Genomic DNA, 72089 nt, shown 5'->3' with positions numbered 1-72089 from the left:
ACCAGAGTGAGATAGACTAGCATTTTGTCCATATAGTTGTCTAGAGCTATATGAACACAAAGAGAGTGAAAAGGCAATCTCCAAATGGTGGAGCCAGGCAGACATCCTTATAGTATATCAGTACTTAATGAGCACAGAGTAGTTATCTAGATATCACATATTCTCTCGATTTCTCAAGGGATAATCTTATTTCTGACCAATGAAGCTTTCTCTTCTCCCAAATATAAACTCATTTCCATCTGTTGCTATATAATATGGAAACAATTCTTCAACAAGCAAAAAATTTGGATAGGTTGCAAATTGACTTTATGAATTGAGCATCACTCTGATATCAAATCAGATGAAAATAGCATAAAAAAGGAAATGCAGTAAAATGCCTCCAATGACTAGAAATGCAAAGTACAAAATAAAATACTAGTCTATTTGAGGTATTTACATTTCTCCCTTTCTAGAGAAACACTTTTAACTATAGAGAACCAACTGATGGTTACCAGAAGGGAGATGGGTTGGGGGGGGTTAAATAGGTGATGCGGATTAAGGAGTGCACTTGTTGTGATGACCATTGGATGATATATGGAAGTGTTGAATCACTATATTGTACACCTGAAACTAATATTAAAGTGTATGTTAACTGGAATTTAAATAACAACTTAATATAAATAAATTTTTTAAAAAATTAATTAAATGAATGCCTCCTTCTCCTTTTTAGGGCTCAAATAGCAGCTTAAGTATATAGGCTTCCAATTCCTATTATTTGCTAAATTCCCACTTTTGCACTAGATCCCAACACTTCTAACCTACAGAGATCACTACTCAACAATACCCCTTCACCCCACTCTGCACATAATCTATTTTTTCCTCCATACTGGATCATTTTATTAACATAAAGATGTACTATTTCTCCTATCTTAAAAAATATAATTTAAAAACATGGATGAACGAAACTGGAAGTATTTTTAGCCCCACTTCCTTCCAGGCAGTACCCCATAGCAAAATTCTTCAGGGCAGTTGTTTGTAATCATTATTTCTCATTGTTGTCCTCCCATCCTCTCTGACCACTCTGCTAACAACAATCTTAACAGAGGCAATGATGTTCTCCATACAGCTATCGCTAATGGTGAATTCTCAGTTTTCATCTTACCTGTACATCAGCACTTCTTAGTACAAGGAGTGTTCATTCATTTGGTTTCCTTGACCCCCTTATCTTCCTGGTCCTCCCCCTCTCCTACTAATGTTTCTTCTCAGCTTCTTTTTCTAGATCTACTCCATTCTCCAACCACATATGATAAAGTGTCATTGGCTCATTTCTTACTCCTCATTTCTATCTAGTTACTCCTTTGATGACTTTATCCTGTCTCATAGCTTTAAACACCTTCTACATGATTATAACTCCCAGATTGTTGTTTCTGTCCAGGACCTCTCCTAACAAATCAGACTCAGATATCCAAACCATCTGTATAAAATCTCTACTTCCATATCAAAGCCAAAATATAACTTAACCAAAACCAGTGTTCTGATTTCTACTCTCAAACAAACCGGTTGCTTTTCAAGGTTTCCCCCATCTCAGTTAATTTCAATTCCATTGCTCTAGCTTAAAGCCTTTTATTTCTACACCTCATGTATGATATTTCACCAAATTCTGTCAGCTCTACTTTCAGAACATGCAAATACTCATGACTTCTCACCACCTACACTATTCCCAGCCTTGGTCTAAGCCTCCAACAACTCTAGCTTAAATTATAGTGGCTTCCTGACCAATTTCCTGATTCCACCCATGCCCCCTACTGTCTACTTCTACCCAAGCAGTCAGAATGATCATTTTTTTTATTTATTTACTTTTAAAGATTTTATTTATTTATTTGAGAGAGAGTGAGAGAGAGAAAGAGAGAGAGAGAGAGAAGGAGCAGGGACAGGGGCAGAAGGAGAGGGAGAAGCAGATTCCCCAGATCCTGAGATCATGACCTCAGCCAAAGACAGATGCTTAACTGACTGAGCCACCCAGGTGCTCCCAGAATGATCATTTTAAAACTAAATTCAGATCCAGCCCCTGGGTGGTCAATTCAGTGAAGCATCAACTTTTGGTTTTGGCTCCTGTCATGATCTCATGAGATCAGATCAGCATCCCACCCCTCCCCTTAAGGCTCTGAACTCAGCAAGGAGTCTGCTAAATGTTTCTCTCTCCCTCTGCCCCTCCCTGAGATAGTGCACTCTCTCTCTCTCTAAGGTAAATACATCTTTTAAAAAATTCAGATCATCACACTTTCCTGCTCAAAACTTTTCAGTGGGTTTATGACTCGCTGGAGGGTAAAAGCCATTGTTATTTGCCAACTAATCAGCAGCCTGTTCATTCTCTGACCTCATTTCCTCTTACTTTTCTCAGCATTTCTTTCTCTTTCCCTTGTTTTATTTTTCTCCATATCAGTTTTTAAATGATGCATTATATATTTTATAAAATATATAATATATTATTAAATATAAAATTTATATATATTATAAAATTTTGTTTATTTTCAGTCCTCCCTACTGTGGTATATTAATTCCTTAAGGAGAGCTATTTTTTGTGAATTTTACTTTTGCTGTATCTCCAGCACTCAGAGTAGTTGGCATATAGCAAATCTAAAAATATTTGCTGTGTGATGAAAAATAATGTGCCTGTGCCTTCTCTGTGTGAAAAGCATGGGAACTCGGCTATTTCCCTCCTGAGTTTCCTCTCCCTACCATTAGTGACTATCAGAAACTTTAAGTAAGACCCCACTACTTTGGAGCTAATGAGCGAAATGAGACAATTGTCCTTTCACCTTCAGTGTCTACATAATTATAATTACCACCCATGTAAAACTCAGATAAAGAGGTTTTGTGTTAAGTTTAGAAAGAAACTGGAAGACAAGTTAAAGTGCATTAATTCATCTATTAATTTGTTCAACAACCATTCATTATCTTGGAATTTCCTTTAAATCTTAAAGGCATTGCTACTAGGTATTTTGACCCTATCGAGGAAATAGCTACCTTTGAGTTCTACATGTAACCCATCTCCTTGGCCCTCCAGTTTTATCACCCCTCCCCCCAAAACTACTTTTATTAAGCATCCCTCCAAATCACCACAACTCTCCAAAACAACTTATTCCTCCATGATTCCAACTGCCTGCCACCTTCCCAAATGCCCCATTGAAAATCTTAAGCATCCCTAAGTCTGAAGCAGCATCCCCTTGAGGATCAACGGCTATCTTGTAAGGCATCCAGCATCTTGCAATGTGTCTTTTTTGGGGAAGGGTGGTAGAGGCAGAGTGAAGTAGTTAAACTCCTCCTCATTACAGTTCCTTTATGATAGTTTCGCCTTTGTATGCTTTAGGCAACTGATATGTTCAACTATTGCATCTGTTATATTAAAGATATGTGCATCTTCAAAAAGAGAAATTAATTTCCTGGGAGACTACAATCTAAATACAGTAAACTATTGTAAAATAGTTATGTCTTCAATTAGCAAGTTTCTTTGTTTCCTTCCAATATCACAAAATTATTGTGCACATTTAGTGTAAAGTCTATCACTATTCAAATGGGCTATTTTTTTTAAAGAACTTGACAAAATAATGTAAAAATGTCTTTGAAGGAATTTATAGGTAGATAAAGCTAAAATTAGTTTATAAACAAAGGAGAAAAAGAAATTTTTTTCTACCTAATTTTAAAATGTATTTCAAAAGGACAACAATTAAAACAGTGCACTACTAGAATGCAAATAACAATGTATACTCTGGTTCATATTAATATTCAAGAAAGAGACCCTAATATGTAGGACAGTCTAGTGTAATAAATACAGACTCTCAAAAGCATGAAAATTAGATACATAATAAGTGGTTCTGAAATCATTAGTTAGCTATTAAAAGAAAATTAGATTGCAAATTCATGCCTAATGTGATTTCCAGATAAAAGGATATAAAAGAAAGGAGAAATTTTTTTTAAAAAACAACATTGATCAGAAGTTTGTTGAAATACCTTCTCAACATCACACAAAAGACAGAAAAAAAATCATTTGAAGTACCCTATCACAACGAGATACATATTTTAGAAAACTAAGTGAGGTCTTACATAATATTAATAAGTAATATACATTTCTTTGTATATAAACAAAAGATACTGGGACTAAGAAGCTATTGCTGAGAGGTTTATTCTCTTGGGTCCTTTTGCTTTATTTTATTCTTCTACCAGCTCTAAGTTCAAAGGGCACAGTATGAATCTTGGCAGCTCCACATGCTCTGTCTAGTGTTCCTGAGTGCCATCTGGCACAGGAATTTTGACTGCAGACAGCACTTAATGACCATTCTAGCTGACAGCTATTATGGATGCATCTTTGCTACTGTTGCACGATCTATGTGCAATTCTAACCAGAAGGATGACAGTCACAAATCTCAACAGAGCTTTAGGTTGTTTATAATTCCAAAGGCCTTTTAAGAATTTGATATTTAGCAAGAGTACGCAGAATGGCTAACAAAGGTGGGACATGTCCTCATACATAATGGACTAGTCAATAAAAAACACAAGCATTGTAAAGACAGCCACATTCTTGTTCTGAGCTGCCCTGCTGCCGTACATTTTTACTGAAAGTTAAGAACAATTCATTTGCTCACATTCCAAATCCAGAAGCCAGAATAGCTTTGAACTTCAAACAAAATAAAGATATATGCCATCTCAGACAAGAAAATATCGAATACAAATTTCTTACAGAAACTAAGAGTTCTATATGGACAAAAAAGTAAAAAGGAAATCAAAGGAAAGCTGAAATGAGAGTGAGCAATTTATAGCACAAATGCATAGTGAGTTGGTAAGAACTATAGAAATTACACTTGGACTCTAATTTTTACTAAAATAACTATTCATGACATTATACTCACAGTAAAGGTACATCAGAGAACTTACTGATGACCTGTTTTAGCATAAATTTAGAAATCTCATTAGAAAGCAATCATTAAACCTCTTTGTAAACTACATCAGAAGGAATAGTTTATATTTTGGGGTACTTCATTTCTATGGGAAAAAAGGCCTATTTTGTTTCCAGTTTTAAGAAACTAACCCAACTATATCAATAAGTCATCTTTATTTGTAGAACTTCCCCCTCAGCTAAAAATTGGCAGCTGATAAAAGAGAAATATGGCCCTTAGTCCCCAGTTTCTATCTACATACTGCACCACAAAGCTATATTTAAATATTTATGGAGATTGTAACAAAATGGTACCTTGAAATTTTGTATAAATAACTGACTTTGTTTGCATAAAATATATGGTATGCTTTTATATATAAATGATATGATGACCCATCATTCATTCTTTCAGGGAGGGCTTTCCACATACCATGCATGTGCTAGGTGCTGAGCATGCTAATTGGGGGGGGGGGAAACATTCACTCTTGCTTCAAGGTACAGATTGTTCTGGAGATATGTACTCTGAACATTTTCTAATAACATAGACTAGATGGATCATTGAATCATCCATCTTCTCTGGTTTTATTACATTTTGACTAGTGCTGTGGCTTTGTAAAAGAGCTGATTGGTAAAGCTGTAGATTTGGTCAAAAATGGGACAAGCCCAGAGCAGCTGGATGTTCTGTGGCCAATAAAAGGAATTATGTTCAGGCATATATGGTATCCCAACGTTCAACTTCAACTAGATTCTGCTTTATGATACTTTCTAAAGAGATCCACAGGGAAAGATCTTTTATTGATAGAACATAAAGTTGGCTCATCTTGCAGGAAGCAATAATCCAAATCATATGAATGCTCCTGCTGCCATCATTTAATTTAGAAACAGTGTAAGTTGCTAAAAATTCACAAGAAGGCAACTAGTATATGGCCACCCTGGGAAATAATTGAGTGTTAAAATAGCTTGCATGAGATGGGGCTGGATCTTTCTGTATATGACCCCTTTCTTCCTGGCCTCTAGCAGTATTCTGTAATCTCCTGGAGGACAGACATATGGTATATCAAACCATGTCAAAACATAATAATTACTAAATGTTGGAGTGCCTGCGTGGCTCAGTTGGTTAAGCATCTGCCTTGGGCTCAGGTCATGATCCTGGGGTCCTGGGATCAAGCCCCACGTTGGGCTCCCTGCTCAGCGGGGAGCCTGCTTCTCCCTCTCCCTCTGCCTGCCACTCTGCCTACTTATGCTCTCTATCTCTCTCTCAAATAAATAAAATCTTCAAAAAAAAAAAAAGCTAATCCTTTCATGAAAAATTATTATAAAAATACTACAGAAATATTTCAAATACAGGTAATTTTTCTTTCTTAAATAATGCATTCTGAATGCAGTATGCCTTTTTATACTATTAAAAATAGTAATGGCTCTTATCTCTACTCTTCTTCATAAACTTTGTTTAATATAGACCATAATAATACAGAGCACCTGGGCAGCACTCTACCAACAGCCTCCTGGCCTTTTAGACCGTGATGTTTCTCTCCATGCCAAAATTTCTCTACAGAACCCCTAAAGTGAGCTGTCTGCAGCAGGAATTCAGTTGCCATTTATCTATTTAAAACAAAACAAGACATTAAAAACTCTTACTTTTTACCATCAACTAAAGAATAAAGTCCACATTTCTTAATATATACAGGCCCCTTAACAGTGTAACTCCAGCCCAACAATTATTATTTTCTATTAGTCTTTCAAAGATGCCCCATATCCTAGCTACATTAGATACCTCGTTCACTAAATACACTTTATTATAACAAATATTTATTGAACATCTTGTTTAAAAAAAGGAAACAACGGGGCGCCTGGGTGGCTCAGTTGGTTAAGCGACTGCCTTCGGCTCAGGTCATGATCCTGGAGTCCCAGGATCGAGTCCCACATCAGGCTCCCTACTCGGCGGGGAGTCTGCTTCTCCCTCTGACCCTCTTCCCTCTCATGCTCTCTATCTCTCATTGTCTCTCTCTCAAATAAATAAATAAAAATCTAAAAAAAAAAAGGAAGCGACTCCACTAATCTTTTATTCATGCTGCCTACTTATCTACTTTACTTAGAATGCCCTTTTCCACTACTCCAGGCTGGGCAGGCAACTCCCACTTGATTTTCATGACTCTGTATTATTGTCCACTGATATAGGTGAGTTTAACTCATCTCCCTCCTCTGAGATACCACAGCATGTTTCCTGCTTATTTGATTACAACTCTCAATTTATAAGTTTATATCCTTGTGAAGAAGAGAATCACTCTTCTACCAGACATAGCTTGTGCTTTCATATTTGGGGCTTAAACTGAGGGAAAAGACAATTCTTGTATGCTGGGGTTCAGATTTTCGAAAGTGCAATCATTCATGGGGTCCATCAACTGAAAAAACAGCATGAGTTTCAGAATGTAAACCCAAACTAAGAAGACCTCTAAGTAAACCTTTGAGAAAAAGAAAAAACAAAAAGAAAACTCTATTCCCTTGATAATTATTTTTGCATATTTCTAGCAGATTGCTTCTGCATAGGAACTTTTGTAGTGGTAATTTCCATGTGGAGATTGGACAGAAACTATGAAGTAAAACAAGTTCCTGAAATCCTTTGGGGCTAAAAGAGAACAATCAATCCAGATGGTAATTGGATTGATGTGGGCCTTCAGACTGTGAGAAAAGATTAATTATGGAAGATCAGAAATGTGTCTTTTTAAACAGCTTTTTGAGATATAAATTACATACCATAAAATATTCTCTCATTTTACATGTACATTTCAATGGTTTCAGTAACATAGTTGTACAATCATTACCACAATCTAGTTTTAGAACATTAGCATCACCCCAAAAATATCTTTTCTGACCATTTGTGGCCAATCCCTGTTCATATCTCTTGTGCCAGGCAATCACTGATTTCTTTTCTGGGTATAGGTTGCCTTTTCCGGACATTCCATATAAATGGAATTGTAAAATAATCAAATCCTTTGCTTCTGGCTTTTTCACTTAACATAACGTTTTTAAGTTTCATTCATATTGTAGCATGTATTGATGTGGAGAACAAAGGCAAAAGAAATATTTTTTAAAAAAAGTTCCTTATAACTTACGGCCCATTGACAAGTACCTTAAACAAGCAGAGTGACCTTCCTCCTCTTTCAGGTAGAGCTTTCCATATACCATGCATGTGCTAAGTGCTGGGCACCTAGCTGCCTTAATGTTAATACTTTGCTAGAGGCAAAAGGCAACCAACCGACATGGACATTAGCCCAACCTCCAGGATCCTATAAGTCTTCTTTAACATATGAAAATCCCTTTGGAATCTTCCTTTATCTCTTATCACTCCCCCCCCCCAAGATGTATGTTGACAAACATCCTCTAAACATATAGCCCACTAATATACATCTATAGGGTCTCATTACTAAAGGTTTACTAGACAGTAGTAAATGACCTTATCCTAAAAACAGCTAACCCCTCAAGGTCCTGGAAACCTTGCTTCCAAATTCCTTAGAGACTCACTAACCCTAACCCCCTCCCAACTTGAAAGTATATAATCATCATTATATACTTGAAAGTATATAATCTTCACAATCCCAGGGCAGGGTCCTATCCCTGTGCTTTTATAAAACCACCTTTTTTGCACCAAAGATGTCTCAGGAATTCTTTCTTGACTGTCCGCTCCTGGACCCCAGCATTTCACATCAAGTATCAGTAGTTTACTCATTTTTAGTTGCTTAATAGTATCTCATTGTTTAATGTACCACATATTGTCTATCCATTCATCGAATGCTGGACATTTGAATTGTGTCTAGTGTGGGTTTATTATGAATAATGCTGCTATGAACATTCATTTATATGTCTTTGTATGGACGCATATTTTTATTTCTCTCCGGTAGATTCTTAAGAGTGGGACTTTTTTTTTATCATATGTTAAGTTTATTTTTAACTTTTATGAAACAGATAAAATGTTTTTCAAAATGTCTGGAATTTCCACCAGCAATGTATGAGTTCCTATCTCTCCACAACTTCAGCAGCACTTGTCTTGTTGATTTTATCAGTTCTGGTGGGTAAAGTGGAATCTCACTGTAGTTTTAATTTACATTTCCCTAATGACTAGTGTTTAGCATTTTTTAAATGTGCTCATTAGTCTTTCTTATATCTTCTTTGTTGTAAACTTTATTAAAATAGAATCTTTAGGAGCACCTGGGTGGCTCAGTCTTTAAGCGTCTGCCTTCGGCTCAGGTCATGGTCCCAGGGTCCTGGGATCAAGCCCCACATCAGGCTCCCTGCTCAGAGGGAAGCCTGCTTCTCCCTCTCCCACTCCCCCTGCTTGTGTTCCCTCTCTTGCTGTGTCTCTCTCTGTCAAATAAATAAATAAAATTTTCAAAAAAATAAAAAAATGGAATCTTTAATCTGGATTGCCTGTCTTATTATTGAGATAGAAGAATTTTTATATCCTGGATAAAAGCCCCTTGCAACACACATGGTTTGAAAGTATTGTCTCCCACTCTGGGTCTTAACCTTTGCATTTTGGGATGGGGGGGATAGTGTTTGTTGTACAAATGTTTATAATTTTATGAAGTCCAATTTATTTTTTTTCTATTATAGATGGTGCTAAAATATCTTTGCCTAACACATGGTCACAAATGTTTTTTCCAATGTTTTCTTCTAGATGTTTTATAGTTTTAGATTTTGCATGATCCTTTTTGGGTTAATTTTGTGTATGAGATGGCATAAGAGTCTGTGGTATAATAAGAAATGTATTTGTGGGGCGCCTGGGTGGCTCAGTCGGTTAAGCGACTGCCTTCGGCTCAGGTCATGATCCCAGGATCCTGGGATAGAGCCCCGCATCGGGCTCCCTGCTAGGCGGAAAGCCTGCTTCTCCCTTTCCCTCTGCCTGCCCCTCTGCCTACCTGTGCTCTCTGCCTCTCTGTCAAATAAATAAATAAAAAATGTCTTTAAAAAAAAAAAAGAAATGTATTTGTTCTTCATTCCTGGTTCCTCACACAGATCTCCCTAAACGCTTGGAACATCCTGAGTGAAAAGAGTGTTTTTGGTTATTTCTAAGAAACCTCCTTGAATAAAGAGTTTATGCTAATGGTGACTGAGCGTGGGGCCCCTATTTAACTTCAGAATGGGGCTGGCCACCAGAAATACCAAGAGATTAGAGGGCTGGAATTTTTTACCCAAATGGTGCAGCTTCTAGGAAAGGGGAAGGGCTGAATATTAAGCTTTATAAAAGTTCCTGAACAAAGAGGTTTGATGAACTTCTCCATTGGTGAATGGATCCAAATGCTGGGAGAGTGACACACCCCAGTTCCACAGACACAGAAATTACTGTGCTTGAGGATCCTTCCAGACCTCACCTCAGTACCTCTTAAATGGCTATCATCTTTAATATCCTATATTTCATTCATATAGTAGCATATGAATATCCCATATTATCATGCTCATTATCCATTATAATAAACAAGTAAGCAGGGGGACACCTGGGTGGCTCAGATGGTTAAGCGTTTGCCTTCAGCTCAGGTCATGATCCCGGGGTCCTAGGATCGAGCCCCACATCAGGCTCCTGGCTCAGCGGGAAGCCTGCTTCTCCCTCTGCCTCTTTCCCTGCTCATGCTCTCTCTCTGTATCTCTGTGTCTCAAATGGATAAATAAAAAAAAAATCTTTAAAAAAAAAATAAACAAGTAAGCATATGTAAATATTTTCCTGAGCTTTGTGAGCCATCCTAACAAATGATCAAACCTGAGGAGCGAATCATGGGAAGCTCTGAATTATATCTCCTTGCTGCACCAAACTACAAGTTCTGCCATAGGAATACGTCTTTGGTACTAAATATTTGTGTGTATTCAATCATGTGTTTTTTCCAAGTAGTTGACCTTTAATGATTAGAAAAGTCTTTTAAAAATTCAAGATTGGGGGCACCTGGGTGGCTCATTCAGTTAAGAATCTGCCTTTGGATCAGGTCATGATCCCAGGGTCCTTAGCAGGAAGTCTGCTTCTCCCTCTCCCTCTGCCCCTGCTCATGTTCTCTCTCTTGCTTGCTCTCTCTCTCAAATAAATAAATAAAATCTTTAAAAAACAAACACGAAAAACTAAAGTTTGTTTCAGCTATACCAAACGTTGTTGGGTGAGCTGGGGAAACCTCAGACCCTGGGGCCTCGACCCAGCCACACTCAAAGGAGTCATGGAAGGTCCTTGGTCTCATTACAAGAATGAATTCAAGGACAGACACACAGCACAGCAGACAAGTGACACCAAGTGGGAAAGTTTATTAAAGTGAAAATTATGCTTTTGAGACATGAGAACAGGCAAGCTCTAGAGACTAAGAGCTGCATACCCTGAGAGTTAGGTTTCTATCTTTTATTCACAGTTAACTAAGGGATGGAATATTTATTACTTGTGGTGGGAAGCAGGGTTTCCTTGCTTTTTCTTCCTAATTTGGTCAGGGGTTTCCTGTCATGGCATCCCCCATCTTGAGCTCCTCTAGTTTGATCCCACTTCTTGTGGAATGCTGCCAGGACAGGCCTCTGACCTTTCTGATAGCTGGCCACGACTTCCTCCTTGCTGACCTCTAGGTATACTGTTAGAACCAACTAACAGCCTACTCTACCAAAGAGACAAAGTAAGGGGGTTTTTTGTACCTATGTGAGCCAGAGCTGTATTCTGATTAGTACCAATAGTAATAGAAAGGTAAGAAACTGAAGGAGGGAATAAAATTTAAGAGGTTAAATTAGAGTCACTGACCAAGAGCCTTTCCCCACCCTGAGATTCTACTTTCTAAACCACTAATTGAAGAGTTTGACTTCCGTTTTCCTAGGAGTGGTGGAAATCCATTATAATTTCTTTTTTAATTGTTGAGTCTTCAAGGATTTATGTTAAGTCTATCTGGGTTTAGTGATTGTATTGGTCTGGCCCTTTCTACAGTGCCTGTCACATAACATCTCAAGAAAAGACTGTTAAATAAATAAATGTATATATTTCAGTAATTAATCTTCACTCTGACATCTAATATACTCTTCTTTATAGAAAGACATTCTCAAGGACTATTGACATAGGCAGCCAGAATATTAGTATACCACAAAGGGCTATTAGTAATTTAGTTAGTTATTTGACTTTCTGTGTCTTTATTCTTAATTTTCAGCGTGAAATTTGTCTTTTTTTCTTAATTTGTTGTTAAGAAGCTTTAAGAGCAGAACCTTCTAATTTGCTGTTAATTTGGAAACACTGGTGTCAATCTTTTATAAGAAGGAGTTAAAATGCTCTACATGGAACAAATTTGGAGATATCAATTTGGCCATTTAGAGGTTCTTCCCTGATCTTAAATTTTAGTCTAGATCATTGAGATCACCGGGTAAACACTATTTCAATTGGTGAGATTTGATTAAGTATTATTGGTGGCAGTTAAGTATTTAACATATATTTCATTTAGGAAGTTCTATATTATTAAAAAGGAGATGGTAGTTGTAATAGTTGGAATCATCTGGTGTTTCCTCACCTGCCTCTTACATAACTCCATTAATGAGTAAGGCTGTTTTACATGCTCTTGATAGAGTGAAATGACTCACTCTATCTAAATGCCAGTTATAAGAATTCTTACAGATCAGTTAACGTGAGAAAGTCAACATAATGAATTCTCATTCTGATTCAATTATGAAGATACATAGTTTAATATTTTCTATATACACATATCTTACTTTTTGTGATAGTTGATGCCTATACACATCAGTCTGTTGGCTCATCAGATAGATTGGGTTTGTTGAATTCTTACGTGTCATTACTAATCCACCTAAAACACATGGCATATGTCGTTTTCCTTATTGAAGCTGGAAAGTGATTCATTGGAGAAAAGAATCCTAGAGCATTGTTTGTGTAGTATTTATCTTTCCTCAATGGAGTTTTTATATTTCAATTACCAATTGTGTTTCCTTTTTTCCTGCTCTTAATAATTTAAAATGCTTACATTTTAGATGATGCAATTTGAAATGTCAATTTTCAGAATCCATAAAATGGTTATTTTAGGCTATGAATTAGCTATGAATTTCTTGGACATAACAGTTAAATTTTGCTTGTCCCTTTATGTATAGTTCATGTTATTTTCTTGCAGAAAAATCTAACTGGAACAGCTGTGCCTAGTTCTCTTCTCAAAATGAACATTAGTTGCTACTACCCCTCTGTGTGCCTCTGTAAAGTGGAAAGGGGCATTTGAATTTGAAATGATTTACTTTGTCAGGTTCAAGTTAGGTGTTAGCTTATTGGAAAAAGAATCCAAATAGATTTAGGACACGTTCTTTACCTCTTCATTCATGTGTAGAGAATATTCAACAGTATCAACACCAGCAATGGAATACATACTTCTGCACTTAGGTTCAGAATCTTTGCTAATGAAATATCCTGGCCAAAGGCTGCATGTTTCACACTCTGGCTCATTTTCACACCTTCAGCAACCAGGAAAGCATATTCAAAATACTGCAGTCAGCTACTGACATATGCGGATCTAATATAATTCCTTGGTGAGAAACTTTGGTCTTTGCCCAGTCGGCCTTTTTTGATACAAAAGTAGTTTCACCATTTTACAATACCAGCATCAACAAATGTTGGTAGATATTGACTTTCTCTGTTAACATAACACTTGATGGATGCATTTCTGAAGCCAATGAAAAAGTATTTATTCAAGTAAATTAGGATGTAAATGGCATTTCTTTTTTATTATTTTTTATTTTTAAAAAAGATTTTATTTATTTATTTGACAGAGAGAGACACAGCGAGAGAGGGAACACAAGCAGGGGGAGTGGGAGAGGGAGAAGCAGGCTTCCCACTGAGCAGGGAGCCCGATGCGGGGCTCATCCCAGGACCCTGGGATCATGACCTGAGCCGAAGGCAGACACTTAACGACAGAGCCACCCAGGTGCCCCGTAAATGACATTTCTTAAGCTTGTATTTTTCCAGAACAGCATTCCCAAAGCACATTGGTTTACTGATGTTCAATGTGGCCTTCAAGGGATTGTTTTTAAATGTTTTGGTAGATCACTCATATTTCAGGTTTTCTGAATCTTGCTATGGACCCCTATTCCTGTTTCCTCTGTCTTACTTTTATAGTTATTTATTGGTTGTCCCTAGAAAAATAAATGAGTCTATTTTATATCTTAACAGAACCATCATACCAATACAACAATAATTTTTTTAGTGATTTATAAACGTATACCAAAATCATTCCTTGTAGTCATCATCGTAACATACCATTCTTTTCATGGAACATCTGAGAGGGATAAGAAACCATAAAACCCATACCCAATAATGTCACATTCTGGCTAAAATATGTTCAGAATTGTAAAATAATAGCAATGTATTTTCTAGACTTGAATCTGTATTTAATGATGCAGGAGTCAGGGATCCTTTGTTGTCTGCTTTGAAATGTTAAGCCATGAGCAGTGTTGAAATTAAACTTTGAAATAGCTCTGTTATCAGTGACAACTTACAGCAGTATTACTGATTTGGATATATTATAGATTATTAAAATATTTATTGTGCCAGTGGGTGGGATTTTCATTGCTAATGTTTTGATTGTAGTAAGAGTGGTTATCTTACAGTTCTCCTTTTGGGTATAGTAAAATTCTTCCAAATGAAAGAGAATCAATCATAGATTTTGCATAAACTGGGAGCATTTTAATCACTACAAAGAGAAGCTGTACTTGACACTGAAATTTCTTATCTCTCCACTGCTTTTCAACTGTTTGCTTTTTTAAAATTTTCCACTAATGTTAATGTTCATTATAGACCTTGATTACTTTCTTGTATTAGGGACAGTTCTTATCCTGTTGATAGTTGGCATCCTAGCCAGTGGGAAATCTTCTCTGAGTGTTAAAGAAAGGAATTATGAACTATGTCCACATTCATTTCCTTTAAAGTCAAATGAACATCTTTACACTACATGAGTGATTAAAAACAAATTGAAGATTACCTATAATTGTTAAAATATTAAAACACATAAAAACAGGCATTTATGTTCATGAATTAAATATATTAACTGAAATTTATGCAGCTTAGGACATTCATCATTCGTTTATTCATTCAACCATCCATTCATCCATCTCTTCAACATGTATTATACATTTATTGTGAGTGCAGGTGGTAGTATGGGTGTTTTCTTTGAGTTGAACAGCTGCCCTTTTTATAAAGATATTTTTACTTCTTGGCACATGTCATGAAGCTATAGGTAGATAAATACCATACAGATACAATATATAGATAACTACCACTTCTCTTTTTATGAAAAGATATATAATCTATGGAACCATGCTGTAGATAAATAGTCTAACAGGCTACAAAATTCTAACTTCATAACAAGGAACAGTGATATCAAATGTATGTATACAATATAGATGTAATGCTTAATTAGGTAAAGATTCCAGTTTGAATGGAGGTGCCTGTGCTAAAGTTGGAAAAAAGAGATAACAGTAAGTTGTGGTGGTTAAGAACATGGCACTGAACTCATCTTTCTGTGGCTAGAACCTGGGTCTTTATTGTCTATGACCTTGGGAAATTTTGATGCTTCTGGGCTTCCATTTGTTAATATGCATAATGGGGATGATTATAAAAACTAGCCCCATAGGGTTATGTAAAAGTGGAAGGAGATCATGCATATAAATCCCTTAGATCGTGCCTGGCCTACAGAAAACCCTCATTAAATGTTAGCCATTATTGTAACAAGTTTATACATATAAAAATTCATTGACTTGGCAACCTTCAAAACATTTTAGTTATTACTTAATAAGCAAATATTAAACCTTAACATTTTAAAAGATCAAGAAATATGACAATCATGATAACAGTGTCAGATGCATGTTATGAAATGGTAAGTGGCCAATTAAATTAGACCTAAAGGAACATTTTTTTAGAAAACGTGATTTTGTAGTTATTGATTTCAATATAAGTGACTGACAATGGAGATTTATTTCTTTGCTTTCCATGTATTATAATTATACTTCATTAGAAACTATTCTAAAGAGAATAGTTAAAGATAAATAGTCACAAGACTTATTCTACCTTAAAATGGCATTTTAATTACTTGCTTTTAACTCTTGTGTTGACTTATCAGGAGCTATTACAGTAAGCAGGTTCTAAGCAGAAGTGTGTTACTAGAAGAGGATGTGTTTCCAAACACTGGGAGATGAACTATGCGAATGAAATCACCATATTCCTTAAAGTTCACTTCAAATATTACTCCCACCCTGATGTTTCTTTAACTTCTTTTAAGAATTTTCTATTTATTCATCTCTACTTCCTTAACATATTATACATTCTGTACATTCTCCTTTTTTGAAGCATTTATAACTCTTTATTATATGTCAATCTTCCAGATCTCAACAACACATATCAGGAGGTTTTACTGGCTTTAAAGCTACAGATTTCATTATTTAAATGTAGTCTAACTACTTAGGTTTACATTTTTTGATACCTTGTTTCATAGAGGATTTAGGAGAGAGTACATAAACACAGAAATATAACCAGCAGGATATTAGAATAAGACTCATCTTAGTTTTTCTCTTTTTTTATTGAAATATGATTAACATTCAATGTTATATTTTCAGGTGCACAATATAATGATTCAACAATTCTATACATTACTCAGTGCTCATCACAGTAAGTGTACTCTTAAGCCCCTTCATATATTTCATCCATCCCTTTCCTGCCTCCCCTCTAGCAACCATCAGTTTGTTCTCTGGGAATTTAAGAAACCCACCAAACAAAGGGAGACTCATCTTAGTTTTGAATGAAGCATGAGAAAATAAATGCAAGGTACCTAAGTGAGTGTATAAAAATCACTTCTCTGCATACACAAATTTTATAAAGGAAATAATTGACAGAAATTGTTCTTCGCTTCTCTATCAAGGAACAGAAACCAGGGATGTGACCACTATGGAAACTTAGAGGGTAAGAGAAGGGTTGGCTGACTAGATTTTCTGCTGAGAGAGTTGAGAATGTGATGATGTGTTGTGATTGACCAAGATTCCTAGACATTACTAATTCACAGGACATGTTTCTCAGGGACCAAACACATCCATGCACGTTATGGGAAGTGTGTGTGGTCATCTTGGCTCTTATCTCTTAGAACCCTTGGGAATTAATTGATAGTGGTCTTCAACATAAAGATGAATGTCCATGGATTGAGAAAGAAGTCATCAAAGCCTTCCACCTAGATCATTGGAACTGAGGAGAAAGGGACCCAGCAGAGAACCTTTGAAAAATCAATAACAATGCCCTAAAAGATAGGTGTCAGCTTTAAGCACCTTTGAGACCCACCCAGGGATGTCAGCTTTAGCATCTGCCAAACAAGAAAGAAACCGCACCCACATCAGAATTGCTCTGTTTTTCCCTACTTCTCCACTTTCCCCTTAGGGAAATGAAATTGCATCCAGAAAATGGAGGAGAATGGTTAACAGAAAGTTTCCTGTGTAGATAAATAAACATAACATTCTTTATGTTTTCTAGAGATATCTGTTAAACTAAGAATATATTTATAGAGTAAGAAAATATGAGAATATTATTTTCTTTTGATGATCATGTTTTTTCATTTAAGATTTGGTGAGAAATGGAAATGCATAGGTATTATAAAAAATGATAAAGGAGCTTAGGTCCTTCCTTGTTAAAATATAATTTGAAGTCTTGGGAAATATAAACGTTTCTGGTTTTGTTTTTTTTTTAAAGTAATCTGTGGTCATATTAAAGAACTTGTAAACTAGACTGCTTACTGGATTCATGGGGTTTATTTATACAGTATTATAACATGAGGCTAAATGGTTGTAAATACACTATTTGCATGTCTATTCAGATGTAGTTATTTCCATGACAGATAAATACATTCTTACCATTTGGTAGAGCAATTGTAGAAGTTTAATAAATATGTACATTGGTATTTCCAAAGATAAATTTGTCTCCTTAGCAGATTTAGTAGACATGCAAATAAAGCTTTAACAATGCTTGGTGGAATATTAAAATTACTGCGGAGTGCCTACTTTAACTGCTAATGTAAGCCAGAAACTTGAGCCATATGCTAAGCCGTTGGTTCCCAAACTTGCCTGCAATCAGCTGAAGGTTTCAATAAAAGTAAATACCAAAAAACGAATGTCTCTGTCTCATCCTCAGAGATTATGACTTAATTGGTCTGGGGTAGAAATTATAATTTAATTGGTCCGTGGTAAGGCCTGAGCTTTGAAATTTTTTAGAGATCCCAAAGTAATGCTAATGAGCAAAAAAGTTTAGGAACCTCTGAGCTAAGCAATCATTCTTGTTTTATAATGCTTACAATCATGTGCAGAAAGAACAATTTCCTATTCATTAATGAGACTGCTAATTCTGTAATGAAACAAAACCAAAGCTCCATTCTTCTCTGTAAACAGAATTACCAGGCCAATTCCAGAAAGCTCTGCAGTAAGATTTAATGTTGCATGAACTTGCTCAGCTAAAAATTCCTTAAAAGGGAATTTCATATTTGTTATGATATGGATAGCTTACTAAGCATTATGTATAATTTAGAAATTTTAGCAAAATTTTGTATAAAATCAGATCAGATCCAAATTCCATAATACTATTTATTTTTTATCTGGCTATCAAAGAACAGAAACCTGCATTGCATAAAAAGCAATGTCTTGAAAAATGCAATCCTTCATTTATATATCTATGTCATTTAGTCATTCAATCATTTGTTAATTCATTCATTCATTTATTCATGTATTAGGTTATTATATTTAGCTACTACTTGTGGCAGTTTTGTGCAAAATGTAGGAAAAAAGAGATGAAGAACACTATTATTTTTTAATTGTTTGGAAATTCTGTTATCCTTTGGCATAGTAATTCTATTTATTGAAAATTGTTTGAAGGAAATAATCAGAGATGAGCACAAAATGTACACATAAGAATGTTAAGCAACATACAAATTATGTAGAAATTTCAAGATGAGAGAATTTGAAAATTATAGTAAATCCATATTCAGGGATGGGGGTTGGTTGAAGGTTTACACTTTTCGTTTTCTTTTCTCGTTATGTATTTTTTCCAGCTTTATTGTGATACAAGGGGCACAGAACATTGTATAAATTTAATGTGTACAATGTGATGATTTGATACACATATATATTTTGAAATGAATACTACCAGGAGGTTAGTTAACACCTCCATTACCTCACATAATTACCATTTGTGTGTGTGTGTGTGTGTGTGTGTGTGTGTGTGTGTGTGTGGTGAGAACATTTAAGATGTACTCTCCTTAGCAAGCACTCTTTATTTTCAATAGTCCATAAGTACTCAAGAATGTGAGGAAATTCTTGTGATTTCTTAATAATACTAATTTTCAGTGTGGATCATATATTATATATCAGGTTCTTTAATAAATGCTTTACAATAATTTGCTGGTACTAATCTTCACAACAAGTCAATTATGTAGGTTTTTTTTAACTCTCACTTTATATGTAAGAAATTGGGGGAACAGAGAAATTAAATAACTTGTCCAATGTCATACATCTAGTAAATGGCTGGGCTCAGCTTTGAAAGTCCACCCAAAACCATAAGATAACTAGGAATAAATCTAACCAGAGAGGCAAAGAATCTGTACTCAGAAAACTATAAAATACTCATGAAAGAAATTGAGGAAGACACAAAAAAGTGGAAAAACGTTCCATGCTCATGGATTGGAAGAACAAATATTGTGAAGATGTCAATGCTACCTAGAGCAATCTGCACATTTAATGGAATCCCTATCAAAATACCATCCACTTTTTTCAAAGAAATGGAATAAATAATCCTAAAATTTGTATGGAACCAGAAAAGACCTCAAATAGCCAGAGGAATATTGAAAAAGAAAAGGAAAGCTGGCGGCATCACAATTCCGGACTTCAAGCTCTATTACAAAGCTGTCATCATCAAGACAGTATGGTACTGGCACAAAAACAGACACATAGATGAATGGATCAGAATAGGAGAGCCCAGAAATGGACCTTGAACTCTATGGTCAACTAATCTTCAACAAAGCAGGAAAAAATGTCCAATGGAAAAAAGACAGTCTCTTCAACAAATGGCGTTGGGAAAATTGGACAGCCACATGCAGAAGAATGAAACTGGACCATCTCCTTACACCACACACAAAAATAGACTCCAAATGGTTGAAAGACCTAATGTGAGACAGGAGTCCATCAAAATCCTAAAGAACACAGGCAGCAACCTCTTCGACCTCAGCCGCAGCAACTTCTTCCTAGAAACATCACCAAAGGCAAGGGAAGCAAGGGCAAAAATGAACTATTGGGACCTCATCAAGATAAAAAGCTTTTGCACAGCAAAAGAAACAGTCCACAAAACCAAAAGACAACTGACAGAATGGGAGAAGATATTTGCAAATGATGTATCAGATAAAGGGCTAGTATCCAAAATCTATAAAGAACTTATCAAACTCAACACCCAAAGAACAATATAATCTAATCAAGAAATGGGCAGAAGACATGAACAGACATTTTTCCAAAGAAGACATTCAAATGGCCAACAGACACATGAAAAAGTGCTCAACATCACTTGGCATCAGGAAAATACAAATCAAAACCTCAATGAGATACCACCTCACACCAGCCAGAATGGCTAAAATCAACAAGTCAGGAAACGACAGATGTTGGCGGGGATGCGGAGAAAGGGGAACCCTCCTACACTGTTGGTGGGAATGCAAGCTGGTGCAGCCACTCTGGAAAACAGTGTGGAGGTTCCTCAAAAAGTTGAAAATAGAGCTACCATACGACCTAGCAATTGCACTACTGGGTATTTACCCCAAAGATACAAATGTAGGGATCCGAAGGGGTACGTGCACCCCGATGTTTATAGCAGCAATGTCCATAATAGCCAAACTGTGGAAAGAGCCAAGATGTCCACTGACAGATGAATGGATAAAGAAGAGGTGGTATATATACACAATGGAATATTATGCAGCCATCAAAAGGAATGAGATCCTGCCATTTGCAACGACGTGGATGGAACTGAAGGGAATTATGCTGAGCGAAATAAGTCAATTAGAGAGACATCTATCATATGATATCACTCATATGAGGAATTCTTAATCTCAGGAAATAAACTGAGGGTTGCTGGAGTGGTGAGGGGTGGGAGGGATGGGGTGGCTGGGTGATGGACATTGGGGAGGGTATGTGCTATGGTGAGCGCTGTGAATTGTGTAAGACTGATGAATCACAGACCTGTACTTCTAAAACAAATTATAGTTTTTATATGTTAAAAAAAAGATAGTAGGGTGGGAAAAATGAAGGGGGGCAAATCGGAGCAGGAGAAGAACCATGAGAGACTATGGACTCTGAGAAACAAACAGGGTTTTAGAGGAGAGGGGTGTGGGGGGATGGGTTAGCCTGGTGAAGGGTATTAAAGAGGGCACGTACTGAATGGAGCACTGGGTGTTATATGCAAACAATGAATCATGGAACACTACATCAAAAACTAATGATGTAATGTATGGTGATTAATATAACATTAAAAAAAAAGAAAGTCCATGTCATATACTCTTAACTATTATTCTGAATTCTTAATGAAGAATAGCAGACTACATAATTGTACAGATACGAGAATTAAAATTTCATTTTATACACTAAATGTTTCATTGTGGAGGAATAATAAATAACTTCTGCTATCTTTTTTCTCCATCTCTTTCTTTCTCCTTTTTTCTCTATTATATAATGAACATGGATTAAATTTATAATCAGGATGACAAAAACATTTATGCATACGTCTGAGAAGCAGGAAATCACCTTCTCTTTTCTGGACTGTCAAAGCCTGGGCATTTGCAGTACAGTAGGGGAGAAGGAGGTTTCTATTCTCTCCCTCAGATTTCATTTCCATTCTCTAGCTCCATTCAGAGCTCCCTGACAGGTGTAAAACCTAGGGAAGAAGGGGAAATAAGGGGATAGTACAACTCCTCTGTGCCTGCCTACTTTCACAATCTTGGGCCTTATATATATTTAAAGTGGCTTCCCCGGGTCGGCCTAGTAGATAAGAGAAGCCAATTTCTGTCTGTGTTCTTCATATATTTCTCACTGGGCTTCTCTCCAGCACTTCCTTGAGGTGGGCAGAAGCACCTCTGATTTGACTATCTTTAGGGTTTCCTTCCACAGCCATTGGACGTCAAATGTGAAACTTTTAGGTCTCCCTGCTAAGGTCTCCCTCTCCTCCCACATGACCCTATAGGACACAGGATATGCCATCACTAACCCACATGGATTCCTCTGTCTGGGCCACATCTGGTCAATAGGAAGCATTCACCCATCCCTGTCCCAACAGATTTTAGGAAAATAGAAATCTAAAAAGGAAAAAAACCAATAATCTTCCCTGGTGCCAAAAGGGAAAGAGACTCCTTTTCTTTCAGACTATTTTCTTCAGAAAACGTGTAATTGTAAATTCTTTCTCTATCCCTTTGAGATGTATGCAAGTTCTTTTTAAAGTCTAAATAAGCCACTTGCCAGCTTTACAACCCAAAAATATCTTTCTGGAGAATGTGGGGGTCATCTCTTTGAAATGTAATCAAGGAAGATAGCACCTCTCTCCCAGTGGCAGGATAGGAGCCTGACTCCTCGATGGGCTGCTTAGCACCACATTGCAAAACTAGCTTCTGTCATAAAGATATAAAAGGTTTATTTTTCTTTTGGATAAAGCCAATTTGCTAACACAGAGGGTCACCGCAATATCAGGCAAATCTAGGATGAACTATGTGTGGCAAATGGTGCTGTCAAGTCCTCTTATTTGAGGACTAGTTATTTATTTTGAGATCATATACGCAATGGGTTGTAAAGTGTGAGATTTCTTTCTGTCTTTGCAATCTCTTTAGTGGACTGCCTCTGATGGGCTTCATATTCTGGTTTAATGCTTATACAATAGTAAAACTGTTTTCTTTATCTTCTACTTTGTGAGAGGTTTCCTGGGCTGGGAGGACATTTTGGTTTTAATTAAATTTCCCCAGTACAGTACAGCAGCTCTTACTTTCTGGCTCTACCACCAAAGTCTCCCCTTCCCTTCCCCTCTAAAAGTCCTCAGTCCACTGTCTATTTATTTTTCTTCAGTTATGGGCTGGGTACCTAACCTTGGCATTTCTGTAGGTTACCACCTCCTCCCCTTCTCCAAAAGGAGGGGTGTGAACTGTGATTATGGTAACAACTTTATCTAAAGAAATTTCTTCACTAATCACTTCTTTTCATGGTCTCTGACCTGTCCTTACAAACTTCATCTGCCTTAGGGTGCGACCAGGACATAGTGAAGAATTTCTTGGAAACTTAATTCCGCACATGGATGTGAGGGATTCTGAGTCACTTTTATATTCTGACCCTCATACTCTGGAAAACTTGTTCAAATGTGGAGAGAAAGTGTCCTATTCGAACAATTACAATAGCAACAATAGTAAAATGTACATACTACTTTGGGAACATAGAAGGATAGAGCTATTTAATTTACCTTGACGTGGACTACAGACTTTAACTGTACATCTAAAGATCTCTACAGGGAAATCTTTTGTTACTGTTGCTTGGTTTGGTTTATTGTGTGAACTTTAAGCCATGTTTTTTGGGGGGTAACATATTCTAATGAACAGATCCCCCACCACAACCACACACACACACTTTGGACTTTCATACTTATCATTACTAGTGCACCTATGAACTGAATTCATTTTTTTAAAGATTTTATTTATTTATTTGACAGAGAGAGAGATAGCAAGAGCAGGAACACAAGCAGGGGGAGTGGGAGAGGGAGAAGCAGGCTTCCTGCCGAGCAGAGAGCCCGATGCGGGACTCGATCCCAGGACCCTGGGATCATGACCTGAGCCGAAGGCAGACGCTTAACGACTGAGCCACCCAGGTGCCCTGAATTCATTTTTAAAATATCTCATGGTGTCTCCCAACAGTCAAGGCATACTATAATAATTATTTTTTGAGTAATGATATCTATAATTTACTTTAAAATACTTCTGTCATAGACAGTGTGATATCAGGTAAATAATGGTTTAAGTTATAGTTTAAGGAATTCCCTGATCTGAAATTCACATTCCAGGGGTAGTCAGATAAATTTTAATCTGAATTGTCACTCTTCAGAAATAGCTACAAGCCTGATTTAAAAAAAGAGGGTTTACTATTTTGCATAACTGTAATGGGTTTTCATTTGTAAAATTAATGCTTATTAGCTAATGATTGTTGGAAATGGGTCCCCATTTGTGTAATTAATAATATTGGAAATACATTATCTGGACAAAAGATTTTTAGAAACATCTCTCTAACCTGCATTAATAGGCATAAGAGTCTAGCCAACCTTGGGTATGTTCTGTACACTGAGATATTGCTCTCCAGACTTGGTTCCAAACAATTTGTCCAGATGAATCTTGGTCTCCCTTGTATGTGATTTGAATATTGTCACACTTGCTTTAGACAACTTTCCAAGAAAGGTTTCTCAACAACTCCCCCCTGCCCATCCACAAAAAAAAAAAAAAAAAAAAAAAAGGAAAGCCAGGATTTTTTAAGCTCATGGAAGTTGTATGACTGTTTAATAACTTCTTGTGGAATTTTGTCAGAGGTTTACTTGCAGCCTAACTAGTTTCAGGTTATTGGAAAATAATAATCTATCACCTACCTCACACTGTTGGAGGTTGAACAAAAAGAACCTAATAGTTCTGCATCAACCTGTTTTAGACCAGATCAAGACAGTCGGTAGGAGATGGGTCCAGGAAGAAGGATCACAAGGAGGGGAATGTCTGAAAACATTCTGCATATTGGAAAATAAATAATCATTTCTGAAAATTGGAAAATGAGGGATAATTTCCCAAGCTGAAAGGAAGGTGTGAGAGGAAATATTTCATCAGGGGAGTGTTAGGAGATTGCCCCAAGGTTCAAAAGAGTATGCCTTATTCATTCATTCACCTAGAGAATGGCTGAAACTTTGAGGTTTTAGGTACAAAGCAGGCAAAGGCAAGATTATGTAAGACTCTACATGATCTACAAAAATGTTTACTAAACTTTGTAAAAACACAACACATTATAACATACTTTTTATATTATACAAGCATAAAGACATAAAAAATTAACATTTCACGAAGTATTACAGCAATGTACTCAGATGTTTTATATTCCACTCTATCCTTTTTAGTTTATTCCATTCTATCTTATTCCACTTAAAATGCTGGTTTTGAACAAATAAATTAATCTGATATATCAATGGATCATTCTCCACAGTATGAGGAAAACTTTGAGGAAACTCTGCCCTATAGAAATTGAGAGCTACGAAAACATTTCAAGCAGGTTTGATGATGACTAGAGAGAGCATTGTTTCAGTAGTATAGAGAATGGATTCAAGATGTGAGACTAGGGGTGTAGAAAAGAGGTAGAAGATTATCACCCTGGTCCAGACAAGATACTGAGAGTATATGAACAGGACATTAGTTTTCTGGATTGAGGGCAGGAAAGATTTAGTAGAAAAGTGGGTAGAATTAGCAGGATTTGTTCACTAATTCTATGTGAGTGTTGGGTGTTAATGAGAGAGGTGGTATGACAGGGATGAAAGATTCAAGAATATTTTCTAGGCTAACATTAAATAACAAGTGTATGTATAGGAGAGATTCACAAAAGTATGCAGAAAAACCACAGTTCTATTTTATCTATTTTCTAATGAGAGAAGCCTACCATATTTTGTTGTACTCAGCGTGGCTTGGAATTTTCCATGATTCTGTGACTTTTTTTTTAATAAAACATATCTTAGGAGGTATGCTGGCTATTTAGACCTTAACAGTTGTTTGATCAAATGCATTCCAAATCTGATGCTGCCTAGAACAGAATCCCTCTGGGTAAAAAATTCAAGGATGTGTACTGCTTAAGAAGATCCCCAATGGATCTTTGCAGCAGTCCTATGACTGGATTGTGGCTATCACTGCTCTTTATTTTACATATAAGAAAACTGAGTCTCCATGGCATCTAGTGATTTCTCAAATTCTCACTATTTAGAGGCTTAGCTAGAACTAAAATCCATCCAGGTGAGCACCTTTTCTCCACTTCAATGCTTTCCTTAAAACCTTCATACTTTATTATTCACTGATGACCTTGCCTTATACTTTCAAATTAAGACTACCTTGCAATTTCACCTTAAAATACTTCTGTGCTTTTACATTTTCAACCTTCCTTCAATTCTATCAGTAAGATGTGCCCTTCTTTATTGCTAAGACTCCTCTCCAACTGTTTTTATGGCTCTCACTACCCCTTTATTCTTCTGAGATCAATGTGTTGTTCCATTTGCTTTCTAAGATCAATATTTTTCAGATGCTCCACCACCATGTACTTTTTATAAACACTTCCTTTGGAAAGTTGTATTATCCTCACTTCTTTGCTGTTTAGAAACCACTTTTCCATTTTGAGTTAGGATAGAAAGTGAAATAATATTTAACTTTGGATAAAATACATATAACACTCATTGTACCAGCTTTATTTATTTACTTTAAAAGTTCATTAAATATACAATTACCAACAATCTAAAAGACTAAGAAGTACTACTGAAGCTTATGTTTGTTAGAAATCAAGATGCGTGTATGCGAGGGAGAGTATGCTGTATGTAAGAGAGGAGATATTTATTTCACTCTATTTGACATTTCTATTTATTAAGGTAATATATAAAATAAAGACTAAAATAGAGTTAAGGATACAAGTTATGAATATTCTAATGATGTCAATATAATACACACTGTGGTGTCTAGTGAATTTAATTTATCAACAAAGATCAATAAAACATTCTGTCTTATCTATCTTAATTTTGGCATAGTGAGGGGAGGGTGAGATGATCTGGAAAATGAGAGTGACATATGAGTATTATAAAGTAAAACCTGTCTAGTTCTAATATCTTAGTTTTGAGAAATTAATGCCACTAAAGAAAAATTATGGAACTACCTGACCATAAAGTCTCTCTTTAAAATACTTCTGTCAAGTTTCATATACTTATGGATAATACCTCAATAAACCAGATCTCTTCAAGAGCAATTCCAAAATTTAGGAGGTAGAATGAAAAGAACCCAATTTAATTCTGTCTTCTATTAGTATGCCTTATTTGTTAAATGATAAATCATATTCTATAACCTTGCATCCTAATATTTTTGAAAGATTAAAATTTCTTTATTTGTATGTATAGATAAGAGCCAAGGATTTGAAAGAAATAGATATTGGTTGAACATTGGCTCTGTCATTTACTACCAATATAACTATCATTGGGTTTCTTTGTAAAAATTAAATAAAAATTTGTTTTACAGAGTTATTATTGGATTTATGGGTTTTTCATGCAAAGTAATGAGGATGTTGCCAGTCACACATTAGGAGCAAATAAAATGGTTTTGTTTTTAGGTTACCTATTTCCCCCAAAGTTGGAGTAACGTCCTTTCAAGTGTCAAAATGTAAATATTTTAAAAACATTTTATTGAAAATCCTTTTACAAAGGCTGCATATTTTTCTGCCACTTTAAACTGTGTAACAGAATTGAAATGTTATTTTTAATTAAAAAGGGTCTAGGGGCACCTGGGTGGTACAGTTGGTTAAGGGTCCAACTCTTGGTTTCGGCTCATGCGGTGACCTCTGGTTGTTGCGCTCTTTCTCTTTCTCTCTTTCTCTCTCAAATAAATAAATAAATCTTTTTAAAAGGGTCTAAAGACATAGGGTTCCTTAGAGTTGTCTCAGAGAACATGAATGAAAGGACAAGTGGGTGATTACATGGAGACCAGCTTCAACCCTGTAAAATCGCTATGGCTGTTTATATGTCAGGGTTCTTTATAAGATTTTCAGAGAATACTGGTCTCTGCTGCTCAAAAATGCACAAAAAGTGAAATAATTATTAATGCATTATTTTACCAAAACTTGTTTTTGAAACACTTCATACATACAGCAAAGTTGAAAAACCATTGTAATAAATACCCATATATCTTTACTTAGGTTCCTCAGTTATTAACATTTTGTCACATATGCTTTATATTTCTTTCTATATTTCAGTCTGTCTCTCTGCTCCTGTCTCTGTCAATAGATAGATGATAGATAAAAAGAGAAAGAAATCTTTTCTTTTTCTGGGCCATTATGATAACTCACCCCCCAAGCATTTCAGCATTGCCTCCTACATACAATGCCATTTTTTTACATAAATCTAAGCCCAATACAATGATCATGTCCAAGAAATTTAGCATTGAGATTATATTATATTATAAAGACTATTCAAATTTCTCAATTTTCTCGATAATGTCCATTGAAGTTTTATTGGAAAATTCAGATACTGTATTGTATTTAGTTACCATGTTTCTTTAGTTTATTTTAAACTGAAACCATTCCTAAGCCTTTTTTGGCTTTCAGTGCATTTATGTTTTTTAAGAATCCAGGCCAGCCGTTTTTACAGAATGAGTTTCAAATTAGATGTGTTTAATTGCTTCCGATTAAATTGAGATTTTTTTAAATGTTGGCAAAAATGCTACATGATGTCAATTTTATCCCATTATCTGTGATGTTAATTTTAATGGTTAAGGTGGTATCCACTAACTTTTTCCATTATAAAAGCATCTTTCCCAATCCACTTAACATGTAATCTGTGGGGTGATACTCTGAGACTGAATATCCTATTCTCCCAGTACAATTTAGCCAATAGCTTTAGTATCCATTTCTTCTGCAATTTCTTCTACTTAATTAATTAACCCACCTTCCATAGTTTTTCATTCTTGTCTCATGATTTAACTTATTTTTTAAAAATTACCCATGTGGATTAATATATTCATTTTAACTCACCATGTTAAAATCTATTATTATCATAATTATTTCCATGCTAAAATTATCCTCCATTGAGCCAGTGAAAGTTCTTCAAGCTGCCTCTGCTTTTTTAAGCATTTCCTTACTTTCTGAAGTAAGTTGCATACCAAACTTCTGACATAAAAGTAGATTCTAGGCTTACATTTTGCTCTTCTGTTCCCACCTGGTTTCAGTTTCTCCAAGGATCTGGTTCACTTAATCAGAGGATGGTTTTTAGGAACCAAGATCAGGGCTTTGGGGTTGTTTGTTGCTACTTGGGTGTCATTGCTTCTAGGCCCTCTCAGTTTATATTAAACCATATATGTACACACACACACACATACACACACACAATCATTTCTGTATCTAGCCATTAAGATCAGAATGAGTATGTATGGATATCTTTGACTCTAATCTAATACCACAGGTTTTATTGTAGCCTTTTTTCTAACTTAACCTGTAACTTCTCTCTCTGACAGTAAGAAACCTGGTTCCCACCATTCATTTATCTATTTGTTTAACCCTAGTATACTTGTAAAATAGTTCAGAGTTATTAACCCATTCCCCCATGAAAAACAAATTTGCCAACTAGAGTACAAAATTTATGTATAATTTCTTTAGTTTTTACACATATTTTCCAGTCACAACACCATTTTACAAAATTAATTACATCAGCTCCTTTTTTACCCCCATTGCTTATGTAAAGTTATGTCATACATCTGTAGTATTGTCACATTCTTTTGTCAAAGTGCATTCTATTCAGGTATCCCTTGACATCCTGGTTGATTTGTTGTTTTCGTTTTAGTTGGCGAATATTAAATTCACTCTTTTACAATGTACAGTTCATTGCTATAGCATTCTGTATAGATTAGTTCCTTCACTTTAAAATTCTCTTGTTCATTCACTTTGTTGACAACCACCCTACTCCTCTAATCTCTGGCAACTACTGGTATTTTCTGTCCTTATAAATTTGCTTATTCTGAAACATTATATGAATGGAATCATAAAATATGTAGTCTGTTGGTCTAACTTACTTCTCTTAGCAAAATAAATTTTCATACTTGTTGGCTTGAATCAATGACCCATTCCTTTTATAGTTGAATACTATTCTATTATATGAATATACCACAATTTGTTTATCCATTTCCCTGTTGAAGCTTGGTTCCTTCCATTTTTTTTGTCTGTTTGCCTTTAGCATTAGGCTTTTATATGGATATAGGTTACCATTTACTTGGGTGAACAACTAGGAGTATGATTCCTGGGTCATATATTACATTTGTGTTTAACTTCAGAAGAAACTGCAAAACTGTCTTCCAAAGTGAAAGATGACAATGAATGAGAGTACCTGTTGCTTTCCTATTCATTTTTGTAGATATATTTTGAATCATAGTATGTTACCAAATTATTTTTTCTTTGGGTATAGGAGCTAGTCTTGAGGTTTTAAGTGTATTATCTGCAAATATAACTTACTGTAGTCTTTTTTCCAATTATTATGGCTTTTATTGATTTCTCTTTAATCGTAGCAGCTAATATCTCAAAAAAAAAGTTCAATAGCAGTAGAGATGGTTAGAACGTTGCCCTGTCCCTGACCTTAGTGGGATTGTCTCTAGTGTTTCTCCATTAAATAATTATGTGTGGGTGTGGGTGTGTGTGTGTGTGTGTGTAAATATCCAACAATTCCTATTTTACTAATCATTTTTATCAGAAATTGACATTAGATTTTGTCAACATCCTTTTCCATTTAGTCAAGATGCATTGTTTCCTTATGTAGATAGTGAATTCAGTTTTTATTTTTTTTAGGAATTTTCGGGATTTTTCATGGATATTTATAGTGAGATTAATCTATCAAGTTTTGGTGTGTTCTTTATCTTGTTTAATTATCAATTTTATATTGTTTTCACAGAATTTATTTAAAACTTTTCTTTCATTTGCGGGGTGCCTGGGTGGCTTAGTCGGTTGAGTGTTTGACTCCTGATTTCAGCCCAGGTCATGATCTCAGGGTCATGGGATTGAGTACCGCATGGGACTCTGCACTCAGTGGAGAGTCTGATTTAGGATCTCTCTCTCTCTCTCCCTTCCCTTATGCCCCTCCCCCTGCCAGCACACTCTCTCTCTCTAATAAATAATCTTTTGAAAAAAGTTTTCCTTCACTTGCTATGATTGGAATTATCTGGTTTTTTGAGTTTAATACAGTTTCCCTGTGAAATTATCTGGGTGTGCTTGGTTTTTTGTTATTGTTGTTACTTGTTATTTCTTTCTCTCTTTTCTTATTAGATAGTTTTTTAATACTAATAATGATTTAATAATAATACTAATAATTATTTGTATTTCCTATGTATCACAAACAGATTTGTGAAAACTCATATATGATTATCAAGAATATCAAGAATCTTTAATCATATCAAGAATCATATCAAGAATCTTTAATCCATCCAGATTCTGGGTTTTCCTGATCTTTTCTGGGAAAAGTAGTTCATTTACCATGTCCAAAAGCTGTTGGCTGTGTCTTTCATTTCCAGTCCTTTATTCACTCTTTATTATTTTTGTAGGTATTTGTTTTAACCAACTTAAAGCTCCCTTTAATTTAAGTACTAATCATTACTATCACTAAGGAGGGAAGCTTCCTTCAAAAAGTGCAAAAAAGTATTCATTATAGGAAATGGCTGCACAATTCTACAACATTTTGTGTTTCCATAATAATTAACTCTTTCTGGGCTATACTTCTGTAGTTGCACTCTCTCTGCTGGCTGCTATGAATAGAGGGGTGTTTTATATTCATGTTGATGAAAAAATCACTTGTTGGTCAAGGTTTTAATTGAAAAGAATTTTTATCCATTTCATAGCTGCATGATATTCCTGGTGTCCATTTATGCTATTAAAACTCAAAACAAATCTATTCTTCAACTATACTAAGTCCATTTTAAAGTATTTAATAGTAGTTTAGTAAACATATATGTCATATTTTTTTCTTCTAGAGACTTCCTCAAATTCACTCTAAGTTAGTCTTGTTATTAACTGTGTCTATATTGTTACCATCACTGAAGAGTTCCACCAGTTCACAGTGTTTGAATTTCTATGGCCCAGGCTCCCAATCACTTTTCACAACCATGCCATAGACAGGAAACTTAAAGAGTGAATTTCAGAAAGTAATATGCTAGACTAGTTAGGGGCCAGATGCCTCACTTTTATGAATAATTTGGAGAAGTAATTTGGGTTTTATCAACAATTAGTTCCATAAATCACATAATTTTCTGATTTCAAAACATTTCCAGGCTTTCATATAGCCAAAGTCTTGGTACAAGAAGGAATGTTAGGAAAGTGTTTAGAAATAAAAATGGTTTCATACTTAGGCAATTATAGACCTTCCCCTAAAGGATAATGCTACTTTACTCACCTCTTCCATTTTATAAATTTTGTTCAAAACAAAAGTTATATTTTAGTATTACTATTTTCAATGTGTTGTCAGGATGCAAAAAGATTTTATGATAATTTTATTCCCACTATTTACTACTTTCTTCTCCTCTGCCCCAAAATGCAAACACAAAATAAAGTAACTTAAATAAAAAATAAAAACAAAAAAATTACAAAATAAAAACAGAAGACCAAAAAAAAATAGTAATAAAGGCAAATTAGAGTAACTTCGCCCTACCACCTACCCCCTACTACTGTTAACATCATTACCAATACTGAGTTGGGGTGACAAATAGAAAGGTACTTCCATGTTTTTTGTTTTGTTTTATTTTTTTCTCTTTAAGAGCAATTTCATGGTAATATCCTATTTGCTGGAAGGATTAAGGACCAAGGGATATAAGGAATTCATTATATACCCAAGGATAAGAGGACAAACTCTCTCCTTTTGGCCCTCTCTTCCTAGGCAAGTACAAAATAACAAATAGATATGGGAAGAAAACGGACAGATTTCAGTCATTTTTCTATGCTCATTAACAAATGGAAAAAAATTAAGTCACTGCTTGAAAGAGCAAGGTCATTATAGCAAATGTATTTCTTGTGGTTTTTAAGATCCCTTAATGTGACTTAAATTATTGCTAAAGTCTATGGCTTATAAATGACTAGTTTGTTTTCACTTCTATGGTAAGGAATGGTAAACAGTGAATTAAGAAACGGAGCACTTGGACTTTAAGTGCTTCTAGCATTCATCCTGTTGTCCTTACGTTATTGTGCACTTTGAAAATGATTTCTTCTTACATATAACCTCTTTGTGCTAAATTATGAGTTGACAAACTACCACCTTTGAGCCAAATCCAGCCTTCTGTTTATTTTTGTAAATAAAGTTTTATTGGAACACAGTAATGCCCATCTGTTTAGGTATTGTCTGGCTGCTTTCCTGCTATGATGACAAAGTTGAATAGTTTTAACACATATGACATAGGTTGCAAAGCCTAAAATATTTGTTATCTGGGCTTTTATAGAAAAAGTTTGCCACCTCTTGTGCTAAATGATTATACTCTGAGGCACCTGAGTGGCTCAGTCGTTAACCATCTGCCTTTGGCTTGGGTCATGATCCCGGGATCCTGGGATCGAGCTCGACGTCAAGCTCCCTGTTCGGCAGGAAGCCTGCTTCTCCCTCTACCACTCCCCCTGCTGTGTTCCTGCTCTTCCTCTCTTTCTCAATCTGTCAAATAAATAAATTATTTTCTTTTAAAAAAAAGAGAATTTAAAAATAAATAAATAAATAGATAAAATGATTATACTTTGTTTTCCTTGTGGAATAGCTTACCTTTCTCTGTCTCTATTTTCTGTTACTTACTGATTTAAATACTGTTTGTAGGAAAATGTTACCAAACAAGGGCCAGACTCAGAAGGACTTTCTGAGTTTTCATTCACTATTACATATGAATGTGAATAACAGATTTAATTATCTTCTGCTCAACTTCAAAAGGAGAGTAGTAATGAATTCATATAGCTAGATGGATAGATAGATGATAGATAGACAGATAGATAGATAATAGACGGATATAGATTATTTCTTCACATCTGTCTCCCATGTGATTTATATATATTTTCTAATCAACTATACAGAATAACAATTCAATGAATTGGAGTTCTTAGGCATTGTCAGACCCTTGTTTCTTCAGTAGCTCACCCAAATGCAGTAAGTTAGCTCTTCCCATTTTTATCTACACTGACACCAAACCAAGTTCATTTTTATTTTATAATAGTCTACATAATTGTACCACTAGCTATCTATGGTGAACTGGTCAGATGTGTCAATTGACCCTCCCTATAGCAACCCAAGTAAGATTTACAGGAATAAAACTGTATAAATCAAGAAGGAAAAATAGAACAGGAAAAGGTTAACAGTGGAAGAGAAATATAAAACATATTTGAAAGACTGAGTGTGGGTGAAAGAATGACTAAGGAGACAGAAGAAGCTACAATCTGGTGACTAAATAGGAGGCTAGAGTTTAAAATTGAGAGATATCAAGTAAAAAGTCATAGTGGAACTACTGGGGAAATCTGAATAAAGTCTTTAGTTTAATTAATACTATTATAGCAATATTAATTTCTTAGTATTTATAAATTGCTATGTTATGCAAGATGCTAAGATGAAGGGAGTCAGATGAACAATTTTTGTAAGACTTCTATAAACCTATAATTATTTCAAACTAAAACATTTAAAAAGGACATATTCCTGATAAGCAGTTCAGCATCTTGTAGGTAGAGACAGAAACATTAACAAAACACAACAATGAAAAAGAATAGCACACCACAAATGCTCTGATAATGGTGCCCTCAAGTCACCATGGAAACACAAGGTATTATTGATAATCCAAACAATAGCATAGGAAATGGTGGGATGCCTGGGTGGCTCAGTCAGTTAAGCATCTGCCTTTGGCTCAGGTGGTGATACCAGGTGCCTGGAGTCAAATCCCGCATCTGGCTCCTTGCTTGGCGGGGAACCTGCTTCTCCCTCTATGTGCTCTCTCTCTCTCTCTCTGATAAACAAACAAACAAACAAATAAATAAAATCTAAAAACAAAATAGTATGGGAAATGGAAGTGGATAGATACCATGGAACTCTTCCTGGAGAAGATGTTTCCATACTCCACTGTGAAGGATGAGTGGGAGATATCTAAGGAAAGAAGAGGATAAAAAATTCCAGGTAGATGTAATACCATGAGTAACAGTAATTAGAAACAAACATGGCACATTCAGTTATTTAATATGAAGAGATATTATTTTTTTTAGAGGTGACATGGAAAAAGATGAGACTATAGACATTGGCAATAAACATAATCAACAGGAACTTGTATAATATCCTAAATAATTCAGATTTTTAACTTAAAGAAAATAGTGAAAGTTGAGTAAAATTTAACAGAGATTGATATGATCAGTTCTGTGTTTTCTAAATGTTATCCCAAAGGCTATGTGTAGCATAAGTTAGAAGAGATCAACAGTGGAAACCCAAAGACTATAGCTATTTTACTTTATTCCAGATGAACAAGGGCATTAGAGATATTATTTGAAAAGACTGCAAGGTTCTAAACCCTATTAATTAGATAGAAATCAGGATGATTTAATGTTGTTTGAATTAGAGACTACTGAAACAGAAAAATCTAGAATGGACTCAGATGATTTTTCAGTAAACTAATTGTAGATTAAGTATTAGTTACCAAGACTCAGAAAGAAAGAGGTGAGTAGATTTGGTTGGAAGAAAAGACGGTAAGGAGCCATTTCCATTTTTATCTATTATTTTCAGTTGCCTGTAGGACACAAAGGTATTTCAAGAGGCTGTTGGAGCTCAACAGAGTCACTCTAAATGAGCTATAAATTTGGAAGTCATTGCATACTTGAAGCATGGGGATTAAATATACTTGCCCAGTGAAAGTTTGAAGTGAAGAAAAGTAAAAATAATATTCTGTGAAACACTTAAGTGAACTGAAGGAAGAGAAAACTACAAAGGAAATTAAGACAAATTACCACTGATTTCTGGAGAAATAAAACAAGATAATTGTTTCCTAAGAGATAACAAAAGAAGTTTCAAGCGAAACGGTAGGTTTTAAACTCTCAAATGGTTTGGGTATCAAGTAACAAAATGAAAATATCTTGGATTTGGTAACTAGAAACTCAATGATGAACTTCAGAAAGCTTTTCGAAGTCAAAGTGAAGTATGTTGAATGGGCTCAAGAAAGATGGAGATGACACTATTGGCTTCTGTGTGCAAATGATGAAATACATTAAAGGCTTCTTTATGATGGTGTGAATCACAAGCACATGTATATGACAAATATGCAAGTACAGAGCTGGAGAAAGGAGAAAAAAGATAACTGATGGTAGAAAAGGCTCCTAAAGACCTTGGAATTGAGTCCTGGATCCATGTTTAAATTTTTTGTTGATCTAGAGACAAGATTCCTTTAATACATGAAAAGAAATAGAGAAGAGATAATCAAATAAATTACAGTAGAAAACTTCCCTGAGCTAAGGAAAAACTTCAGACTAAAATAAATTAACCTGTTGGGCAACTTTAATACAAGAGATAAATATCTATTCTACACAACCCCAGTGAAGTGTTTAAAAGGGAAAAAAATTCTTAGAGTTTAAAAAAGATAAAAGAGGTAACAAAAATGATGAAAATAAGCTTGGAATTAGAATGCTCCACTCCCTGCAACACAGGAAACTAGAAAAGGCCAAGGGATATGTCCAGATTGTAAGAAAAAAAGAACTATAATTTAACAACCTCATCCTTTCACTTGTGAAGGACATATGAAGACCAAAACGGACCCTTTATACTTTTCAAAAGAAATTACTGAATTAAGTTTTCCACGTAATGCACTCCCTCCCTCATTTTATTGAAGACTATTTAAATGTCACTTTTCTTAAAGAGGATTTTCCTAAACACCCCAATCAACATTGCATCACATCTACCATCTTACCTTCATATGATTTTCCTTGCGTCATCACCTAATAATATATAGTTACTTGTCTATGTTTTTCACTGCTATTTCTCTGACACCTACAACATCTAGAATCTGAGTGCTCAGTGAATATATAAACCAGTGACTGAAAATTACCTTTATGCCTTTATTGTCTCTTATAAGCAGAAAGGAATATTCTTTGCTTTAAAAGAAAGAGAACATAATGAACTTGTGAACATGAGGAAAGTGGTCCAACTTTTTAATTGTTTTGGACAGTTGAAAAGGTAATTAAGGCACGCCCAGAGGGATTGCTTAAGAGCATTTAATGGGTCATTTACTCATTCATCCAGCCTACATTTACTGAGTTCTTACTGTGCCAACATTATCGCTTCCCTCCAGCCCTCTCAAGGACTTCGCTCTTTGGGTCATTTGAAATTCGTGTCATTGCTCACTACCTCTTACTCATCACTCCCTTTCTGTTGGGGGTTTCCAGCAGTCATACAAACGTGCAGTAGGCAATCCCATCCTGAAAAATGTTTTACCCCTAATTCCACATCCCACTTCAACCTCTACTCAAGTTTTCTTCTGCCCTTCACAGCCAAATATTTCCTGTTTATATTATCACAATTCACTAATTTTTAAAAGTGGAAGAAGTTTTAAATTACCAATAAATACAGTGACTCATGTAACATTCGCCTGTGCAACACCTTAACTAGGATTACCAAATATTAATATTTTCTCATATTGCTTAAGATATTTTTAACTCCTAAGAAATAACACATAATAAAACTGAAGTTTCTTTTTTGTCACTCATAGTCATTCCCCTCCCCCCAGAAGCAACCACTATTATGAAGGTAGTATTTATCTACCCTCTACCAGTTTATACATGTTTAAATCTATAACACTATTTATGTTTTTAATTTATATAAATTTAGAATACTGAGGTCTTTTTGTATGACCAGTTTTTTGTATTTAATCATATATATCTGAGGTGTTTCTATGTCAACAGATACAGCTTAAGTTCATTAATTATATTATATTGCTTCTTCATATGCATATACAATTTTTACTTATCCATTCCCATGCTGATGTATAGCTATTTCCACTTTTCATTTTATTTTATGTCATTATCTTTATGCATTGCTCTTTTGCAACCTCAGCTCATATCTATCATGAGTTAATATTGTAACAGCTTAAACATCTTCCATGAATAATTTTACTTAAGTAATTTAATACCATATCTCACCAATGTTATCATGTGAAAGGATGATTATGGCAACATGTGCTGTATGAAAATAAACTGGAAGAAAATTAAAACATTGAAAGGGTGACTGGAGGAAAAGGAGTTAGGACACTAACATTAACAGGAGAAGAGTTAAGAATTCAGGAGAAACTTGGTTATAATTCATGCCAACAGCATGTGGACATGATCAGCAATATCAAAGGCTTAGATCCAGAATTTTAAATGTTATTGATGACCTTACCAAGTGTAATTCCAATGGAGTAGTAGGATAGAAGCCAGATTAAGAAAGATTATCGTGGACAAATGAAAAAATTGGAGAGAAATTACCTTTTCAAAGAGTTTGTTTGGAAACACACAAATACACATACACACACACACACACACACACACACACATTTTGGAGGAAAAGCCTGGTTTAAAAACTTGAAAATGTTGCAGTCTTAAAGAAAAAAGAAACGTTGAAATCACAGGGAGGAGTAGTACACACAGGAAGATTTGTTTAGACTGGCTGAGAAATCATTTCTTCTTATTAAAGAAGGATGCCCAGGAATTATTTGTGTTTTAACATTAATTTACGATTCAGGAAAAACAAGTAAGTGTAAGTGTGACAAATGCCTGCTTCAGTCTTCCTCACAATAATGTTAAATGTAGAACACTGTGAAGGACTATCTAGACTGATAATTTTTTTGAGTATTACTCAATCTTTTTAGTCACATTATAAAGGAACCAAATGTTGTCAACCTGTAAAAATTCAGCTCATCATTTAAAAATGAAAACTAAGTAAAGCACTACACAATGAATAAAGTTGTGGATGACATTTCCATAGTTATAAGCATTAAACCTTAAATTTAAAACTAAAGATAAATCATAATAAATCTTGAAAGAATTGCTATATACTATAAATCTAGGTTAAGAGACTAGAAAAGTAGAATGAAAGTCTAGATCAAATGTGCAATATAAAAAAGAAAACATAAAAAAATTACAAAAACAAAAAACCTTGCTCCATATAAGAAAATAATTTTATAACTAGATACATCTATAATACTAATAAATAGATTGAATTTCATTTATATAGATTATAATATTAGTGAAAAATCAAACTTATTCTGAAATAACACTTGGGTTAAAGGGAAAATAAAATTGAAATAGAGAATACAGAAGGCAATGATACTAAAACAAGTGTATATTAGAACCTGTGAGATCTAGCTAAAATGTGCCCCCTAAGGATAAATATGAATTAAAAATAAGAGGCTTAATTTTCCCCATTGAAAATAAAGGAAGAGACTCCACACCCCCTCCCTTGTCCTAGAACTCTTACTTTCAAATACATGTAATTACAAGGGCTTCATTACTTTGAAAAGCATGTAAATCTTTTTAAAGGCTAAATAAACCTCTTAACCAGCTTTACAACTCAGGACTGCCTTTCTCAAGAACCTAGGAACCATCTCTCTGAAATATAATCATCAAAGAAGGAAGAGACCCTATATCTCAGTGTCTGTAGAAAAGTAAGAGCCCGAATTCCTCTGATGCCTTGTTGCAAAACTAACTTCCATTATAAAGATAGGAGAAATTTATTTTTCCTTTAGATAAAGCCAATTAGCTAACACAGATAGTTACCTTCAGTTACCAGGTGAATTTAGGATGAACTACATGTGACAAAGGGTGCTATCAAGTCCTCTTACTTGAGGGGTAATGATTGTTCATCCTGAGAACATACATGTGATGGGTTGTATCCTTGGCTATATATATATGTATATGTATATACACCCACACACCCACACACATACACACACATACACACACATACACTCACACACACACACATACATACACACACACACACACACATACAGAATATATATGCACTATCTTTAGAGGATTGCCTGTGATGCCCATCACATCACATTCCGGTTTAATGCTTATTCAATAATAAAATTGTTTTCTTTTCTTCTAAATTTGTGGAAAAGTTTTCTGAGTTGGGAAGGGATTTTAGTTTTAATTATACTTCCCCAACACCAATGGAAAATTCATTGCTTAAGTACTCATATTACAAGAGCTCAAAAGTAAACCAAAATAAATAAAGTTTTTTGTTAATATTTTTCACCATGTTAATAAATCAGATGAAACATAATTACATGATTATATCTTGTTATTCTCTTTTGATAAAAAAGCATCAACAGTTATTTGGAATTAAGTTGTTGTAGGTTGTTCTTTGCTTGTGATGCTTTCTTACAATACTAAACATGCTCTTACCATATGACCCAAAAATTGCACCACAAAAAGCTCCATTTATCCCAGCAAAATGAAAACTTACGTTCACACAAAAACCCACGTTCAAATGTTTATAACAACTTTATTTGTAATAAATTCCAAACTAGAAACAACCCAATGCCTTTCTAAGGGTGCATCATTAAATAAATGATGTGGGAACAAACTATTTGTACATGCAACAACTTGGATGGATCTCAGGAAATTATGCTGAGTAAAAAAAAAAAAAGCCAATATCAAAAGATTATATAATGTAGCATTCCATTTATACACAATTTTGAAATAAAATTCTAGAAATAGAGGAAAGATTAGTGGTGTCAGTGGTTAGGGAGGTGTGGAAAGACAGGAGGTGGCTGTGGTTATCTAAGCACAGCAAGAGTAATCCTGGTGATGGAATTGTTTGTTATCTTGACTGTGTTAGTGGTTACATGAACTTAAACATGTAAATGTATACATAACTATATATGTGCACATGCACACACATACACGCGCAAGCTCATGTAAAACTTGTAAAATCTGAATAATGTTGAAACTATGTATCAGAGTCAGTTTCCTGGCTAATATATTGTACTGTAGTTATGTGAGATATTACCATTGGGGAAAACTGCCCTAAGAGTATATGGGAATCTCTACTATTTCTTAAAATGCATGTGAATCTATAATTCTCTCAATTTTTTTTCCTTTAAAGTAAATTGTGAAATATTTAAACCCAGAGCAACTCAACAAAGAACAATTGCTTTGTTTTACTTAGCGATGCATTCTGTATTTCTGTTGCAGAAAGGAATTTTTTTCTGAAACTTTAAATCATAAATAAACCATGCCTGAAATTATCCCCTTGATCCCATCTTACACTGGAAGTTCTTTTCACGTATTCGAAGTCACAGAGTTGATAGTATGAGCCCACCATGCTGAAAGATGAAAGCCCTTTTAGTAAATACATAATGTTTCTCTAATCTGGTAAAAGCTGTATTGCTCACATAATCCTTGTTTAGAATTCAATGATAAGTGTAGGGGAAAACTACTAAATATTAACATTTCTGTATAAATCTTACACATATTTACAAAAAAATCACACACACACACACACACACACACACAGAATTTAGGTGTGATGTTATGATACTCCACAAAGCACTGGTAACTACTCATTTGGTATTTTGGAAACATTTTGTCACAAGGTCACACATTTTTTAAAAATGTGAAATGTTTATAAAATGTAAATTCTAACTTTCCATGAAGGAATATATTCTGAGTAAGTGATAAGCATTTTTCAAAGAATTGGGTAACTTCCAATAGGCTGCAAATATGAAACCAAGCATTATTTTTTTTAAGATTTATTTATTTATTTGGGGGAGAGAGAGAGAGAGCCTGCAGAGGGGAGGGGCAGAAGGAGAGGGAGTCTTTAAAAGAATCCACATTGAACGCAGAGTGGTAAGCAGGGTTCAGTCTCACAACCCTGAAATCAAGACCTGAGCTGAAACCAAGAGTCGAACACTCAACCAACTGTGCCAACCAGGTGCCGCAATTTTAAAAAATAATAAATGGAAGTTTATAAAATACAAATTTTAACATTAAATGAAGGAACTCATTCTGAATAAACAACCTCTTGGGGAATTTAAAACACATGATATAACATCAAAACGTATTGTTAATTGAAGTAAAAACATTTATTATCCTTTTGTACCATTCTTTATCAAGTTTGGGACAGGAAGTATCTGAATGATATCTTGAGGGGTGCAAGTTAAAATAAGGACAGGACATCATCACAGATTATGGTAGCTCCTGTAGTAGGATGGTGGATAGGTCATATTTTAAAAGTCTCAATTCATGAAAGGAGGAGATGAAGGTAAAAACTACATCAAATGCTTCAAAAATAAAATATAAGGTGACATCAAGTTAGAAACAGAAAAAAATTATGGATTGATTTAAAAAAATCATAAAAAGTCTAAATGAAAACATGAAACTGCCATGGGAAGAAATACTTGACAGTATAGTCACTTATTACATAAAAACTTCCTTTCCCCAGGCCCTGATGCCATCAAAATAAAGCCAAAAGAAATTTGTATGAGCCACGAAAAGAAATAGCTTTATTGGATTTGACTGCCTTAGTCTTCATGATTGTGGGTGGGATGGAGCAACATATAAAAAGATCATGGGTATACTCTCTCAAGAAAACTAGTTTTCCCTTCTAGTTGAAATGGAGTCTGTAAAATAAGAATGATGAGATGATGATGGTATGAGGAAAAGTTACCCTTCTGAATATTCTGTAGGTGAAAAGGAATTTCTGGATCATGTCATTGAAATATTTAAATTGTTACATTGAAGCTTTATTCATTTGAGCATAAATTTGAAAATAAGAACTTATCCTATGACAGTATTGTTTGGTTTTATCATTATTATTCTTAAGAAATGTTAGGCTTAAAGGGATCTCAGATTTGGGCTGTCAAATTTTATGAACTGAGTTAAGAACATTGAAAAATGTGACCTAGAATGTGCATAGAAATGTCTTTCCACCATAAAAAGAGTGCTTTATAGAATTTGTAGATATGACCAAAAGTTCTGTTTCATATATATGGTATGTTGTCCCTGTCTTCAAGAAGTTTTTATCTGGATATGGATATAAACTGAATGTGTTAATTTTTTTAAAAAGGAAAAAACACACACATTTAATTATGTGCTTTATTTATTTGTATAGGTGCATTGTCTTATAGCAGTGGTCCTCAAACTTGAGTATGCAGTAGAATCAATTAGGGATTTGTTAGAACACAGATTATGCGGCCCACTCAGGGTATCTGACTAAGTCTAAGGTGGAGTCTAAGAATTTTCATTTCTAAAAATTTCCCAGATGATGCTTATATTGCCAATCTGAGGACTACATTTTAAGAATCATTACTCTAGAGGAATTCAGAAGAGAAAAGATATCATTGAAAAGCAGGGTAGCTGAGTGTGTTTTGTATGGAGGAGGTAGTTCTTACACTGGGACAAATACAGATTTATACTTGATAAGAATTTTTTTCAGGCTGGTTATGGTAAATTAAATTTAATTATTACTGTTACCTTTTTTTCCCTCTTGCTTTTTCCTTCATCTTCTTTTTCTTCTTCTCTTCTTTTGGCTGAGAATAGTCTCATCAATCGTAATCTCCATTTTTTAATTAAAAAAATGGTGTTTTTATCCTAGTAGTTTAAACTGGTATATTCCTATCTGGTCCAGAGCAATTTCCCAATAACATTTTCCAGGCTACATACAGAACTTGTTTTGAACATCTGTAAACCAATCAAGCTGTTTCCACTGACCACAGCAAACTTCATTATTGAAGCAAAGGAGACCAAGTTGGGGTGCGATAATGAATGTCATACACAGATAAACTCTGCAATGTCAGCAATGTTTGCTCAATAGTTCCAACTGCAAAAGCAATATAAATAGTGAAATGTCAGGGTAAAGATATAATAGGATGTAGGTACATAGGTCAGATTTTCATTTTATATTATTCAATGGAAAATTTTACCCACAGGAACTTTCTAAAAACTCCAATAAACTTACTTTTATTTTTGAAATATGAGAATTTCTTTTGTTTGGTTGGTTATTTTTTCCAATTAAAATGTATCATATTTACATAAAAATGTAATAATACTTCATGTTTCTTCTCTCCAAATTACGTTTGGTACTCAATATGGAAAGGGAGGGGGCAGGAAGATTCATTTTTAACAATAGCTAAGGAATAGTTTTAAAACAACAGAATGTACTTTAAGATGTATTTTCCAACATGTTCACATTAAGCATTAAAGTATATTCACAGCATTTGTACAGGTAGACATTGATTATATGTGTCTTCTACATCATTCACATAAGCATCATTTTATGAGTGGTAAAATCTTTAAACTGTGGCTCAAGGCTTTTACTTTATGAATAATGAAAGAAAAGAATCAAATCCCTTTGGGTCCAAACTAATGTAATAACAGTCCTCTGGACAGCATAAGTTTGAAGTAAATAGGCGGGTTGAGTGGCAGACACAGAGAAGTCTCGGCTTTCCACTGCCTAACCACACCGCTGAGCATGCAGAAAGTCCCTGCTCCAAGACACCTTTGCAATCAGCCTCCCAGGGACACTCCAGGCCATGGTTCTCTCTGGGATCCTTCTGGCTCAGGAAAACACACAACTTTTCATCTTTCATTTTTTTCTTGTTCTTCTTTCCCTTTTGCTTTTGAGAAGAGCTATTTGGATAAACTTCTTTATTATTCATTTCCTAAGTGCAAAAGGGAAAACTCAGTGAACCTTAGTAATGCAACATTAATTAATCTGAGAATTCACCAACCAAGAGATATATAACAACAATTAATGTATTCAGTCCCTGCACACACGAAACATAGCAAAATAGACAGGCTTCAATATATTTTTCCAGTATGTAAGGGAATAATTCTCTTACCACAATGCTTTCTATAAAATTCTATAAATTTTTTTTAATCCCAATAGCTACAGAGACTATGCTTCCACAGGCTGGATTAAATTTTAATCGATTCAGAAGATCATAATAGCAATTGTAAACACTTAGTGTCAACCATGTCCGCCTGTTCTAAACACTTGACTTGTATTCTTTCCTGGGATCTTTATGACATGATAACACAGGTACAATTATTTTCACATTTTACAAAAATTGGAGGCACCGAAAAGAGAACTAACTTGTCCAAAATTAGACAACTAGGAAGTGGCAGAGCAAGAATTAAACTGAAGCAATCTGAAGCTAGGGCTATTCTAGCTGAGGTCCTGTACTGCCTCTCTCCTGTCATATGGTTAGTTTTCTCATAATGTTTTGTTTGTTTTTATTAAGTACCACGCCTATGACTCAGTTACAATGATATGCATGTGAGTGAGTATGTCTGTCCTGTTCTTATATAAACATATAGCACTTTGGGTAAAATGCAATACATTAAAATGTATAAGATTAAGAAATTCTGAGAAAATATAGACACAGATACACTTATGGAGGAAAACTCCTGGTCTTTTAAGGCCATACAACATACTCAAAACATAAATAAAAGCCTGTTTTTAAATATATTTATTTGTGTTATCATAATGCCAAATTATTCTAAGAGACAGAATTAAGCCAAATTGTCCATACTTTATTTAAATAGTTGAAAGAGTATGTCAAGGCTTCCTCTGGAAATGACTTAAAAATCACCCATTGTATTATAAAAATTACCCACTGGATATTCAAATTACCGAGTAGATGTTATAATTTTATACAAACAAAATGTACACAGGCAACGTCTTCAACTTTTTTAAATTCTTGGGGGTTAGTTACCTGGTCTCCCTAGAAGCACTACTCCTATGACAGACCAGCTCTTATGATGGATAAACATTAATCGTCCTCCAAAATGTATTTCTTGGGTTACTATGACATTTTCCAAAGAAGTCTTTACTTATACCAAATTCTAGGCTTCAGAAATTTGCATTGGATAGTGTATTATAAAACAAAAATTTGGCCTGTGTTCTATTTGATACCATTTACAACTAAATGGGTAAGTCTTTTGGGAGGCAAAAAAAAGAAATTAATCTATAATCCTCATCTATTTCTCTTATATTTTTGTCTCCATTCCTATTTAAGATAAATGTATGTTACAGAACTATGAATTAAGTGTTATTCAAGATATGATATACTTAATAATATTTGCCATAATATTTTGAAATATTATAATTATGTTAGAATTCATGATAAATGTAAATACACACAGATATACATATATGTTTCAAGATGTATATCTGTATATTTATACAAATATACCTAAGGAAAAATACTAAGTCCTTTGCAACATCCTCACCACCCCCTTGCACATTTCAGATATTTCTGGGTCGTCCTCAGTCATGTCATTATGCATCTCTATATTGAGAAAATAGCAAAAAATTTATATAAAGATTAAGAGAAGACTTATGTTTGTAGACTTGAAATAGTTTATTTCTTATAATTTTCCTATAGTATTTTCAGGTACCTTTGTTTTATGTGTCATTTATAGAACCTTATGATTCCAAAATTAAGAATGGCAAAATAATACAATCCAATCTATCATTTTATTGGCCAGTAACCTAGTAGAAATAGAACCTCAAAGTTTTGAACATTGCCATTGTCTGATATGCAAATACTATCTTGTTAAAATATATGTGTAATGTATTTTTAAACTTTATTCAGGAAAATAAAATGGAATTTTCAGCTTATGCCCTAAATTTTTAAGGCTGGACTTCTTATCTGATTGATACTGACTAGTTTGCTTACACTTCAATCAGCCCAAGATCTTTGTATAAACCAGTCACCTGAGATGAGAAGTCTTCTCATTATGATATGCAATGTATGTTGTCTCCTTTTTAACCACTTTTCCTATCACAAAGGTATATGTCTAAGCTTCTCAAATAGCCATTTAAATGTCTGCTGCATGTATTCTATTTGTGTCAAGTGTGATATGAAAGAAAAAGCTGTTCTTTTGTTTCTAATTTGTACACACTTGAGTTCTTTTTCATATTTTCTCCTGCTAAAATTTAGAAAGGTTACTTATTAAAAAACATTATAAGTATTCACAATGTTATCTACAGAGTAGTTGTTTCTGTATGTGGAAGAAAACTTTGACATTTACTTACTTGTGATTTGCCCCTAGAGATAGACTTAGAGGAAAATGATAGAAATATTGATTGTCAGTTTGTAGAAAAGCATTAATCTTTATAAGTGACATAAGGCTGAACTCACATATTTCTACAAAAAGATAATTTTGGGGATGAATCCAATAGATTTCTTTTGGAAATGAAACTTTCTAACTTACATACAAATAAATTATAAAGTCACTAGGCTGACAGGAAGTAGCAATTGAAATACAGCTAGCTCTGTTACTTGAGCCTTACAACATTTTTTGCCTGAAACCCATTACACAAACCCATCTATTAGGAAACATTTAAAAGGAAAAAAAACAGTGTTTTATCTCTAGGTTGGCCATTGAGTTCAACATAGACTTGAACCTGTTCCTGATTCCCACCCCACGCACTTCACCTCAGAATATTAGATATAAATTTACCTATAGAGAGCATAAAAGAGATATATTTTCTCAAGGTCCAGTTATATGCAAAAAAATGAAAAATTGGCTCTTCCCCTATCTCCATCTTAATCCTGGGAAATCATCAGGACTTCACGATCCCTGAAGTCTAGATTTCTTATACACAGGAATAATCCGCAGCATTTTGCCTGTTTTTATGCAAAAGGATGAAACTGACAAGTGGGGCACCCTTCTGTTAAGATCCTGGTTAATATTATGTTTGATGTGCCAAGATAAAAATATGAATGTGTCTTATAATGATACTGAAGATGGTCTCAGCCACACACCTGGAAGGCAGTGAGGTTTCTGAGAACTAATAGAAAGAAAGAGTTTCTGCAACAGTCATGGAGATCTGTGCCTGCTCGAGAGGAACTCCTTGGAGAGGCAGAACATTATATGGGATGGTCATATGGATGCCCTTTGAAAACCTGGCAAAGGGTACCCTGGCTATGGGTGACTGGGAGGAAGTCTCATACCAAACTTGGCATGGAGGAATGGAGTTAACAGGAAATGTATTCACCCTGGCACTGCCTTAGTTCTTTCTCTAATTATACTCTACTGGCTAGAAAAGCTACCTGCCTGAAAGGATATGCATTGAGGAGTAGAAGAAGGTGGGAGGAAAAGAAAAGAAATTGTCTGCCTCCTCTCTATCCAAAATTCTTCACTACCACTGAATGTCTTGGTAACCACTTTTACAGCTATAATTAAATTCAGCACAACATTTAAGAAGCTATTAAAAGACTTATGAAAAAAGGCAATTTTCAAGTAAAGTACAATGTAATTTTATTATATTTTTACATAAGATGTAGATATAGATAAACTATATTCAAATTATGAAAGGGAAGGCTAATTGTATTATACCTTTAGGTTATATGGCAGAGCTCAGCATATCCTTTGATACCAGTATATAACCTGATTATAACTATCTTGAGTAATCTTAATCAGTGGCAAAGACAATACTCTTAAAATTTAATGCATTGAAAGTTCAACTTCTGCCTGGGCTGTATAAATCTGGAACGAGCAACAGTTGGATAAACTATAATGAGAAGTATCTAGATAAAGTACAAAATAATAATTTTCCATGAACTCATTAAAGAGCTGAGGTCCCTGGGCAATGAAGTACCTTGAGACTCAAGGAGAAACAAACTCCTTCAAGAAGAGATATCTAAGATATCTCTATGGATACAGAGAGACTAGATGCCATACAAGTGGATAAGAAAAAAAAAAACCCTGAAATTTTGATTAATTGGTAAAGGACAAGTGTGAGCTAACTGGCAGTTTAGAACCCCTGAGAGATCCAGACTCAAAAGGATTTCACACTCACTTGCAAGTTCTCTTCTAATGACCTCTATTAGTTACCTTCAAGAAAAATTGGAGGCAGGGTAAATGATCAGGGAAAGCCCCTGTGGTTAGGCAAGGATGCAAGAGGGAGTCAACTGCCACTGTGGGGAAGGCACCAAACCTCACACTACTACCTGGATCCTTCTCTTATACAGAATCTTATAAGATTCTTTCTGGGGGATGGGCAGGAAATATTGTCACACTTACAATACAGTGAAATGTGCATCATTACCAGTATATTGGTTAGAAAAGAAAACCTATCTTTGGGGAGAAACAGGCTAGGAATTCATACCAATATAACCATAGGTCTACCACTGAGGAGGGGGAGAAATCTTTGTCTGACACAAGGCCCACCATAGATATAAAGTGGACTTTGGCTGCAATAGAAAAGATAGATTGGAAAGATGAGGAAGCTTTACTCCACTTTCTAATCACAATGCCTGTCTAATACTAAGCTGGACCAGGAAAATACACTGCCCCTCACCACAAGCCTCGGCAGGCATCAAGTGAGAAGCAACAGCGTTCTACCACCAACAGGGTGGACAGAGACCTTTTTTTTGTACAGGAATGCTGTAATGGTTGACAGCTCCTAATGAAACATTAACACAGAAAAACTTTCCTGATCCTTAGCCTCTCTATTAATAATCACAAGGCAGTGGTAGACCACTGCTGGACGAATTTGAGGCCTTTGGTACACAAACTGAGAAAAACAAACACAAAACTCAAACTCACCTCTGCTCCTGAAAAGAGTGACTCAACTACTCACAACTAATAGCCAGACAAAGAAAAAGTCATGCTTATTTCAAAGAACAAGTATTATTTATCTTATTCTCTACTATTCTACACTGAATGACTGGCAATCGATAAAAAGTTATGAGACAGATAAGTATGAAAAATATCTAACTTGGTCAAAGAACAAGAAATCAACAGAACCAGAAATGGAGCTAATCCAGGTGTTAAAACTCTCAGTCAGGGATTTTAAACAAATGATGGTTTTTATGTTAAATGATCTAAAGGAAATAGTAGACAAATGCATAAATATATATGGTATTTCAGTAAGGAGATGGAATCTCTAAGATGCTAAGAAAATTATTAACTAGAAGTAGATCAGTAGAAATATCCAAACTGAAACACACAGGGAATAATGGTGGAGGGGTGAAAAAAACAGTTCATCCAAGAGTTATAGAATAAATAGTATCAAGCTATCTAAAAAACATTTAATTGGAATCCCAGAAGGACAAGAGAAAAAGAACAGGGCAGAACAGTGTGGGAAAAATAAAAAATTAAAGGCTCAAATCTTAAAAAAATAGTGAAATATTTTAAACCATATATCCAAGAAGATGAAAGATCCAATGATAAATACTAAGTGCATACACATACTTGTACAGACATGTCATCTTTTCAAATCGCTGAAACCAGAAATAAGAAAATCTTGAAGGCAGCCAGAGAAGGGGGGAAACACAATACATACAGAATGACCAAAGATAAGAATTTTAGTAGACTTTTCTCAGGAACTATGAAAATCACAAGTCAATGGAATGAGTTCTTTATAGTACTCAACTTAAAAACAAAAAAACATAGCTATGGTGAGTGCTGTGAATTGTGCAAGACTGTTGAATCACAGATCTGTACTTCTGAAACAAATAATGCAATATATGTTAAGAAAAAAAAAAGAAGAAGAAGATAGCAGGAAGGGAAGAATGAAGGGGAGTAAGTCGGAGAGGGAGATGAACCATGAGAGATGATGAACTCTGAGAAACAAACTGAGGGTTCTAGAGGGGAGGACGGTAGGGGGATGGGTTAGCCTGGTGATGGGTATTAAAGAGGGCACGTACTGCATGGAGCACTCTGTGTTATGCACAGACAATGAATCATGGAACACTACATCAAAAACTAATGATGTAATGTATGGTGATTAACATAAAATTAAAAATGTCAACCCAGAATTCTCTAATCAGTGAAAATATCTTTACAAAGTGAAGATGACATAAAGACTTTTTTAGACAAAGGCTGAGAAAATTCATTGCCAGCACAGACACAATATAAAAAATGTTAAAGGAAGTACCTTAGGCAGAAGGAATATAAATTCAGACAGAAACACGAATCTTCATGAAGAAATTTTGAGCTCTGGAAACAAAAATGAAACACAAATAATAAGCTCCTTTTTAAAAGATTTTGTTTGTTTTTATTTTTATACTCTATTATTTTACTATCTTAATTTATGGAAAGTATTATCTCTTAAATCTTGACATTTTTGTTTATAATTTATTTGTCTTAAAACACTTTTTTTGTGGGTTTTTGTTTTTAAAAAAGGAAACCATTAGTATCTTGATTATACTATGTAGAATTGGTCAAGTAAAAAAAAAAAATGTGGGCACCTGGGTGGCGCAGTCAGTTGAGTGTCCAGCTCTTGGTTTCAGCTCAAGTGGTGATCTCAGGGTCATGAGATCGAGCCCCGTGTCAGGTTCTGTACTTAGCACAGTGGCTGAGTGGCTCAGTCAGTTAAGCATCTGCCTTTGGCTCAGGTCCTGATATCAAGTCCCACCTGGGGCTCCCTGCTCAGCAGGGAGTCTGCTTCTCCCTCTCCCTCGGCCCCTCCCCCGTTTGTGTGCGCGCTCTCTCTCTCTCAAATAAATAATCTTTAAAAAAAAAAAAGACTCTCTCTCCCTCTGCCCCTCTCCTGTGCACATGCTCGCTCGCTCTCTCTCTCAAATAAATCTTGCTTTGTTTTTGTTTTTATTTATTTTTTTGTTTTATTTTTTTATTGTGTTATGTTAGTCACTATCATTAGTTTTTGATGTAGTGTTCCATGATTCTTTGTTTGCATATAACACCCAGTGCTCCATGCAATAGGTGCCCTCCTCAATAGCATGGAAGACATTAGGAGAAGGAAGGGAAAAATGAAGGGGGGGTTGAAATCGGAGGGGGAGACAAATCAAATAAATAAATCTTTTAAAAAAAAACCCATAAGTGATATAAATGATTTGATATTTCCATCTAAACTTTAGTGATTGCAAATATTATTTTAGGGTAAAATCAGATAATAAAGAAATAATGATTGTACATGTAAAAATTATATTCATTTAAGAATGATGGCAAAAATTAAGTACAAGATGATGTATTTTAAATTTTGATATTATTAAGGTAAAAGACTTGCTTATTAATAACACCCAGAAGCATAAAGCAATTTTTACAGATGGGTGAAGAATATCTGTCAACAGTAGCATAACCTTGCCATTATTTAAAATGCAGCCAATAAAAATATATTCTTTTTGTGTGGCTAAAATTCTGTCAGTTTATTCCTGTTCCCTAACTAAAGCTCTGTAATGACGTTTTAGCACTTGTAATTTTGCATTAAATATGGCCATGGGGGAATAAACCTTTCATGAACTTCCACATGTATCTCATTAAGAATTCGTAGATTTTATTTGCCAAATAAAAAGCAAAATGTCATTTTCCAGAATTAAAGTGAAAACTATAGTAATAAAATGAAATTTCTTCAATCACAATCATTAGTATGTAGATTGACACTAAACACTTAGCAAGTTACTTATTCTTCTACATACTTAAACAAAAAACTGGAGAACCATAAGAAATGAGGGCTTAAGGAGTTTTTTCATTGCATTATGCTTGTAAAAATATAGGCAAACATAACATATAAACTTTCATTCATTGTATGACTATTTATAAATGAAAGTATTTCCGTACATTGCTTGGTGCTCATCAGGATATGTTCTCTACAGCTGTTTTGCCCATCCCCCAACCCACTTCCCCTCTGGTAGCTATCAGTTTTTTCTCTATAGTTGAGAGTCTGTGTTTTGGTTTGTCTCTTTTTGTTCTTTGTTCGTTTTGATTCATAAATTCCACATATGAATGAAATCAAATGATATTTGTCTTTCTCTAACTGGCTTATTTAGCTTAACATTATATTCTCTAGATCCATCTATGTTGTTGCAAATGGCAGGATTTCATTCATTCTCATGGCTAAGTAATATTCTGTGTGTGTGTGTGTGTGTGTGTGTGTGTGTGTGTGTACATACCAGTTCTTCTTTATCCATTCATCTATGGATGGACACTTGGGCTACTTCCATAATTTGGCTATTGTAAACAATGCTGCAATAAACATAAGGGTGCATGTGAAAAAAAAAGTCAAAAGGAACCATGTAGGTATGATAACTATGTTCATTATCCTGACTGTGATGATGAGTTCATAACTATGCATGTATGTATGTATGTAAATACACATGCATATTTGTATAGCCATATATGTATGTGTATATACATATTTGTGAACATATATATGTTCATAATACATATATGAACATATTATGTGTGTATACAAATGTGTGTCTAACATGAATGTTACATATAGTTTATATATATGTCAAAATTTATTGAATTGTGCACTTATTTTAAATACATGCATTGAATTAAATGTCAATGATACCTCAATATAGCTGTTTTTTAAAGAAATTTGAAATAAATAAATAAAAAGAAGCAGAAATGATACATAAATAGTAGTATTTCAATGTTGCACTATATGGAATGAAAGATGCCTAATAGTTGCATCTTTTTTATTAGCAATTATCCTATTCAATCCAGTCTCAAATACTAATGGAAGAGTATATCAGAAGTGTGTTATCTTTTTACTGTTATGTTAATCACCATACATTACATCATTAGTTTTTGATGCAGTGTTCCATGATTCATTGTTTGTTCATAACACCCAGTGCTCCATGCAGAACGTGCCCTCCTCAATACCCATCACCAGGCTAACCCATCCCCCTACCCTCCTCCCCTCTAGAACCCTCAGTTTGTTTTTCAGAGTCCATCGTCTCTCATGGTTCATCTCCCCCTCTGACTTACTCCCCTTCATTCTTCCTCTCCTGCTATCTTCTTCTTTTTCTTTTTTCTTAAAATATGTTGTGTTATTTGTTTCAGAAGTACAGATCCGTGATTCAACAGTCTTGCACAATTCACAGTGCTCACCGTAGCACATACCCTCCCCAATGTCTATCACCCAGCCACCCCATCCCTCCCACCCCCAACCACTCCAGTAACACTCAGTTTGTTTCCTGAGATTAAGAATTCCTCATATCAGTGAGGTCATATGATACATGTCTTTCTCTGATTGACTTATTTCACTCAGCATAACACCTTCCAGTTCCATCCACGTCGTTGCAAATGGCAAGATCTCATTCCTTTTGATGGCTGCATAATATTCCATTGTGTATATATACCACCTCTTCTTTATCCATTCATCTGTCGATGGACATCTTGGCTCTTTCCACAGTTTGGTTATTGTGGACATTGCTGCTATAAACATTGGGGTGCACGTACCCCTTCGGGTCCCTACATTTGTATCTTTGTGGTAAATACCCAGTAGTGCAATTGCCAGATCGAATGGTAGCTCTAATTTCAACTGTTTGAGGAACCTCCATACTGTTTTCCAGAGGGGTTGCACCAGCTTGCATTCCCACCAACGATGTAGGAGGGTTCCCCTTTCTCCACATCCCCGCCAACATCTGTCGTTCCCTGACTTGTTAATTTTAGCCATTCTGACGGGTGTGAGGTGGTATCTCATTGAGGTTTTGATTTGGATTTCCCTGATGCCGAGCGATGTTGAGCACTTTTTCATGTGCCTGTTGGCCATTTAGATGTCTTCTTTGGAAAAATGTCTGTTCATGTCTTCTGCCATTTCTTGATTGGATTATTTGTTCTTTGGGTATTGAGTTTGAAAAGTTCTTTATAGATTTTGGATACTAGCCCTTTATCTGATATGTCATTTGCAAATATTTTCTCCCATTCTGTCAGTTGTCTTTTGGTTTTGTGGACTGTTTCTTTTGCTGTGCAAAAAGCTTTTTATCTTGATGAAATCACAATAGTTCATTTTTGCCCTGGCTTCCCGTGCCTTTGGCGATGTTTCTAGGAAGAAGTTGCTGTGGCTGAGGTCGAAGAGGTTGCTACCTGTGTTCTCCTTTAGGATTTTGATGGACTCCTGTCTCACGTTTAGGTCTTTCAACCATTTGGAGTCTATTTTTGTGTGTGGTGTAAGGAAATGGTCCAGTTTCATTCTTCTGCATGTGACTGTCCAATTTTCCCAACACCATTTGTTGAAGAGACTGTCCTTTTGCCATTGGACATTCTTTCCTGCTTTGTCAAAAATAAGTTGATCATAGAGTTGAGGGTCCATTTCTGGGCTCTCGATTCTGTTCCATTGATCTATGTGGCTGTTTTTGTGCCAGTACCATACTGTCTTGATGATGACAGCTTTGTAATAGAGCTGGAAGTCCGGAATTGTGATGCCGCCAGCTTTGCTTTTCTTTTTCAAGATTCCTCTGGCTATTCGGGGTCTCTTCTGGTTCCATACAAATTTTAGGATTATTTGTTCCATTTCTTTGAAAAAGGTGGATGGTATTTTGATGGGGATTGCACTGAATGTGTAGATTGCTCTAGGTAGCATTGACATCTTCACAATGTTTGTTCTTCCAATCCATGAGCATGGAACGTTTTTCCATTTCTTTGTGTCTTCTTCAATTTCTTTCATGAGTATTTTATAGTTTTCTGAGTACAGATCCTTTGCCTCTTTGGTTAAATTTATTCCTAGATATCTAATGGTTTTGGGTGCAATTGTAAATGGGATCAACTCCTTGATTTGTCTCTCTTCTGTCTTGTTGTTGGTGTATAGGAATGCCACTGATTTCTGTGCATTGATTTTATATCCTGCTACTTTACTGAATTCCTGTATGAGTTCTAGCAGTTTTGGGGTGGAGTCTTTCGGGTTTTCCACATACAGTATCATATCATCTGCAAAGAGTGAGAGTTTGAGAAGTGTGTTATCTTAAACTATGTTCTTTTCCTTTCTCACGTGTTATCTCCTAAAGCTTGGTTTAGACTCAGGTGCTTTTTTTTTTTTTTTACTTTTTTTTTATTATTATGTTATGTCAATCACCATACATTACATCATTAGTTTTTGATGTAGTGTTCCATGATTCATTGTTTGTGCATAACACCCAGTGCTCCGTGCAGAACGTGCCCTCTTTAATACCCAACACCAGGCTAACCCATCCTCCCACCCCCCTCCCCTCTAGAACCCTCAGACTCAGGTGCTTTATCTACAAAGGCCAGATTCTATCACCTGAAGTAATCTCTCAACGATGGCTTGGCTGCTCCATGACCCTGCTTGTGAGCACAAGACATTTGACAAAATTGGGAGCTGTGGTGCCTATGGGTTAGCTTCCACAGACCCTCTATGCACTCTCATCTTCTGAGTCTTGCTCCTTCCTCAGAGTCCTATCACTTGGATTGCCTGGCTCACTCAGCTCACCCTACAGTTACCCACATTGAGTTTAGACTTTTACAGAGGACTGAGAAAGGTGATGTCATCTATTATTTTCTCTGAGGCTAGTAAATACTAATAAACTAGAAAAAGCTTAGATTGGAGCAAAGGTAATGCAGTGAATAAAAAACATAATTTACCACCTCAATGTTACATTCTGCCATGGATGAGTATCAGATACATAATGTATAACCAGGGAAGCCAAAAACATTTAGTCTGGGCCCTGAAAAGTAAGTAATATTTGAGTAGGACTAGTAGAGGAATGGGATTCTATGCTTCAGGAATCTTAAAAAACAAACAAAAAACAAGTGCAGTTGGAATAATGACTCTGCTCTTGCTTCTATTCTCCTTGAAGGGAGATAATGCTGAGAGAGAAAAACTGGTATGGTGAGGTTGAATCATCCATTACCTTATAAATAAAGTAGAGATTATTCTTGATGCAAAAAGCGAAAGAAAATGTTATATGACTTTTCCCCCCGACAAAAGGAAAATTAAGTATTTTAGGATGATTTGAAAAAAAAAAATCCATGTAGAATTAATATATTAAGTGGAGGGTGGACACAAGAAGATTGATTATGCATTCTTGTTTCTTCTTTATTTTGTATGAGAATATTGTTTTTAAAATATTATATGCTGTACTACATTGTTTTGTAAAGATAGATGCATATTATTACTTGTTACCATGTTGAAGCTCTCTGTATTTAGTTTCCTATGTTACTGAATAAAGGGCCTATTTTATAAGTAGTAATGTTTCTTTTATAACTCAAATTAGTGCTCCCAAATTTATAAATCATAAAATTAATTTAATGAATCATAAGTGAAAGATACATTCATTCCTTCTTGTATATAAAATATATGTATCTCATTTTCTTGTGCTGCAAGCCAAATTCCTTCTGAAAGTTATTATTTTCCTTAGATCCAAACCCATCTTCTGCTCTGTGATGCTGTGGCTGGGATGCTGCAAACTACACTTCTTGTCTGCTGGCTCTCTATTAGATTCTGCCATGAAGGGGTGTTCAGAGAGAGAGACAAAAGACTGAAAGAAGAAAAAAAAAGATACACACTCCTTCCTGTTTCACTTTAAACCCACTTTTCCCTTCCTGTTCCTGTTATTGTTATGTCGCCAATGCGCATTGCCTTCATTCTGAAAGCGGCAGATAGTTTTCCACTACCCATGGAATCAGACTTCTGACACCCCCTCAGAAGTGCCAGCATCCCTTCCTCAGAAGTGGGATTTCAGCCCTGAAGGGCCCTTCATTCATGCTTCTAATTTTTAGTAATTTCAAACTCTTTCCTCTGTTGCTAACCCCTAAGGTTGCTAGCTGCTTCTTGTAGTTGCTGACTTCTATGACACATTAACATTCCCTTTTGCTTTTTTCACTTTTCATTCTCTAATTAACAATTCATTCTGTTAAATTCTTTCTGTTAAAATAACTGATGTGATGTCTACCTCCTCACTGGCTGATTGAGTCATTAGTACCAGGAGTGGGAACTCAAAAGGGAAACCCTCAAAGATGGGGATTTGGAATCAGTTTGGTCTTGTCTTTAGTCAGAAACATAGTGCACCATGATTAATCACATTATCAGCTGTCTTTTATGGTGATGAAGCTAACTTCCTTGGGGGACCAAGTGACTGTTCACTCAACTTTTCTGCAGTCGTGATGACCCCAAGGAATGCACTTGAACACTTACAGAAAGAAAAAACAACAAGCTCAGCTCTTTAAACTCTCAGCTCAAGTTAGAGTCAGATAACTATAGAAATTCTCTGACAGTCCTAAAATAAGCCCTTATTCTTTATAGCCACAGGCCTGGTCTTAATTAAAATCAGACACAAACTTTAATTGAGTGGGTTGAAAAATTATAACAGAAGTTAAATTTGCAGCCTCATCAATTCTCTCTTGTAAAGGTTAGGACAAACTTGGAAGAGAGTGGGATCCTCATAATTGAACAGGGTCATTGGATTGGATACAGATAATGCTCAGAATCTTCAAGCCTGAGTCACCCTGACAGTGGAAGAGGAAACCAGCCTTCCCTTGCTTGAAGGCCCTGTAATAACCTCACCTGGTATTTTGCAGACATGCTTATTCTCAAGAACCTCTTATTGCCATCTCTCTAAAACTAGAGTAATATCACAACATGGTTCAGGAAGGAAGTACAAAGTCTGACTAGGGAAGACATAGCTTCCACACCAAAAACATTGTGAGAGTTTTGTGTCTTTATATTGGCAGAAATCTAGGAGTGTGATTTAGAATCAGATCTATTTCTAAGTAGGATAACTAAGTACAAACCTAAAATCTGTAATTTATAATAAACTGTATAAATGACATATGGCATTTATAGTATATGCCAGTATATGGTATCAGTGACATGTAACTTCTCTCATGCATTATCTCATTTAATTCTCTCCAATCCCAATAAGATTGTCAACTGTTACCCCATTCTATAGATAAAGAAACTGACAGATAAGCTTAGCTTATTGTCAAAGGTTAAGTGGCTATTTAGTAATACAGTGTACATTCAGACTTACATCTATTTGACACATACCGTTTTTATTCTTCCCTCAACCCTATCCTGAAATAAAGCTTTATGATTAAGACCTATATGTCTCATTGATAAAGATTTAGTGCAAGTTGTCACAAGAAGAATTTGGCTGATTAAATTTAGAATACTGAAAAAAGCACTGTACATAACTACCCTTGTTGAATAGCATTTACATTTGAAAAAATATCTTATATTGCTATTTGATTTAAGAAATTGCTTCATTTTCTTTTATGAGAAATCAAGATAAGTTAATTTTGCCTGAGCCCAGAATTCCTTGTTCTTATATTTGAGATACACAGTTTACGGACTCTGTTTAAGGCAGATAAGACAAAGCCAATGTTTTCCAGCTTTTTGTTTCCTTATAAACTATGCCCCATTATCTTTTATAGTTTTATTTTTTTCATTCACATTCAATGCTTTTTTTTTTCTATCCCATCTCATGTTATAGTGAATTCTTCCCAAAATGCCATGTTGTATTGACTAGGTGACACCATCTGAAAACTTCATCTGTGGCCATTTCTAATGTCTTGCTGGGTATTAGGTAGAATTGAACAGACTCCACAATGAAGGGGCACATGTAATATATCACCAGGTCACTACACAGAAATATTGCTCCTATTTCCTCTCTTCCTCTAAAGCTACTCAGTATCTCAAAGACAAGAAAGCGGCATGATTGATCATGCACTCTAGAGTCTGGGAGACATTGGGTTTAATCCCACTCTAACCACTTGCAGCTGTGTAGATGGGGGCCCATCACTGAAATCTTCTGGGCTTCAATTTCCTCATCTGTGCAGAAAGAACAATGGTGCTTGCCTCTGGAGTCACTGTGAAGACTTGATGTGATTCAAGCAAAGCCTCCAGTTAACACCCGGAAGATGTATGCACCTGGTACTATTAATAGGAATTCCCTCTGGAACAAAATCTAGTATATAGTAGCAAAATTACTGTGTGTGGGTGAGTGTGTGTGCATGTGTGTGAGTGTGTGTGTATGAGAGAGAGAGAGAGAATCTAAGGGAAGGAAGGGGTAAAGGAAGGAAAGAGAAGGAAACTTGCATATATAGATAAGCCATTTTAGGATTAGAAGATTAACATGATTTCTGTTAAAGCACAATATTTAACCTTGGTTACAGGAAGCTATGACATCAAGTCTATGATGACGTGGGGGAAAATAAGGTACAAAAATAAAGCAAATGTTGTGTAACTGTGTTTCAAAACTCTTGGTACAAGTGAGGAAATTAGAAATCTGAAATCGAAAGTTAATTATTTTCAAGTTTGTTCTGCCCATATAATTAGAGATAAATAAAACCTTCAAATCTTAAGAAATACATAGATTTCTCACATTTAATTCACTGGAAGTTAAGGGTCAATTCAGAAATATTGTATAATTAAATATTTACAGAAAATATTGCTGTCCTAGTATGTTTAAAGGAAGACACGGCCAACCCAAATAGCAGAGGTTTGTCTAACAGATACCATATGAATTCATTTTTATCAGAAACATTCAAAGGTTGTTTATTTTAAACCATGAAATGCAACTTCGTCATCTCTTCACACATTTGCAGAGATTTCTGGTTAAATTAAGGAACTCAATATGACTATGAGACTATTGACAGAAGTTAGGAGTAGTCCTGGCACAGTTGCATTGGCCTCTTTCCTGGTGGCCTTCTCTGAGAGATGCCTTTTGCCTCCCACAGGCTTGTTGTCCAATCAACCACTGGGCATCTGGTACAGCAGATGGGCTCTGCCCCATACACGGAACAGTCACCAGCAAGTGTAATCAGTACTTTTTCTACTTCTGCGTGAATTTATTTACATGTTCTACTTTCAGATCACTCATTCTACGATACATTTATTGATCCCCAGATATATGTGAGGTCGTAAACATTACCAAATTGAATATAGATATAAATCCTTACCTCAGGAGCTTTGTTCAATTTTACAGCCAAATCTTGTTTCTGATGTGTCCCTGATCAGGCTTACTTCTGTTCTGGCACAGATTGGATTACTTTATTCACAGTACCTTCATTTTGATACTGTGCTCTCTCTTCACACTGTATATGCCCTTTTTATGTTCTTGCTCTATTTTGTCAGCTATCCTAATCTCCGTGCCTTGTTGCAACTTCTGAACTTCTTTCTTTCCCTGGGGTTACTATGGAATGGTACCAGGGGTATAGGGATTTCTTCATTCCAAACAAACTGAGGAGCTTCTCTCAACACAGGCATACCCAAATTTCACCCTAAGAGTATCTGATCTGGTAAACCTGGGTGGTGTCTTGGTCTTCGTTTTCTGGCCAGTTTTCTTCAGACAACCGATGCTGAAATGACCAGTGGATTATTAGAATACATCCTTTTCATGAATATTAAGGATAGAATTTCCTCATGTGATTCTGGTAGTAGAACTGAAGGATCAGAAGAGAGGATACTATATGAAAGGGATAGCAAAACAAAACGGTTTTAGTATTCCGCTTGGAAATGTAACTGATAGAGATTGGCTAGGCATACTCAATATACATAAAATATGCCTGGAAAAACAAAACATCCTTATAGGCCAACAGTTTGTGATATGTGGACATGCTCTCTCTATGCTCTAAAGATAGAATCACGGAGTTGTATAGTCAGCTCCTTCAGGTTGTGCCTCAGCTACAGCCTTGGCAGAAGTTATGCCCTTCCCAGAGTATCCCACCATGAATGACTGTGATCCGGCCATCTCGCCAAAGCAGGATGCAGGGATGAGCATTCTTGCTTTAGAACTCCACCCTAAGTTGGCTGAGGCTTTACCTTCTTGGAGCCTGCCTAGCACTTAAACATTTTTCTCCACACAGTCACACTCTCCCAACTTCCCTTCACAGTGGTTGGGTCCTAATAAACACGTTTTAACATCTGCCTTCAGTGGGCCTAACCTGGGACACGTGTAGCAAATGGGAGTATAATATGCGGACCAAAAAAATGAAAACATGAAACTTCCATCTTGTAATGTGAAACTCCAAGTTTCATTCAAACGCTAGTATTGCTAGGAGAGAACTAGTTGGGACATAAAGTAAATGTGCTTACAAGAGCTAAGAAGCAATCAAGAATTATAATAATCCATAAACACCTGAACTAAAAAATTTTATAAGCTGAATTTCTGGAACAAAAAGAGAAAAACTGTAGTCTTGATGGATTTCTCTTTTTCTGCATCAGTCACATTGAAGCTGGTATGTATTCTTCCGGCATGTGAGAGAAGAACCTCGGTCTAAGGTGAAATATTCACAAGATACCTGCATCTACATCCTTTATAATCTCCTTTCTTCTGTTTCTGATAAAGAGGCACTCCTCCTATCCGAATCCCGTTCCCTTCTGCATTCTCTGGGACTTTATTCCACCAGTTTGATTTTTTTCTCCTTTCTGTTCAACCTCCATCTCTTCATTTCTAAATATGTTCAAGGCTTTCCCATGAAAATTAAGTGCTCACACATAACGCATTTAAACACAACAAATAAGGTGCTTTTGTATTTTTGCTATTTCCCCCTTTCTAATCCTGACAGTCCTTCAAAGTATGCATTGAAATAAAACTGAAAACATTCAAAACACTAGATTTCAAAGACAAATCAAGATTCTCAAATACGACAAAGCATATTCTAAGGAATAAAACAATATTTTTAGTAAAATTGAAATGGTTTAGATACAATAAAAAAAACAATGTTTCTAAACATTTTAATTATTTTAGCTTGCTCCTTATCGCCTCAGAGATTTTATGCTAGTGCTTTATCTATTATTAGTACCATAGCATACATATGCATTTTATATATTTTCTCTATTAATAGAAGCACAGAATTGAAATTATTGAAATACTATTGGCTGAAAGAACATTGGTTTTGTAGGAAACCCTCCTCCAATCTTTGAATGCATATAAAAGTCCCTATTAAAATCTAAGAATCAAAGCTACTTACCTTTATTTCCAGTCTAAAGTCATTTTACACACTTGAAATTAACTACAAGTAGAACATTTACCCTAAAAATTGCACTAAACATTTTCTTGATATAAAAGTGAATAATTATGCAAACATTACTGTTAGGGATGAAGGATACATAGAATCTATCTTTATTATTTCTTACAAATGCTTATGAATCTACAACTATCTCAAAATAAAAAGTTAAAAAATTAATGATTTAGAAATTATCAGTTCGAATTTTTTTGGAATTTTTGATTCTCATAGGCAACATTAATAATGTTATCTGGTAATGTTCAAGTTCAGAGTTGCAAGATAATATTAACTTTTGTCCTAGTTGCTCATTAACAATTTTAAATAACATTTTTTGAAGCTCTGGATTTATTTTAATAAATGAACACATGCATCACAATAAAACCATAAATTAATAGTGGAAGCTATTCTAAAAATTGAGAATACAGATTAAAAGTTTAAGAATCTTTCTCACCAAGACTAATGCATAATTCCAAACCTCTTCTCAGAGATAACCATTGTTGGGGTGCCTGGATGGCTCAGTCGGTTGAGCGGCTGCCTTCGGCTCAGGTCATGAACCCACGGTCCTGGGAGCAGTGCCGCATCAGGCTCCTTGCTCAGTGGGGAGCCTGCTTCTCCCTCTGCCTGCCACTCCCCCTGCTTGTGCTAGCTCTCTGTCTCTCTCTCTTTAGAAAAAAGAAAGAAAGAACCATTGTTACCCATTTATTTGCTTTATTCAGTTAGCATATTTTAAATATATTGCCAGGTCAGTACAAGGGCTATGGTGAGCACTGTGAATTGTGTAAGACTGTTGAATCACAGACCTGTACCTCTGAAACAATATGTTAAGAAAAAAAAAAAGAAGATAGTAGAAAGGGAAAAATGAAGGGGGGGAATCGGAGGGGGAGACGAACCATGAGAGACTATAGACTCTGAGAAACAAACTGAGGGTTCTAGAGGGGAGGGGAGGGAGGGGATGGGTTAGCCCGGTGATGGGAATTAAAAGGGCATGTATTGCATGGAGCACTGGGTGTTATAGGCAAACAATGAATCATGGAACACTACATCAAAAACTAATGATATATGGTGATTAACATAACATAATAAAATTAAATTTAAAAAAAGAACACAGATTTGCAAATCTGAAAATAAAAAAGTCAACAACTCAAAAAAATAAATCTATATTTTTAAGTTACATAATCTTCAACAGCTGCTTGAATTGAATGTGCCATAAGTTACTGAACTGATTCCCTATTAATAGAATTGGATTGATAGCAAATATTTTGTTACAATGAAAGATACAATGAAGGTTTGCTATATGTCTCTTTGTCTAAATGTAAGTATATTTCTGTAGGAAATGAAATGGCTACCTTTTTTTTGGTTACATTTTCTATATTCACAGGTTTGAGGAGTCTCAAATTGTCTTCAACTACATATTAATTGAATTTTATAAAAATGCAGTTTTCCCCACAAAGTCTAATATATTAACATTTTAAAAATTATAGTTTGGTGGGTAAACCATTAGATTTTCTAATTTTCTAGTTTTTATTTCATTTTACTAATTATCAATGACATTTGGCATTATTCATAGGCTCAGGGCCTTTTACATTTTCTCTTTTGTGAATTGTTATACAATTCCTTTACTTAATATTCTGTTGACTTGTTTGTGGTAGTTCTTTTTTATTGTTCATATTAATCATTTTATGTCTATATGTTTCAAATGTTTTCTCTTAATTTGCCCCATGCCTTTTTGAAATATCCAGAGATAATCTGAAAATTTTCATTAGAAACTTTCTGGATTTTATTTTTTATTGTTTGAAAAACAATATAAATCATAATGATTTATTTTTATTTATTTTTTCTAATATACTTTTTGTTAGAATAACTGAGTGTGTAATTTTTTTCCTTGGAAATTTAATGTATAAGGATTTTTTTTTTTTTGCTGTGAAGCAAAATTACAATTTTATTTTTGTTTTCCAGTTGGATGAGCAAATTGGTTCAATATCAGTTCGTGAATAGTGAATTAATTTTCAACAATTTGAAATATCAAATATATACTGTACTAAGGTTTGCCAAGTCATAGGCCTATGTCTACTTGGCTATGATTCACTAAAAATAAAGTCTTCTGGTCACTATACATTTAAAAAGGTGTGTTTGTAACATAAAGAATGAGAACCCTCATTATACTTGATGAATTTGCTGGGTAGAAAGTAATATAGTAGCAATTTTACCTATTTTTAAACAGTATTAAATATTTTCCCATTGCAATAATAAGATCTTTACAACTTTGACTCAAGTCCATGGTATTTCTTTTTAATGATAACCTTAATGGAAATATTGATAATATTTCATCCTTAAGAATTGTTTGGTGGGCTTGAACAGTGGCCCCGTGAACCATTCATGGATAAAGCTCAGGCTTTCCAGTAATCAGGCAAATTCAAAGCAAGAAAATACAATTTCATATTTATTGACATTTAATGATGTCTGATAGCAAAATGAATACTAAATATTTGTTAGGTTGCAGAGAAATAGAAAATTTTATACATAAATGTGGAAAGTATTCATTAGTCTATTTTGGAAAGCAATTTGGCAATATCTAGAAGAGTGAAAAAGGGTATTCCTATGATTATTCTGTATTGGACAAAAGAATTGTGTAAATAGGGACACCTAGATGGCTCAGTTGGTTAAGTGTCTGCCTTCAAAAAATTGACAAGGCAAGAAACAACAAATGTTGGAGAGGTTGTGGAGAAAGGGGAACGCTCTTACACTGTTGGTGAGAATGCAAGTTGGTACAGCCACTTTGGAAAACAGTGTGGAGGTGCCTCAAAAAATTAAAAATAGAGCTATCCTATGACCCAGCAATTGCACTACTGGGTATTTACCCCAAAGATACAGATGTAGTGAAAAGAAGGGCCATATGCATCCCAATGTTCATAGCAGCAATGTCCGCAATAGCCAAACTGTGGAAAGAGCCGAGATGCCCTTCAATAGACGAATGGATAAAGATGTGGTCCATATGTACGATGGAATATTGCTCAACCATCATTAAGGATGAATACCCAACTTTTGCATCAACATGGATGGGAGATTATGCTAAATGAAATACGTCAAGCAGAGAAAGTCAATTATCATATGGTTTCACTTATTTCTGGAACATAAGGAACAGCATGGAGGACATTAGGAGAAGTAAGGGAAAAATGAGGCGGGGGAAATCGGAGGGAGAGACGAACCATGAGAGACTATGGGCTCTGAGAAACAAACAGGGTTTTAGAGGGGAGGGGGGTGGGGGGATGGGTTAGCCTGGTGATGGGTATTAAGGAGGGCACGTTCTGCATGGAGCACCGGGTGTTATATGCAAACAATGAATCATGGAACACTACATCAAAAACTAATGATGTACCGTATGCTGACTATCATAACATAATAAAAAAAAATTTTTAAATAAAAAAGGGCTAATAAAAGTGCACTTAAACATTTAAAAAAATAAATTTAAAAAATTTTTAAAAAAGTGTCTGCCTTCAACTCAGGTCTTGATCTCAGGATATAGTCCAGCCTCAAGCTCCCTGCTGTTCCCTTTGCCCTTTGCCCCTCCCCCCACTCATGCTCAGGCTCCTGCACTCTCTCTCTCTCAAATACATAAATAAAATCTTAAAAAAAAAGAATTGCATAAATATATATGGTTACTCATTACATCATAGTTTGTAAAAACAGTAATTACTCATCAAGATCATCAGTGCTGAATGGCATAAAAACAACAGGTGAAAAACATGTGAAACTGTTATATTTACACAAGTATAATGTGCTATATTTACAGGAGGAAGTATAATGTACTATATAGTCATTAGAAGTCATATATTATCATGGATGCTTTTCTAAAATATGAGTGAAAAACATTGTTAAAGAATTATACTATAAAATGACTTTTATATTAAGTTTAAAAGTAATAAAAATGGTCCTTAATAATGTTTCTGTTAAAATACAATGTAGGAGGGTAAAAAATTTTGGATACTAGCTTTCTCTAAGGAAAGCTGATCTCAGAGGGTAGAAAATGAGCTCATGGATGGGATAAGGGCCTTAAACTGAAAATTTTCATTGTTAAAAATTTTGATCTGAAAGAAATATCTCAAGATCTGTTAATCCTGAATGCTGGGCACACAGATGTTTTCTCTAACTACTGATGATGGAAATGTTTCATTGAGTTTTTGTTTTATTTTGTTGGTTTACTTGTTTTTAGAATATTATCTATGGGAAAGACATGTCTTTTCATGTTGAAATTTTATTTTACTTAACAAAATATTGTTGTAAGATACATAGGAGAAGACAAACACAGTGCAATATGTTGAGGTATCATCAGACCAATAGAACACAGTATAATTTTTAACTACAGAAATTAATTAATTAAAGCAGCAGTCAATAGATTTCAAACCTCAATGTATGACAATACAGTTAAAGAATCTCTGATTTAAGTAGTGTTACTGGCATAAGGGAATGGGTAAGAGATGGAGGCAGAAATACACCTAGCACTGATTTAGTCAACGTACTTGTTTTTCAGATGAGCAAACTAAGGTGAGTACTATTCACATGACATCCCAAGGTCATTTCACCTTCTACCCTGGGCTCTGCCAAAGCATCATCCTATGTCTAATTTCCTTGTGCATTCTCAAGATTTTTCAAAATTAGCTTCATATATTCCCTTATTAACATAATTGATTCTGTCAGGACTTTTTCTAAGTAACAAATATACTTACCTACATAGAAATTTAATATAAAGTTCACTATTTGCAGCAATAGCAATTTATTTGATTTCTGTCTACATTACTTTGTGGCTGCTAATTTCTTACATGTACTGTTTTTTATTTAAAATTATAATTTTGTATCATGGAAAAGCCATTAAATAGTTCATAATGATCCATGAATCAATACCAAATACTTAGTCTAACCCTATCTCCCTTACTGGTTGTATCTAAATCAGCTGTAATTAAGCTCAACATTTTCTTTCAGTCTTTCCCCAAAGAACCTCATCATTTGCTATGCTACCTCAACAATATTTCCCTTTCTGCTATTGTGCCAATATTACCTCGTCCCTCAGGAAATGGGCTGTGTACAAAGGCATAACTTTTAAAGAACAAAGTAGATCTGAAATATCTCCATGACCACTATTCAATATTGCTCCAGAGCTCTGCAGAATATTAATGTTGACTCAGAGGAGTAATGAATAAATAAACACAATTGGATATGTTTCAAATATTGTCCCATTATTTTTCCTATAAAACTGATTTGAAAACAAACAGTTCAGGTAATCTGTGATTTGAATGACCTCTACAATGATTTCCAGTTGTCAATTACAAAATAGATCAGATGAAGTTAATGGGAAAATTTTAGTACAGCTTAATTGTTAAATGTTTTTAGGATGCATATATATTTTAATTTCTTATATTTTAGATTGTTGCTTAGCAACACTATTTTTAGCCTTGCAAACAAATATAACGGTACAAATTAATGTCACTCAGTTATAATTATATTTCTTAGGCTATTAAATACCACCTTATATCAAGCTGTTAAGATACAATGCAAAGCGGTCATTAATTTCTCTAACAATTAAAATAAAGGTCACTTTAGTAGTATTTACTGATGGCATAGATAGTTGATATTATTCTTATGTTACAATCCTACAACATTTGAAATCATAAACGGAGTAGATCATTTCAGTAGACCATCAATATAATGCTGATTTTTTAATGTCATTTTTGTATATTTTTCTAACTCTGTGTGTGTTTGTGTGTGTGTGTTGTGTGTGTGTGCATGTGTGTGTGCGTGTGTGTGGAGAGAGAGAGAGAGAGAGTAGTTTGTGGCTTTTGATTATGAAAGGTTTTCCACTATTCCCTACAACAGCCCTCAATGTTGAGTTTCTTTATATCTGATACATACATCATTTGGACAATTTTGGAAAGTAGTCAATATCAAACTTCCTTCATCAAAATCAAAGCATACAGTGAATAATATAATTGACTTTGGTAGAGAAAATCAAAATTAATTAAATGTTCTATTTTGGTTCCCATGGAGTAGTAATGCAGATATCAATAAATCCATAATTGAAAGTATCAGACCCTTTTATTGTGCATACCGTTTAGTGTTTCTTTCATTATTTATTTTACATATTTTATTAAAACTGTTGGATAGAGTTATATAATTGGCATATACACTATGTTACATACACAACTGGTTTAATCTCCTACAGTGCAATAAAATGTATTTTGGAGGTTTGTTATACTACAAATACCAGATATACTGGAAAGATAATATTTTCATCTCTACCAGACAAACCTCTAAAAGTTGACATATCTATGAAAAGACTGGGATATTTGAGCAATGTTAAACAGTTAGTCAAAAAAAAGTCATGTCCTTGGATTAAGAGTTAACAAATACAGACCACAGGCTAAACCTAGCCTGCATCTGTTTATCTAAATAAAGTTTTATTGAAACAGAGCCTTTCTATCTGGTCTTTTTTATCAAATTTTTATTTAAATTTTAGTTAGTTTACATATAGTGTAATATTAGTTTCAGGATTAGAATTTAGTGATTCATCACTTAACATATAACACCCAGTGCTCAACACAATCTATCTGATCTTTTACCAAAAACAGTTTGTCAATTTCTGCCCTTGCTTTTCCTTGGGTGATCTTCACCCCTGTATGATGTTTGAAAAAATATGCCATTCACCTTTTTGTGTAATTTTCAATTTTTTGATAATTTTTATAACAAAATTGATTTGATTTTATTTTAGATTTTATTTATTTATTTATTTGTTAGAGAGAGAGAGAGAGCACAAGCAAGGGGAACAGCAGAGGCAGAGGGAGAAGCAGGCTCCCTGCTGAGCAAGGAGCCTGATTTGGGACTCAGTCCCAGACCCCAGGATCATGACCTGAGCCGAAGGCAGATGCTTAACGACTAAGCCACCCGGGTGCCCCTGGACAAATTTTTAAGTGCACAATACCATACTATTAACTATAGGCACTATGTTGTCTAGTAGATTTCTAGAATTTATTCATCTTGTATAACTTCTTCTTCTTCTTTTTTTTTTTTTTTTTAGAGAGAACACATGAGAGTCAGGGGAGAGAAAAAGAGAGGGAGAGGGAGAATCTTAGGCAGTCTCCACACCCAGGCCAGAGCCCAGTGTGGGGCTCAATCTCAAGACCCTGAGATCATAAATTGGTCACTTAACTGACTGAGCCACCCAAGCGCCCCCATCTAGCATAACTTTATACCCATTGATCAATAATTCCCCATTTCCCTTACCCTCCAGTGTCTGGCAACACTGATTATATTCTCTTCTATGATTCTATTTTAGATACCTTGTATAAGTGGAATCACCCAACATTTGGTCTTCTGTAACTGACTTATTTCACTTAGCGTAATGTCTTCAAGATTCATCCATGTTGACACAAAAGGCAAGATTTCTTTCTTTCTTTTTTTTTTTTTTAAGATGTTATTTGTTTATTTGAGAGAGAAAGCACAAGCAGGGGACAGGGGCAGAAGGCGAGGGAAAAGAAAACTCCCCACTGAGCAGGGAGCCTGATGCTACTCCAGGGCTTGATCCCAGAACCCTGAGATATGACCTGAGCCAAAGGCAGATGCTTAACAGATTGAGCCACCCAGGCACCCCAAGATTTCCTTCTTTTTTAAAGGCTTAAAAATTTTTCATTATACTACATTTATGGGATGCAGCAAAAGCAGTACTAAGAGGAATTTTAGAGTGATAAATGACCAGGGGATTGTTTTGTCTGTATTTGAAGAAAATGCATATTCTATTTTTTGGATGGAATGTTTTATATATATATCTTTTAGAATCATATATTCTGAAGTAGTTTTCAAGTAAAAATGTTCTTGTTAAAAAAACTTTAACTGAGGGTATAAATTAAAATAAAACATAATGAAGGGGGTGAAATCGGAGGGGGAGATGAACCATGAGAGACTATGGATTATGAGAAACAAACTGAGGGTTCTAGAGAGGAGGCGGTGGGGGATAGGTTAGCCTGGTGATGGGTATTAAGGAGGGCATGTATTGAATGAAGCACTGGGTGTTGTACACAAACAATGAATCATGGAACACTACATCAAAAACTAATGATGTAAGGTATGGTGATTAAGATAACATAATAAAAGAAAAAAAGAAAAAAAGAGAAAATAAATAAAGTATATCAAAGGGAAAATGAGTGGGGGGATGGGTAAAATAGGTGAAGGTGATTAAGAGTACACTTACCATGATGAGCACTGAATAATGATGTATAGAACTGCTGAATCACTATATTGTACACCTGAAATTAATATAACACTGTGTGTTAACTATATTGGAGTTAAAAAAGTAATAAAAAATAAATTTAAAAAATAGATAAAGGGGGTAAAGAGGTACAAACTTCCAGTTATAAAATAAATAAGTCATGGGGATGTAATGAACAGCATAGGCACTATAGTCAGTAATATAATATGAGGCGCCTGGGTGTTTCAGTCATTAAGCGTCTGCCTTCCACTCAAGTCATGATCCCAGGGTCCTGGGCATCGGCTCTCTGCTCAGCGGGAAGCCCGCTTCTCCCTCTCCCACTCCCCCTGCTTGTGTTCTCTCTCTCACTGTGTCTCTCTCTGTCAAATAAATAAAATCTTAAAATAATAATAATATTATACTAACTTTGTATGGGGATCATTTCATGACGTATAAAAAAATTGAATCATTATGAAGTACAGCGAAACTAATAGGATATTGTACATCAGTTATACATCGATTAAAAAAAAATTCTCACCTTCCTTGAGAGGGACATGGTTTTGATTCTTGGCCAAAGTAGTAAGACATATACTGTAGAAAACGACTTTGGAACATAAAGTCCTAAGTTTGGGGCACTCCTTACCCATGTGACTTTGAAAAATCACTTTGTATTTCTGATTCTTAAATTCTTCATCAGCAAAATGGGAGTAATGATTATAATAAAGTGAGAAACAAAGAAAAAAATTAAAAAGAAGATTTCAAATAAACAACTTAATTTTACATTTAACAGAAATAGAAAAAAAGTACAAACTAAGCCCAAAGATAGCAGAAGAAAAGAAATAGTAAAGATTAGAGCACAAATAAACAAAATAAAAAAGAGGAAAGCAACAGAAAATATCAAAGAAAATAAGAGTTGGTTTTTTTAAAAAGATAAACAAAACGGACAAACCCTTAGTTTGACTAAAAAAAAAGGGAGAAGTCTCAAATTAATAAAATCAGAATGGAAGAAGAAACATTGCAACCGATGTCACAGAAATAAAAAGGGTCATAAGAGACTACTGTGAACAATTATTCACCAACAAAATGGATAACCTAGAAGAAAAATAAATTTCTAGAAACATAAAACATACCAAGACCGAATAATAAAGAAATAGAAATTTCTTCAAACAAAAACTAGTAAGGAGATTGAATCAGTCAGTGATTAAAAAAAAAAACAAAAACAAAAACACCCTACAAAGAAAAGCCTAGGACCAGATGGCTTCACTAGTAAATTCTATCAAACGTTTAAAAAAATTAATGTCAATCTGACTCTTCTAAAAAACTGAAGAGAAGGGAACACTTCCAAACTCATTTTATAAGGCCAGCAATACCCAGATACCAAAGCCAGACAAAGGCACTACAAATAAAGAAACATATAGGCCTATATCTGTGATGAACATAGATGTAATTATCCTCAACAAAATACTGGCAAACCAAATTGAATAACAC

General features: G+C 35.0%; 1 long non-coding RNA gene across 2 annotated transcripts; it reads right to left on the bottom strand.

Moving 5' to 3' along the window:
- Window positions 1-42795: 42795 nt before the first annotated feature.
- LOC141373813 (uncharacterized) lies at window positions 42796-70660 on the bottom strand. Of its 2 annotated transcripts, XR_012380134.1 has the most exons (4): window positions 70605-70660; window positions 62820-63030; window positions 50589-50650; window positions 42796-44355 (listed from the first exon to the last, which is right to left on the bottom strand). It is a non-coding gene; the product is annotated as an uncharacterized lncRNA (long non-coding RNA). The 2 variants fall into 2 exon arrangements; XR_012380135.1 differs by lacking the exons at window positions 62820-63030; window positions 70605-70660 and adding an exon at window positions 60320-60735.
- Between the last annotated feature and the right edge of the window lie 1429 nt (window positions 70661-72089).

This window comes from Callorhinus ursinus, unplaced genomic scaffold (assembly GCF_003265705.2).
Source record: "Callorhinus ursinus isolate GAN/ISIS: 27379988/994484 unplaced genomic scaffold, GSC_fseal_2.0 scaffold12, whole genome shotgun sequence".
NCBI classification, from domain to species: domain Eukaryota; kingdom Metazoa; phylum Chordata; class Mammalia; order Carnivora; family Otariidae; genus Callorhinus; species Callorhinus ursinus.
This window is presented reverse-complemented; position numbering and strand designations above follow the sequence as displayed.